The 60,948-nt window shown below is 38.1% G+C and overlaps 4 protein-coding genes and 1 long non-coding RNA gene across 6 annotated transcripts; all 5 read left to right on the forward strand.

Moving 5' to 3' along the window:
• The first annotated feature begins 3,321 nt into the window (after window positions 1-3,321).
• Window positions 3,322-9,234, forward strand: LOC122970055 (GTPase IMAP family member 8-like). Its single transcript, XM_044336161.1, has 5 exons — window positions 3,322-3,326; window positions 3,404-3,477; window positions 3,569-3,625; window positions 6,263-7,438; window positions 7,563-9,234. Exons 1-5 carry the CDS (start codon window positions 3,322-3,324, stop codon window positions 9,218-9,220), a joined length of 2,970 nt encoding a protein of 989 aa, XP_044192096.1. The 3' UTR covers window positions 9,221-9,234.
• Window positions 9,235-12,170: 2,936 nt separating this feature from the next.
• On the forward strand, window positions 12,171-19,615 carry LOC122970061 (GTPase IMAP family member 2-like). The gene is made up of 4 exons (XM_044336173.1): window positions 12,171-12,371; window positions 12,461-12,515; window positions 13,494-13,556; window positions 18,957-19,615. Exons 2-4 carry the CDS (start codon window positions 12,497-12,499, stop codon window positions 19,613-19,615), a joined length of 741 nt encoding a protein of 246 aa, XP_044192108.1. The 5' UTR covers window positions 12,171-12,371; window positions 12,461-12,496.
• Window positions 19,616-20,041: 426 nt separating this feature from the next.
• On the forward strand, window positions 20,042-23,549 carry LOC122970070 (GTPase IMAP family member 8-like). Its single transcript, XM_044336186.1, has 2 exons — window positions 20,042-21,167; window positions 21,318-23,549. Exons 1-2 carry the CDS (start codon window positions 20,042-20,044, stop codon window positions 23,393-23,395), a joined length of 3,204 nt encoding a protein of 1,067 aa, XP_044192121.1. The 3' UTR covers window positions 23,396-23,549.
• A 3,319-nt stretch (window positions 23,550-26,868) lies between these two features.
• Window positions 26,869-53,413, forward strand: LOC122968499 (GTPase IMAP family member 8-like). Its single transcript, XM_044333789.1, has 5 exons — window positions 26,869-26,924; window positions 28,157-28,243; window positions 29,816-29,872; window positions 48,937-49,494; window positions 50,426-53,413. The coding sequence occupies exons 2-5, from the start codon at window positions 28,222-28,224 to the stop codon at window positions 53,152-53,154; spliced, it is 3,366 nt and encodes a 1,121-aa protein (XP_044189724.1). The 5' UTR covers window positions 26,869-26,924; window positions 28,157-28,221; the 3' UTR covers window positions 53,155-53,413.
• Window positions 32,475-34,204, forward strand: LOC122969308. Of its 2 annotated transcripts, XR_006398982.1 has the most exons (4): window positions 32,475-32,875; window positions 33,565-33,704; window positions 33,791-33,834; window positions 34,102-34,204. It is a non-coding gene; the product is annotated as an uncharacterized LOC122969308 (long non-coding RNA). The 2 variants fall into 2 exon arrangements; XR_006398981.1 differs by lacking the exon at window positions 34,102-34,204 and having other exon boundaries at window positions 32,484-32,875; window positions 33,791-33,960.
• Window positions 53,414-60,948: the final 7,535 nt, after the last annotated feature.

Here is a 60,948-nt window from a genome sequence, read left to right on the forward strand (position 1 = left end):
AAATAGTGTTTGAACTGATCAGGAATCAGATAAATGCTACAACAACTCATTAAGCTTTTTGTAAAACCATATTATCTTCCATAATCATTGAAATCTGTGGAGCTGCTTTTCTCTCACAGGAGACACCCTGTAAGATGACATTCAGTCAGATGTCTGATCTGATGCCAAATTTAAGATCCAAGCCAAACCTACTAAGACCTGAAGCTTTTGCTTTATTACATTCATTACTGACGCTTAGTTCAGTCTAACACAACAACACATCAACTATAGTGTTGTGTCTCTCCTTCTGATCATTGTATATCTGTTGCAACACATGACAGTCATGGACTGAGGTGATTGGCACATTCAGAGAGCGGAAGAGAGACATTTCTTAATAATTAACCTCTGAAAATAACCAAACTGGACCCTGAACTAAGCCTAAAGGTTTACACAACAACACAGCCTGAACCTGGAAACTCAAACTTTATCTGAACCCGACAGGTTTTGGGTTGGTGAGCAGACCTCAACCATCACTGTTTACTGTTTAGTCATGAGCCTGTACAGTACATTACTTATTAGTCTAAAGGAATTTTAGATATATAGGTGTTTGATGATTGATCTGGCTTTTTCTGTTCTGTTTTTTTACAGATGATGATGATTCAAATGCCCAGGAGGTCAGGAGAAGCAGCCCTGAACTCGAGCGTCCTAAGTGTAAGTCAAACTGAATCAGAATTCTTCAACAACATTTTATATAGTTTTTATCCTCTACTCTCCTTCCCCCTTTCAAGTGTCTTCTGGCACTTGCTAGACCATCATTGTAAATAAGAAACTGTTCGTAATATTTTGCCTGGTAAAATAGAAGCAAAATATATTTTTTTTGTTTTAAAAGTATGTATATGACAAATGAAATAAGAACTATTCAACTAATTAAACCATCAAATTTGCCAGGAACTTTATGAAGTAGTCAAGTCAATTCTCGTCATTTAGCCAAAGAATACAAATCACAAATTTGCATCAAGTAGCTTTACAATCTGTACAACATATGACATCCTCTATCTTTAGACCCTCAGTTTGGATCAGGAAAAACTCTCCAAAAAATCTGTCAACACTTTGCACCAGCAGGAAGCCAATCTGTGTCAAAATCATGAATCAATGATTGTGCAGACATTATACACACACTGTAAAAATCAGCTGATTCTGTTTCTCTGTGACCTGCTGAGGCTAAAGCTGGGGACAAACCTACACACTGACTGAAACCTACAAAACTGGAAAGATTATTTAAGATTGTTTCCACCAGCTGACACTGATTATTCGTCTTTGACTATCAGGAAGGAGCATAAACCTTACGACTGAGTAATCACACAGACAACACACTGAACCGCTGCTCAGTACGACTTGAGTTCTGGAGGTTGATGAGTCCATAAACACCACAAGAAAGATGCCAATTATCATGTGTTCTTGTACCAAAACAAACATGGAGGCAGCCAATTGCTTATCCTGTTTATATCATGGATTTTGAACGATTTATATGCAATTTGCACAGAAAAGGCAAAAAAGAGAGTTTGTGTGAGATCCTGGATGTAGAGGTTTGGGTAATGTGGACTATAACTGGAGATGAGTGAGTTTGTAAAACCAATGATGAGCGAGGCTGCATCAGCATATGTAAACACTTCCATAAGCACAGAAATTCCAGCTCAGCAAATATTGTGAGACGCTGCATTTAAGCAGCAAAACTGAAAACTATAAACTTGACAGAACAGAGAGAACTCTCCAGAGGAAACAGAGTTTGGACTTTTAGCTTTAATTAAAACAAAAATACTGAAATACTGATGTTTTTGCAAAATCCCAGAATACATTCAGTGACACGTGAACAACATTACTGATAATATTCTGACATTAATCTGACCACAGACCCTCCAGAATCACATTAGATATGCAGATTGTGGCGCAGTCTGAGAGTCCTATTAAAGATCAATCTCTCTGCAGAAAAAGAGAAAAGCCTGAAACACTGGAGGCAGCAGTGGCCCCTCCACTCACTGTAAAAGTAACTTTACTGTCTGCCTGCATCCTCAATACATCCATGGCCTGTATGCATCTTGTCATGTACAGCGCTATATTTATCCTCCTGCTTGTGACATTTGCAAAGTAAAGCTCCACTCGTTTACATAAAAATACCAGTTTTTAAGGACCGAAAATATTCAGGGCTAAATACCATAAATGATTGGCCCTAATGATGCCACTGTTTAAGAGAGAGGTTTCTTCGGAGGGGTTGGACTGGTTGGAAATAAAACAACCCCAGGTGTGTCTGGGAGGCTAAAATCTTCACCTCTGTGAAGAACCAAGTGGTGGGAGGGTGTTAGAACACCTGCAAATCATGTTCCTGTGGCTATGGTAAGTGCTGAAACCCAAACACAGCATGGAACTCTGTAGAGCAGATTCAACATAATGTAAAAAAAAACTTCCCAAAACCTTGATATTACAACTTCAACTTTAAGTTGGATTCAAAGGACTCAACAGAGTCAGACTGTTTGATGTCAGCAGGGAGATTATTCCAGAGAAATTAGGCCTGATAGGAAAAGGCCCTGCTGACTTCTTTTTAACAATGGGGACACACAGGAGCTCTGTATTTTAGTGTAGAGAGCTTGAGATGGAATATAAGATTTATTAGTCATGAGAAGCACCTTAAAGTCTGATCTAACATGGATAGGAAGCTAACGAAGGAAGGCTAGAATTGGTGTAATGTGGTAAAATTTTCTTGCTTTAGTTAAGATTCTTGCTGCAGCATTTTGAACCACCTGAAGACTTTTAGTGGCAGACCTGCACGTGGCAGGACTGAAAACTGAACATTACAGTTATCAAGTCTGGATGAAACAAATGTGTGTATTAGAGTCTCTGCATCAGCCACAGACAGGAAAGACTGAATATTAGTTATGTTATGTTAATGGAAGAGGGCAGTCTTGGTGATTTCTTTGATGTGCTCATCAAAAGAGAGGCTGGGATCAAACGTAACACCAAGATTCTGACTGCCACACTTTGTGAAATCACATAGTTGTTGAGAGTCACTGTCACATGATCAAACAGGTGTCTGTGTCTAGCAGGGCCAACGACCAGCATCTCAGTTTATCAGAATTTAAAATCTGAAATTTAGTGACATCCAGTTTTTCACAGCAGCCAAGCAGGTTTCTAATTTAGTAATTTGAGTGTTTTCATCAACCTTGAATCCCATAATAGGAAAACAGAGGTGGAGTCTGAATCCACAGCAAGAAGAAGATCATTTAGTACTCTGGTTAGAGCAGTTTAAGTTTTGAGGACAATACCAGTCGTAAGTGATAAATTAACAACATGGAGTATTGAATAACTAAATATATATATATATATAATTGAATATAAACGACCTTTGATTAAGTTTGAACAATAATTTAAGAGTTATTTTGGTTTACATTTATTTTGTTACAGGGCTGAAACTTCTTGTGAATCCAGCAAAAAATGTCTTCAACTGTGAGTAAACTTACTAATTATTATCATGTGCAGTTAGACATCTATAAGATGAAGTTGATGAACTGTAATTGATGGTTTTGTCTTTTCACAGGGTTCAGACCTCATACATCACAAACTCCATCATTACCTGAACGTACAGTCAACCAGTGTAAGTAAATTAAATTCAGCCCTTATAATATGTTATTATTGTAACATTTCCTTCAAAATTTGATCTGCCGTTCAAAGGTGGTAAAAGATGATGTATTCTATCTGTAACTATCTGTTTGAATCCAAACTCTCCTTGTGTTGGTGCAACAGCTGTGTCTTGTCCTCCAGCTGGGGAAGTTCCTAAAATGCACCGTTCATCTGTTTGCTGACTTTGTAAAACTCAACCGCCGTGTAATGTTAGCTTGTTACTACATGTTTACTTGTTGTAAACATAAACTGTGGGAACTAGCATGGTTAGCTTGCTAAGAACAACATTCAACAAGCTGAACATTCTACAGCTTTTATCACTTTATTTTGGTAACTGTCTGTTCAACCAAGCAGCATCCCTCCTTTTCTACTGCTTTTATTGTTTCATCTTTCATTTATAGAAACAAAGATATAAACAATCAATATTTTCTGAGTGAGAGGTCAAACTGGCAGGACAGTACGGAGCCTCCTCATGGTTGCATCACACTGCCTCCCTGATCTCCAACAACTCTGTCTTTTGTGTCTTTGTAGTCTCCATGTGATGAATTATACATGTGGATAATAGTGAACACTTTCACACAGTCTCTCCTTGAAGACATTCTTAGTGTTGTACTCAGTTTTAAACACAAAAGGTGACAGAAGTTGTTTGAATTGAACAAAAGAGAGTTTTAAACAGTTCAATCATAGTTTACTTTCACTCCTCCTGACAGCTGACTGATCACTGCATAAAGCAGCTGTGTTGTTAGAAATGTTCTGTTTGCTTGCAGTCCTAAATGATATAATGCATCTCCTGCTGCTTTCATGACACAAAAAATACAATAAGCATAATTAATAACATATTTCACTTTTAGGCTAGTTGTTACTTTGTATGAGAGATTAAACTGGTTAAATAAGCCACTTAAGAAACTAAATACTTGATGGTATTTTATTTATGGACATTTCCTTTTTAAACATGTTTCCTCTCAGATTTCTGTCAGGAGTTATAGGTTCATATTAGTTTGTCTGGAAGCTGATGGATATCAGTGGTATTTTACAGATAATGTTCTGTTAACTGTTAACTGTGATGGGATTCATGACATCAGTGTCTGGCTGGTAGAAGTACAACCCATGCAGCTCATTATTTATAATTAGCACCTTTTGAGTGTCTTTATTACCAGCATTGCTCATAACATCACCACACCATCATGAAACCAGGCCAATGTTATACAGAAACATTGGCTGAGAAATACCCTCATTCATTGGTGTATATATAGATAGATAAATATTTCCAAGACTGTGATGTTGGAGGCTACATGTCTCCATCTCGAACCCCATCAAGATGCTTTGAGGGCCAAAAATTTTATGGGCTGTATTATTTACTGGTGGGGCTATGAGTTTACAGTAAATACATGAATAAACAAAGCTAGGCATGAATGTGTAGCTTTTGAAAGTCAATTTCAAGTATCATATGCCCAAATATCACACAGTAACAATAACAATTGCATGTTTTTTCTTTAAGTTAAATATTCATAATAATGTTCAACACTTTGATGGTAGACAGAAGGAAGGCAGATGCCAAAATAAGTCAACTTGGAAAACTAAAAAAAACTGACTAAATAATTATAAACAGAATAACAGAAACTACACAGTTCACATCTGGATAAAAAAGGAGCACAGCCAGGTAGCACAAGAAATGGCTACGAAAAATTGCATCCTAAGTGACAGAATATTCCAGACAGAAGTCCTGCTCCTACCAGCTCTGAATGAAACTTGTTGGGTTTGAGTTTTTTTGGGGGGGGGTGGGGGGTATTATCAGGGCAGGGTAACATGGATCCTCCTCAGTGTAGCGGTTGTAGAATGGTTGCCCACAGGCGAAGGATGCCAGTCACACCAGGAATCAGGATCTGCACGTTTATTCTATAAGAGCAGCACGGAGCAGTCGGTACACAGACACACCGTGGCAGCTCTCCCTCAATCCCCAGCAGCGAGTCAGAAAATATGCAAATGAGGGAAAATCTCCAACAGGTTTAACAAAAGTAACAGCCATTTATGCCGACCAAAACCAGGGAAAAACTCATTAACACGTTAGCAATGATCTGTTGTTACATTTACATACAATTTAAACCAGAATACACGACTTTTAACTGTGCAGTCACTGAAATATTGTCATGCACTAGATAGAGCAGCATATGACTTTATATCAAGTAGGTTTCTGTATATTGCATAAAAACAGCTTTAAGTCACATTATATGCATATATATATCCATACATGCACACACATGCATACGCATACATCAATAAACACATATGAACATACAGTATACAGACCTGTTTTCATATATATACGCGCATCTATAATTGATGACTGTATTTACAACAAATAACTAGTTCTACAGGATCTCCTGGACAGATTTCTTGGCACAAGAAATACGTTACAGTGATATACGTGTGTTTTCAAGTGACTTAAAACCACAGTGATGTGACTTGTTTACTTCCTTTGTCCAGATCAAGATCTCAGATTTGTCTGTAAGGCTGTTTTGTCATCATGGTTGAGTAGCTGCTGTGTTTGACTCACCTGTTGTCACCAACTCTGAACTGTGATAATGTGTTTTATCTCCTTGTTGTTTTACAGTCTCTACACTGAGGATTGTGCTGGTGGGGAAAAGTGAGGACAAAAAGACAAAACTTGGTAACTTCATCACTGGGAAAGAAGGCTTTCATAGCCAAAAAAATCCCCTCTGTGTTGCCACCTGTGGAGAGTGGAGAGGAAAATCACTGACTGTGATAAAAACTCCAGAAATCTTCAGTCAGTCTGAACAGAAACTGAGAGAAGAAGTGATGAGGTGCTTGAATCTTTGCTTCCCAGGACCAAATGTTCTGCTGCTGTTAGTGAAGCTTTCTGAGTTCAATGAAAAGGACAAACAAAGACTGGAGTTCATCCTGAGTTTGTTTGGTCAAGATGCTTTTAAACACTCCATGGTCATCATCACACACAAGGAGAATGAAACAAGTTTCACTGTGAATCAGCTGATTAAAGACTGTGGAGGAAGACACTACAACATGTTTGAAGATGACTACAGACAGTTAATGAAGAAGATTGAGAACATTGTTCATCGAAACAAAGGAACCTTCCTCACCTTCACTGAAGAGACCATCAAACCAGTTTTAAACCTGGTTCTGTGTGGGAGGAGAGGAGCAGGGAAGACTTCAGCAGTCAAGGCCATTTTAGGTCAGACAGAGCTTCATTCAGTCTCCAACTCACCAGAGTGTGTTAAACATCAGGGAGAGGTGTGTGGACGTTGGGTTTCCCTGGTGGAGCTGCCTGCCTTGTATGGAAAACCTCAGGAGGCAGTGATGGAGGAATCATTCAGGTGTATCTCCCTCTGTGATCCTGAGGGCGTCCATGCCTTCATCCTGGTCCTACCTGTGGATCCCCTCACTGATGAAGACAAGGGAGAGATAAAGACCATCCAGAACACATTCAGCTCTCCAGTCAATGACTTCACCATGATTCTGTTCACTGTGGAGTCAGATCCTACAGCTCCAGCTGTTGTTGACTTTGTAAGAAAGAACAGAGACACTGAGGAGCTCATTCAGAGCTTTGGAGGAAGACATTTTGTTCTCAATATCAAGAACAAGCAGCAGATCTCTGAGATGTTGGATACTGTGGAGAAGATGAGACAATCTGAAAATGAACCATGTTGCTATACATCAGATATGTTTGCACATGCTCAGATGGATAAAGTCATACAACAAGAGAAAAACATCACCAGACTACAAACTGAACTGAAGACAAAGAGCATCATTGGTAAGTGCTAATTTGATATAATTCAGCTTTTAATGGCTTTCCAGGCATAAATTGTATTCTGCTCTTTACATTTACTACTGTCAGTATTAAAGGTTACTTAACTCCAAGTCTTCCTGTTTTCTAGGTGATGATGAGAGTCAGAGCTCAGAGAGTCTCAGGATTGTGCTGCTGGGGAAGACTGGCTGTGGAAAGAGCTCTTCAGCAAACACCATTCTGGGAAGAAAAGAGTTTAAAGCTGAAGCAAGTCAAATATCAGTCACCAAACTTTGTCAGAAAGCAAAGAGTGAAGTAGACGGTCGTCCTGTCGTTGTGGTCGACACTCCTGGTCTGTTTGACTCCACATTGTCCCATGAAGAGGTTAATGAGGAGACGGTGAAATGCATCAGTCTTCTGGCTCCAGGACCACATGTCTTCCTGTTGGTGGTACAGATTGGCAGATTCACACAAGAAGAGAAGGAGACATTAAAACTCATCAAGGAAGGTTTTGGGAAGAATTCAGAAAAGTTCACCATCATTCTTTTAACTGGAGGAGATTCACTGCAGCGCGAGAAGAAGTCCATTGAAGATTACATTAAAGAGAAATGTGATGATTCCTTTAAGAAGCTGATTGATGACTGTGGAGGAAGATACCATGTGTTTAATAACTGTGATGAAGGAAACCGCACACAAGTCAGTGAACTGATAAACAAGATTGACTCCATGGTGAAGAAAAATGGCGGCAGCTGCTACACCAATGAGATGCTGCAAGAGGCCGAGGCAGCAATAAAGAAGGAAGTCGAGAAGATCCTGAAGGAGAAGGAAGAAGAGATGAAGAGAGAGAGAGAAGAACTTGAAAGAAAACATGAAGAAGAAATGGAGGCAATGAAAAGACGAATAGAAAAACAGAGAACAGAAATTGAACAGGAGGGAAAACTGAGAGAGAAACAACTTCAGGAGAAGGAGGAAAAGATTCAGAAAGAACGTGAAGAGAGAAAGAAAGAACAGGAAAAGAGAGAAGAAGAAGACAAGAAGAGGAAAAACCAGGAAGAAATTCAAAGACAGGAGTGGGAACAAAAACGTACAGCTTTGGAGGAAAAGATCAAGTTAGAATCAGAGGAAAAACAAAACATTAATAAAGAGCTGATGCAGAACAGAGAAGAGATGAGAGAAGAACGAGAGGCCTGGGAGAAGAAACAAAAAGAAATGTGGGAGAAACGAAATCAAGAAGATGAAGAGAGACGACAGGAAGAACAGAGAAGATTTGAAAAGCTCCAAAAAGATTACAAGCAGGAAAGAGAAGAATATGACAAGAAAAGAAAAGAAGAAGATCAAATCAGAAGAGAACAAGAGGAAAAAGAGAGAAAAGAATTAGAGGAGAAATATAAGAAGAAGAATGAAAATATGAAGAAGAAGTATGAAGATGAAGCCAGAGAGAAAGCTGAAGAGTTCAATGAATTCAAAGAGAAACACATCAAGGAATTTGCAGCTCAGAAGCAAGAACATGAGAAACAACTGGAAGACAAAGATCAGCAGTATGACCTGTTACAGGCACTAAAAGCCAACAATGAAAAACAGAGCAGGGAAAAACATCTAAGAGAAATCAGTGACTTAGTGAAAAGAGTGTGCAAAAAGAGCAAATATCTGAAAAGACTCAGCGACTTAGTGGAAAAACAAGAAAAGGAAATGGAAAAGGTAAAAAATGAAGGTGAAAAGGAAAATCTGCAAAAAATACATGAAGAACAAATTAGTGACTTGATAGAGGAACTTGTGAAAGATGAACCTAAATCCTGCAGTATATTATAGCTGATTTGCATCACCAGCCTGAAATAAAAACACAACTTACAAATGAAACTAACATTAGAGGAGATTATTACACTTTTATGAAGTTAAACTTAAAATGATAGATTCAGATCTAAGAAGAAGTCTTTAAATGTGATCCTCACATGCCCACATGTGTGTTGAAAGAGTTGTTAGTCGCTGTAATCCTTCTGGGCCAAATTCCTCTCTAGGGCCCCTAAACTAGATATGGGGGCCAAAATCCACAGTCCTTGTTTTGTGTAAAAATGCATTTTCAAGTTAAAATGAAGCTTCAGCTTCAATCTGAGTTAAACAAATCAAGTGAGGATCTTCCACAGATACAACACAACACCTGTTATACTGTAAAAAATTCCTTCTTTGTGTTCTTCCACTGCTGCTCAGCAGGGAAACACTGTCTGATTAAACACAAAGAGGGAACATTAAGAAGACTAAAAGTACCTGATTCTCACTTGATTTACTAAATTATATGTAATATGTAATGTTATATGTAATAAACTTTCTCTTTTGCAAATCCAGTGATTAATATCATGAAATAATTCTGGTTCTACTGATATATTCTTTGTAGTATCGTCTAAGAGATGAACTGTAGTCACGTCTGTGATACATCAGGCTTTTAATATCTAAACATCTCACTGACTGTAGAATATTTAGTTTCAAACAGCTGCTGGTCTGAATCACTGATAATAATGTTTAATCTGTAACATTCAGGATCTTCTTTGTTTCAGTTTGCTGTAAAGTTTTGTAAAATCAGAGTGAAACATTGACATCAGTGTGGTAGAGATGCTGTGATGTTTTTTTATTTACTTTTTTAAACCAAATATTTTAAGTATTTTAAAAGGGTAGACACAATGATCTGCAGTTTCAGCCTGAACCTTTTACATCTGTAGAAAATCTTTAGGAATTATTGCATTTTTGTGTTTTTTTCTTCTTTTCTCTAAATATTTGTGTGATTACTTAAACAACATACTTAAACAACATAAATTACTACATATATATATATATATATATATATATATATATATATATATATATATATATATATCAGCTTTGTGAAGAAGTTCAGCAGCTGAAAGCTCTGCATGGTGATTAAAATGATCTTTGTTTTCTTGTGAATGAGGAAGAACATGATGTTTGTAATATCATTGAAATCACAAATATCACATCAAATATTAAATAAGCATGAATATCATTTAAACTGCTCAACAGATGAATCAAAATGATGAAAAATGTCATTATAGACGATGAACGCTTTGCTTTTTGTTACGTGTCAAATAAAAACAGATGTTTTATAACTGTATATATCAATTTAAGACATAATTCATATTAATCTCAGATCAACTTGTCTGTATTTGATCTTTGGTGTGTTTGTTCATTCTTGCAGAAAGATGAATAAAGTGTTTTGAGTCTCTGTAAATTAAAGAGTACGGTCTTGACCTGCTCTATGTGAAAAGTGCCTCGAGGTGACTGTTGTTGTGATTTGGCGTTATATAAATAAAAATTGATTGATTGATTGATTGAAATAGTGTATTATAGTTATATTTCTGTTTCAGTAACACTTTATTTACCTTCAGGATTAACAGAGTTCTGTCATTTATTATTCTGGATGTGAAGAAGAACGATGAAGAACGTCGTAACCAACATTCATCACCGAAACTTACACATATTCAACAAATATTATATTTAAACAAAACATATGAATATCACTTAAACAGCAAATCATCAAAGAAATCTAAATGTTTAAAAATGAAAATAAGAAGTAAATAATACACTCTCGTTTTCATGTATTTCAGTAGAAATATGAAAAAATCATATATCAAAATTAAAAATCCTGGGAAAAAAAGCTCAAATCAGAATAAAATGAACACGTTTCTTTCTTTTCATCAAAGTATTTCCCCCGTCAATAAATGAGTCCTTCAGATGTACTTCAACTATTGTTTGAATTTTTTTCTTATCTAGAAACGAGTCTGAACATGTTGTGAAATATGAAGAGTCTTTCTGATTTTCACTTTGGTCTGAACTGATGTCGCAGCAAGAATTTCACCGACGAAACTCAAAGAAAAGCAGAAAAGACACAAACTGACATCAGTGAAAATTCAACATCATCAGGTGAGTTTCTGTTCAGATCGTTTTACTGTTGTATTAATTTATCACAGTTAATCACTAACTGAGCTGCAAAGTTTTCTGTTCACTAACTTTAAACTGACGAGCTCGAGAAAAAAAGAAAAAGAAAAAACGGAACATTTCCCGTTTTTTCTTAAATTACAAAGTCAAATGATCTTTTTAGTCAGATCGATGTGCATTAATGTTAACGGTTATTAATTTCAGATTTCAGAGTCTAAAACAGAATCAGGAAGTTATAAATCTGTCATTAAAGTTACATTTACGGACATTTAGATTGATCACTTTTGGAGGAAACTAAAGTCTTTCCCGAGTTCAGATTTATCAGTTAAAACATGTTTTATACTAAATCCTTTATTTTAGGACGCACACACACACACACACACACACACACACACATACACACACACACACACACACACACACACACACACACACAGGTTTGTCTTCCTACAGTTGTCAGGACACTCATTGACATCATTTATTCCCTAATCTCTAACCAACTTTAACCAGAACAACTGAATGTCCAAACCTAGAAAACCAACTCTAATCTTAACTCTAAAACTGAGTTTTAACCCTTTTAAACTTTTGGTCTTTGTCCTTTGAAATAGTGACCAACAAAATGTCCTCACAAAGACATATATATACACACACAGTAAAATATTGAGTGGTTAAAGAATTGGTCTTTATGTCAATAAAATATTCAATATTTGGTCATTTTAATCTTAGAGATTTTCATTTATTGAATATTTGCCTGTAAATAAGATAAAAAAAGAACATTTCTGTCTCTCAGCTGCTTTGACTCAGAACATGTTTTTAGATTTTAAAGAGCAAGAAAATAAAATCCTTCAAACTGTCAAACATCACAGTTTTTAATCACTGGTTTGTTTAATTATGACCTCATCTTTCCCAAACTGTATCTTGATGTTTTTATTCTCGTCTCAAGATGATTGTGATGTTGTTACGTTTCTTCAGCAGAACTCCTCAAAGAGAACACAGAGCACAAACTCTGACACCAGTAAGTATCCACATGTTTGTCCTCAGACACACGTCTTCATGTCACCTCAACACTTTAATGAGCTTTATTTCTTCTTCTCTCCCCTCCAGCTGAATCAGTCTCTGATGTTTCCAGCAGAGTAGATTATGGCGACTGCAGCATCTGGTGAGTTCAGTCAGACTTAATTAGTCCCAGAGGTGGAAAGTAACTAAGTACATTTACTCAAGTACTGTATAAGTTAGGTACGTGTACTTTACTTGAGTATTTCCATGTGATGCTACTTTCTACATTTCAGAGGGAAATATTGTACTTTCTACTCCACTACATTTATTTGACAGCTTTAGTTACTTTTCAGATGAAGATTTGACACAATGGATAATAGAACAAGCTTTTAAAATACAACACATTGTTAAAGATGAAACCAGTGGTTTCCAACCTTTTTGGCTTTTGACGTCTTACAAAAAGCAGTGTGTAGTCGGGGTCACATTTCACATGTCTATGAGTTGTTAACAGCTCCACCAAATAGTGATTCTTCCCTCTAAACTTCTCACATGCTTTCATTTCAATAAATGTTCAAATGATCCAATATTTCAGCAAAAATCAAAGATTAGAGAAAAAGTCCAAAAACTGAAAACAGATTTGTGTATCAGAACTTTGTTTTTTCTTCTTTCCTCTCCCATTAATCATCTCATCATCTGACTTGCCAAATTTAACATCCAAGCCAAACCTGAGACCTGAAGCTGTATTTTTGCTTTATTACATTCATTACTGACACTTAGTTCAGTCTAACACAAAAACACGTCAACTACAGTGTTGTCTCTCTCCTTCTGATCATTTTATATCTGTTGCAACACATGACACTCATGGACTGAGGTGATTGGCACAGTCAGAGAGAGGAAGAGAGACATTTACTGATAATTAACTTTTGAAAATAACCAAACTGGAACCTGAACTAAGCCTAAAGGTTTACGCAACAACATAGCCTGAACCTGGAAACTCAAACTTTGTCCGGACCTCAACCATCACTGTTTACTGTTTAGCTGTGTGTGTGTACAGTACATTACTTATCAGTGTAAAGGAATTTTAGATATATAGGTGTTTGATGATTTATCTGGGTTTTTCTGTTTTGTTTTTTTACAGATGATGATGATGATTTAAATGTCCAGAAGTGCAACAGGAGCAGCCCTAAACTTGAGCGTCCTGACTGTAAGTCAAACTGAATGAGAATTCTTCAACACAATCTTATATATCATGAATAAAGTAAGAGATATTCAAATAGTTAAACCATCAAATTTGCCAGGAACTTTATGAAGTAGTCAAGTCCATTTTTGTTATTTAGCCCAAAAACACAAATCATAAATTTGCATCAAGAGGCTTCACAATCTGTACAACATATGACATCCTCTATCTTTAGACCCTCAGTTTGGATGAAGAAAAACTCTCCAAAAAACCTGTCAACACTTTGCACCAGCAGGAAGCCAATTTGTGTCAAAATCATGAATCAATGATAGAGCAGACATTATACACACTGTAAAAATCACCTAAACCTACACTTTACAAAGATGGCTGTTCATCTGCAATTTACTGAGGCTAAAGCTTGGGACCAACCTGCACACTGACTGAAACCTACAAAAAGTAGAAAGATTGTTTAAGATTGTTTCCACCAGCTGGAACTGATTTTTTATCTCTGACTGTCAGGAAGGAGCATAAATCTAATGACTGAGTAATCACACAGACAACACACTGAACCACTGCTCAGTACGACTTGAGTTCTGGAGGCTGACCAACCCTTAAACACCCAACCCAGTCACCAGAACAAAATGTTGGCATTGAACATTTCTGCAAACCACTGAAATGTTGAATATATACGTTTTAATACATGTAATACGTATCATATCAACATTTCTACAAACGTAGCATATTAACATTTCTACCCGTTAAATAATGATGTTTTATGGTGTGACAACGCTGTGGTTAAGGTCTGGTTAGGTTTAGGCACAAAGACCATTTGGTTAGGGTTAGGGAAAGATCATGGTTTGGGTTAAAATAAAAATAAAAAATAAAATAAAAACAGCTGACGTCTTGCTAAAAACACCAGCTTTGGTCAGTTGAAACGGGAAGCTGGCATTGGTTTCAAGGTGGTCTCGAACCGTGCTCTCTGCTGACTTCCAACTTGCTAAAACTTACCAACCATCCACTGACTCCTCCTCCTAATAGGAAAGTCAGCTCATATAGATCACATGAAAACTACGTCCCTTTAGAAATGTTGAGATGATACGTTTTGTTGAAATGTTAATATGCTACATATTACATGTGTTGAAACATAGATATTCAACATTTCTGTGGTTTGCAGAAACGTAAACTGCCAATGTTTTATTATGGTGACCGGGCTGAAATACCACAAGAAAGATGCCAGTTATCATGTGTTCTTGTACCAAAACAAACATGGAGGCAGCCAATCGCTTGTGCTGCCTATATCATAGTTGTCATACAATTTATATGCAATTTGTGCAGAAAAGGCAAAAAAAATTTTTTTTTAAAAAAGCTCAGTGTTTGTGTGAGATCTTGGATGGAGAGATGTGGGTAATGTGGACTGTGACTGGAGGTGAGTGAAGTTTGTAAAACAAAGCTAACTTCAGGTTCTGGTCGGCTGTGTAGCTTTTTGATTTAAGTAATTTGTTCTCTTTACAACTCAATTAGCTTTTCCTCCATTTCTTTCACACCACAAACCTTTCTTCTTCTTTTGTTAATTTACTGGTAAATCTACCCTGGATGACACACAAGATGTCAGTCGCAAATATCAAACATGCCAAAAATACTCTTTATGAAAACTTGAGATTAGAATCTAAATGATTTTGTTAACACCAGCTGACCCAGACTGGAACTGACCTGCTCCAAGTCCAAGTCGCTCCCATCAGTCGCCACGTCCAAATCAGATTCAGAATCAGTTCAGCAGTTGTCATGTGTGTCCCTGCCTTAAGCATCAGCAAATCCACTCAGAAATCATAGAAAAAAGACGCTTCGCATGACTTGAGATCACGGCTCAGAATCATCAAATTTCTGCTCTGTAAATTTCATAACTATGGATGCTAGAGCTGCCGCATCACCCCCGTCTCCGGGTGGCTGGGGCAGCCTATATGCCCATCTGTGGTGTTGCAAGATTTTATTTTTTTCTGTCATGTGCAAGCTGGTCCCACAAATACCCGGTGCATAGAGATTGTGGAGTGTACAATACCAAGACTATCTGAATGAAAAATACAAGTAGAGTTAGACGTAAGAGCAGAGACGTTTTTAGGAAATGAAAAGATGTGGGGCTAAGCTAAGATCGTCCAGGGCTTTTTTTGGTGTGTGTGTATGTGTGTGTGTGTTTCGGGGGTTATCAAGTCCCAAATATAATAATAGCACTGAAATTCCTTATTGTACACAATGATAGTCATATCTGTCCAGAATCAATCAAATGACTGTGTGTAATGTGAAAGGGGTCACTTAAAGTTGTGAAGCCACAGAGAATTATCATTAACTTTGCACCTGGTTTTGGTTATAAATAACCTATGTGGTGATTATTTTTAATTGTAAAGATGTAAATACAGTCTCTCTAGGATCTGGAACATAAAACACAATACTTTAAGCAAATATTAATGCAGTTACTTTTTATGTCATAAAATAAAAATAAATAAATACATCGTTGAAATTGGAATTGGAGCTGAGCTGCCATCACTAGAACATCTTCACAGCATTCACTGTGTGAGGAGGGCTAAGAACATCATAAAAGACATCACACACCCTGGACACCATCTGTTGAAGCTCTTCCCATCAGGCAGAGGCCACAGATCAGTTCGTACATGCACAAATAGACAGAAAAACAACTTCTTACCAAAAGCTGTGGCACTATTAAACTCAGACATCTCCCCAGTCTGAGACTAAGACTCATATGCTGCCAACTTTGGACACATGCAGTACTTATTTTCTTACATGTCACTTTAAGCCACCGATCATGTGATATACACATATCCTTGAACACCCCCAACACACCATCACCTCATATCTGTACACCACACCTTTGCCGTATTTTTGCTGCTGATGCTGTTGCTGTTAGTTGTATTTTTGTTGTATTTTATCATTAATTGCATTTTATATTTTATATTGCTTATATTTTGTACTGATATTGCTCAAATTCTGCACTCTTTATCACTGAAATTTTTATATTTCTGTCTTATTTATTCTTTTTAAAAATGTGTGAAGTAAATATGTGTAAAGTCTTAAATACAAATGCACCATTTGAGGTTGACACAATTGCAATTTCGTTGTGCTTACATAATGGAAATAAAGTTATTAACTTGACCTGACTTTTGTGACATGTACAAATGTTTGGGCACCCAAAGAGTTCTGAAGTCGGCAGTTCTTTGTACAAGGTTTCAGACCTTAGTCAGCTCATTAGGCCTGATGCATATCAACAGTTGTCATCAGGAAATGTCAGCTAGTGCCAATTTCAAAGCTTTACAAATACTCTGACTCTTCAGACCTTGTGTGAACACTCAGTAACCATGAGTTCCTCTAAGCAGCTGTGTAAGATGCTGAAAATGGAAGTTATTGATGCCCACAATGCATGTTAAGGCTACGCGAAGTTAGCAAAGCCTTATCAGCTTGCAGTTTCCACAGTGTGAAATGTAATTAAGAGATGGCAGTTTAGGGCAGCTGTTGAGGTCAAGATGAGATCTGCAAGATCAAGAAAACTCTCGGAGAGACCTGCTAATATGCTGGTCAGAAAGGCGAATTAAAACCCCATTTGACTGCAAAAACCTGCAGGAAGATTTATCAGACTTAGGAGTGATGGTGCTGCCAAAGAGTCAATAGAAGGAAACCTTACCTGTATCAGATAAATACAACGGAACATCTACAGATGCCTGATGTGTTTTGGAAACAAGTGCTATGGACTGATGAAGTTAAATTAAAACTCTTTGGACACAATCAGCAAAGGAATGTTTAGAGAAAACAAGTAGCAGCATTTCATGAAAAGAACACCTTGCCAACTGTTAAGCATGGGGGTGGATCTATCATGCTTTAGGGTTGAGTTGCAGCAGGAAACATTGCGTGTGTGGAGGGAAGAATGGATTCCACTAAATATCAGCAAAGTCTGGAAGCAAACATCCCACTGTCTGTAAAAAAGCTGAAGCTGAAAGGAGGATGGCTTCTACAACAGGATAATGATCCTAAACATACCTCAAAATCCAGCATGGACTATCTCAAGAGACACAAGATGAAGGTTTTGGAATGGCCCTCAGTCCCCTGACTTAAACACAACTGAAAATCTGTGGGTAGATCTTAAAAGAGCTGTGCACGCAAGACTGCCCAAGAATATTGCAGAACTAGAAGCCTTTTGCAGGATGAATGGGAGAAAATCCCAAGTAAGAGAATTGGAAGACTTTCATCTGGCTACAAAAGGCGTTTGCAAGCTGATATCTGCCAGAGGGGATGTTACTAAGTATTGACTATGTACGGTGCCCAAACTTTTTCACATGTCACAATGACGTCTTTATTTTTTATTTTTTGTTCAATTTATGACATGAAAAGTAACATGCATTATACATGTTTGCTAAAAATATTGTGTTTTTTTCCATATCATAGAGAGACTGTGTTTACATCTTTCAATTGAAAATCACCAAATTATGTTATTTATCAAGGTGTGGCCAAACCTTTGCATAAAACTGTTTACTAATGTAACACCCAATTCGATAGGTAGAATACAAATGTCAGTGTTCAGTTGGGTGCTGGACCAAATGCCAAGGTCTGTCACATGTCTAATCTGGTTACTACACATTTATACCCACAATAAAAGAACCAATCAAAATGACATTACATCAAAAAAGAATGGGCCCAAAATACTGAAAAAGTCTGTCTCATCAGAATAACATCCATTTGACTGTTAGTTAGCAAGTTTTTTTCTGACAACATTATACTGAAGGAAGGCATTCGCTCTTCTTGGCTTGAAGGATGAATGAATGTGTATTTCTATATCCTTACAGTTACTGATGAAGCTCAACCTCTGAAGCGTAGCAGCAGTTATGAAATCATGCCTCCTGACAGTGAGTCAAACTGAACTGAGTCTGAATTATTCTTGTTTATTCAGATTTATATTTATATTGTTTAATGGGTGAGCCTTCCAAGGGTGTAGAAATACTCTTTAAATTGCTCTATTGCACTAATTCTATAAACACATTATTTTACTTGATAGAGACCAGTTTTTTTGATGAATAATGTTGTATTTACAATATTACTACAAAGGGAACTTGGCTTTACTTGCATGAGAATAATTGAAGGTGACTCTTACGAGCCTATCAACATTTTCATCATCTCCTTTGCTCTGCTCTGTTTATCCCTCTGGCATTATTAGAAAACATTTCATGTTGATTCCTTAAGAAATTTAAAATAATAATTTAACCTCAGACATACAGGCCACATAATGGCTCCCATTTCACTTGTACAACCGAAAGCATATTTTTTACTGGCTGACATTGACAGCAGTGACAGTAGAAGTACAGTATGAGACAAACAAGTGGACGTAATGTAAAGTTCCTGTTCAAATAACTGAATTTATTTTCATTACAGTGTCTGAGCTGAGGGTCGTTGTGCTAGGGAACAGCTGGTCTGAGAGGAGTTCAGTGGGGAACTTCATACTGGGAAAGACTGAGTTCAACACTGAGGAAGCACCAGACTGCTGTCTGAGAGTCAGAGGACAGTTGAAGGAGAAAGAAATAGTTCTCATCAACACCCCAGATCTGCTGCCTCCAAACATCTCTGAAGACAAACTAAGACAACATGTAGAAAACTGTGTGAGTCTCTCTGATCCTGGACCTCATGTGTTCCTGTTGGTTCTACATCCTGAAGACTTCACTGAGGATAACAAAAAGAGGCTACAAACAATCCTTGAACTTTTCAGTGATCGATCATTTGATTATTCACTGATACTGATATCACCACACAGAGAGGAGAGTTCAGGTTTCATGGAAAACTACATGAACCATCCACCCTTAAAAGAAATGATCAGAATGTGCAGATACAGATATTTAAAGCAGAAGAACCTTGAACTTCCAGAGCTGTTAACACGATTGGGACAAATATTCAAAGAGAACAATGGAGTACATCTGAGCTGTGATGTATGTAAGAATGCAGCAACTGCTTTACCTGATGACCAACCAAATCCAACACAAATGGAAAACATTTTGGATGCTGATGAAACCGCCGGTAAACTCAGAAAAACATTCTGACACATAATGGGAATTTTGTAAATTATCACAAATGATTGTATCGAGATATTTGATCCGTCTTGATGTGATGGTATTTTTATGTTTACAGGGACATCCAGGATGGAAAGTAGCACTTCATACCAATGTAAGTAAATGTGCACAATGTCAAGATATCCAATGTAAGTAAATGTGCACAATGTCAAGATATTGTAAAAGAATACTTAAGTGAATACTTTACCTTGGTGCAACTGTGTAGTTGCAAGCTGCAACGAGTGACGTCTGCTCACAATAATAGAAGATGATGATCTTAGAAGGTAATTTTCTAAATGTATTTATTTATTTATTTTCACAGCACATGAACTCAGGATAGTGTTGTTTGGAAAACGTGATGACAAAAAAACAATACTGGGAAACATCCTCATCGGGAAAAAAGAGTTTCATGTGTTCATGCCAAAAGTCTTTACAGGAAGACAGTGTCAGGCTGCAAATGGAAAGTGGAGAGAGAAATCATTAACAGTAGTGAAAACTCCAGACATCTTCAGTCAGCCTGTGGAAACTGTGAGACAAGAGATTAAGAGATGTGTGACTCTTTGTCCTCCTGGACCAAATGTTCTGCTGCTGTTAGTGAAGCCTTCTGATTTCACAGAGGAGGACAGAAAAACACTGAAGTTCATCCTGAGTTTGTTTGGTCAAGATGCTTTTAAACACTCCATGGTCATCATGAAACACAAGGAGAATGACATTTCAGGTGTGAATCAGCTGCTTAAAGACTGTGGAGGAAGACACTACAAGATGTTTGACAGTGACCATAACCTGTTAATGGAGAAGATTGAGAACATTGTGCATGAAAACAAAGGAACCTTCCTCACCTTCACTGAAGAGACCATAAGATCAAAGTCTGAACACATTAAACCAGTTTTAAAGCTGGTTCTGTGTGGGAGGAGAGGAGCAGGGAAGACTTCAGCAGTTAAGGCCATTTTAGGTCAGACAGAGCTTCATTCAGTCTCCAACTCATCAGAGTGTGTTAAACATCAGGGAGAGGTGTGTGGACGTCGGGTTTCCCTGGTGGAGCTGCCTGCCTTGTATGGAAAACCTCAGGAGGCAGTGATGGAGGAATCATTCAGGTGTATCTCCCTCTGTGATCCTGAGGGCGTCCATGCCTTCATCCTGGTCCTACCTGTGGATCCCCTCACTGATGAAGACAAGGGAGAGTTAGAGACCATCCAGAACACATTCAGCTCTCCAGTCAATGACTTCACCATGATTCTGTTCACTGTGGAGTCAGATCCTACAGCTCCAGCTGTTGATGACTTTGTAAGAAAGAACAGAGACATCCAGGAGCTCATTCAGAGCTGTGGAGGAAGACATGTTGTTCTCAACATCAAGAACAAGCAGCAGATCTCTGAGATGTTGGATACTGTGGAGAAGATGAGACTCAACAATAATAAACCATTCTGCTATACAACAGAAACATTTGCACATGTCCAAATAGAGAAGATCATACAACAACAGACAATCATCACCACACTTCAGACTGAGCTTAAGGCAATGAACACAAAAACTATGGTCAGCTGTAAGTACTACATGTTAAATTTAAAATACACATAATTAATAATGACATTTTATTTTTTTGTGTCTTAAACCATCCATTCAACATACTCTGCAGTCTATACTGTTTCAACTGTCAATATTTAATGAAAATCCTGATCTTTCAATGTTACAGGTGATGATGAGAATCAGAGCTCAGAGAGTCTCAGGATTGTGCTGATAGGGAAGACTGGCAGTGGAAAGAGCTCTTCAGGAAACACCATTCTGGGAAGAAAAGAGTTTGAGGCTGAGTCAAGCCCAACATCAGTCACCAGGCTTTGTCAGAAAGCACAGAGTGAAGTAGACGGTCGTCCTGTCGTTGTGGTCGACACTCCTGGACTGTTTGACACAACTTTGTCCCATGAAGAGGTTAATGAGGAGATGGTGAAATGCATCAGTCTTCTGGCTCCAGGACCACATGTCTTCCTGTTGGTGGTACAGATTGGCAGATTCACACAAGAAGAGAAGGAGACATTAAAACTCATCAAGGAAGTCTTTGGGAAGAATTCTGAAAAGTTCACCATCATTCTTTTCACAAGAGGAGATTCACTGGAACATGAGAAGCGGTCCATTGAAGATTACATTAGAAAAAAATGTGACAAATCATTCGAGGATATGATTGACAAATGTGGAGGAAGATACCATGTGTTTAATAACTTTGATCAACAAAACCGCACACAAGTCAGTGAACTGATAAACAAGATTGACTCCATGGTAAAGAAAAATGGCGGCAGCTGCTACACCAATGAGATGTTCCAAGAGGCCGAGGCAGCAATTAGGAAGGAAGTGCAGAGGATCCTGAAGGAGAAAGAAGAAGAGATGAAAAGAGAGAGGGAGGAACTTGGAAGAAAACATGAAGAAGAAATTCAAACAATGGAAAGAAGAATAAAAGAACAGAGAGCAGAAATTGAAAAGGAGAGACAACTGAGAGAAAAAGAATTCAAGGAGAAGGAGGAAAACATTAACAAGGAGCGTGAACAGAGAAAGATAGATCAAGAAAAGAGAGAAGAAGAAGACAAGAAAAGGAAAGAACAGGAAGAAATTCAGCGACAAAAGTGGGAACAACAACAAAAAGATCTTGAGGAAAGAATAAAGTCAGAATCCAATGAAAAAGAAACCATTGATAAAGAGCTGGTGCAGAGTAGAGCAGAGATGAGAAAAAAACAAGAGGCCTGGGAGAAGGAACGCAAAGAAAAACAAAAAGAAGATGAACAGAGACAACAGGAGGCACAAGAAAGACTAAGGAAGCTCCAAGAAGAATACGAGCAGGAAAGAGAAAAATATGAAAACAAAAGGAAAGAAGAAGATCAGATCAGAAGGGAACAGGAGGAAAAGGAGCGGAAAGAGTTAGAAGAAAACTATAACACAAAACTGGAGAATATGAAGAAGAAATATGAAGAGGAGGCCAGAAAACGAGCTGAAGAGTTCAATGAATTCAAAGAGAAAAAGGAGGCGGACTTTGCAGCTCAAATAGAAAAACATTTGGAGGAAGTGATGGTTCTGAAGCAACAACATGAGGCCGAAATGAAGAAGCAGCAGCAGGATTATGACAGCTTGAAAGAACTCGCAGACCACAAAGAAAAAAATCTGAAACAAGTTATGGATGAACTGCAGAACAAACATATGGGAGAAATGACTGACTTGATACTGCTAATTCTGACTCAAAAGAAAGAAAACAGGGAAAAACTAAGGACAATGCAGGAACAACACAGAAAGGAGGTGGATACATTTATAAAAGATCTTTCAAGCCAAAACAGAAAAAGAGAAAAGGAACAAATTGATAAATTAAAGAAAAAACACAACCAGGAAATGAAAGCCCTGGACAAGGAACCTTCAACCCCAAACCAGAGCATAAAAAGGTCTGAATTGTCCATCAAACATGCTCAAGAAATTAATGAGTTGAAACAACGACTTCTGACCCAACAGCAACAACAACAGAGGGAACAACTGGATAAATTACTGAAACAACATGAGCAAAAACTGAATGATTTCAAAGAGCAAATTCTGGAAGAAAACAAGAGAAATGAGAGAGAAAAAATGGATGAATTGCAGAAGAAACACGAACAAGAGATGAATGAGTTGAAACAGCAATTGAAGGGAGACAGTCAGGAGGAAGAATTGAATGACCTGCAGAGAAAACATGAAAAAGAAATGAATAACTTGAAGGAGAAACTTCTGACCCCAGAGGAGCAAAAGTCCTGTTGCATTACATGAGATGTTTATTTATTCCAACAGCAGCTCATCTTGTCATGTGTTTTTTACTTTTAATGTCCTCTAAGCCATCAGAGGCTTGTCATACTTTTTGATGTATATGAGACAAGTTCATTTTATTTTTATAGCCTTTAAAATACCCTTTAAAATTTGCCTCAAGGGGCTTTACAATCTGTACAGCAATGCAATATTCTCTATAAGGAAAAACTCCCTTGAAAAATGGAAGAAACCTCAGGAAGAGCAACCAAGGAGGTATCCGTCTCCCAGGATGGACAGACAGGAAATAGATGTTGCATGTACAGAATAGACCAAAGAAAGCAAAATTACACAAATACAGCATGAATATATATGAAGAATGTGATCAAAAAGACGCTGAGCAACTTCCAGGTGCTGCCAAAAACAGAATAGAGGAAACTCACATCACACTATTCACACAGACAGAGGACGGAGAGACAAGAAACCACATATAAAGGGAGAAACATGAGCTGAGGCTGAATCTCCTGCAGGATGAGGAACCAAAAGCAGAACTTCTGGGAAGGGCGCCGACAGCCAGAGAAGCAGAGTGGTGCCAGGATGGCTGATGGCCTGACAAAGAGAGAAAAGAAAGGATGAGGAGGAGAGAATAGGTACAGTTACCATGGTTACAGTCGTTGTTCTTATGTATGGCAAGGGTACTCGAAGAGGCAATATACCAAAAGACTCAAATCAAGCTGATAATCACAAACTGGCCAAGAAGCTGGATTAACTCACCTGTTCACTAAAATACTGACTGACTGGGTTTTTCTTCAAACAAGTGGCTAAAAGTCAGATATATGAATGCAAACATTAAAGGATAGGTTCACAGTTTTTCAAGTCTGTTTTAAAACAACAACATGTGCTCGTATGTATATTGAAACACTTTTTGTTCAGTCTACTGTTACCATGAAGAGATCCTTCCCTAATGAGTTTCCAATGTAATTAAAGGGGGACCAAATCCTCATTTTGAGAAAAAATACATTCCAAAGTTTATCTAAAGCTAATATGAGTCAGCTGTCTGAAGCTTTAGATGATTGACAGCCAACAACCCTGCACTCATTCCTACCAAGAGCCTTTAAACACCAGAGATATCCATCTGAAGTTAATGTTAACATTACATCTACGGCCCTTCATCATTTTGCATCAATGTTAACTTTGGTGATATTTTTCCCCTAGTGGTGTTTTTAAAAGGTTTACCAGCGCACTGCAAATTAGTTAGCAGAGAGTAATATTGTCTGTTGGTTGTTTTGTTCACAGTATTTTCCTGTAATACTGGCCTCATGGAAATGAGACAACACATGTATAATTCCTCTCCATATTCTCTAAAGGCGACATGCTCTGCTCTTCATAGTCATAGTCATAGAATTTTTCCCTTTTATCAAGATATTACATTCAGTCTGAATGTGGTATTAGTATCTTGCCACATCTTCATCTTTGGTTAGTCAGTTGTTTTTTGTTGTTGTTTTTTTTAAATGTTGAGTTATTTACCCAACATGAAGCTTGTTATAATCTATTCTACTCTTTTGAACTTACATGTAATTGTTTTATATTGATTGTTAATAACTTGTGTATCTTTTGAATGTCATCTGCACATCGTTTTGTACAAGAAACAATATATTTGTTTTTAAATAAAGCTTGTTGTGGCAGATTGCAACTGCGTGAAGTTAACCTAATGTATAATTGTGACCCAGTAATTTTTAGTGTAGTTAGCATTGATATAAGCAGGAAATGTTTGTGTAGTTACTGAGCAGCAGTATTTTATACAAACACAGTAGGGTTGGATTTTGAATTCCCTTGATAGTTTTACTGTTCTTTAATAAATGATTTTACAATCATATGTTGCTTGTTCATATTTGGAATATTTAGTTTTACTGATAAGAATATATATTTGAATAGAGGTTGTGCATAATTAGTGAATATTGATATTTGACATCTTGATTTCTTTTTTATTTCTTATCAAAGACATGATTTTACATGCTGTCTGTGTTTTTGTTTTGATTTTCTTACTGAACAATCTGTAAATGTATCCTTTAACATTTTGTCCAGCTGAATAAACAAAACTGTAACTGAACTGACGTGAATCATTTGTTTCATGTCTCAGTGTGAGTTTCTCCTCAGAGGTCAAACAGAGTTTACAACCTGCTGCTGATCAGTGTCAAAACTTATTACAAATACAATTAATTTTAATAGTCAGATTATTTTTTCTCAAGGAAATTGAAGTGTGGTTTCTCCTTTGTGCTGTTAACAACTGAAATTATTCAAATCAGGCCTAACAGCAGTAAATTCTAAACCCATTAAATCTGCAGGAACAAGTTATGCAATTCAACACAACAGTCCTGTAACAAATACCAGCAGTGTAGAGTTTATTAACTTCAACCTGGTTATTGTTTTAGGTTTGTGTTGTTAAAGGCCCAATAAGTTCACTTGTGATAATTGAAATTATTTTTTAGAATGATTAGAATATAAATTAGAATTACAGATGGAAAATCAACATTTTGGGTTTCTTAGCTGATATTTGATTGAAAAGGTGGGCATCATGTGTTTAAAACCCACTTCTGAGGTAAACAATCCTGTAACATGATCAAATATTCAGTCAGTCACACAGAAGAGTTGTTAACCACAGTAGACCCTTGAAACACTGTCAGACATTCAACAAGATATTTACTTCACATCATGACAAACTACAGAATCCAAAAGAACCACTGAGCTGAATCAGCACCTCTGACAGAGTGAAAAAAGCTTCAAGAGGAGCCTCACAAAGCTAGTATTTGTTTCAGGTTGTTGGCTAGTTCCATCACTGCTCCTCTTGTGTGTTTTCAGTGTTGTGTCCAGCAGGTGGAGCTCTAACATCAACTACTGCAGTCTGTTAAAGGGCTTCACTACATGTTTCCACAAATGAGGATCCAGTAATTTACATTGTTTTAAAGTGGAGGCAGAAATCTCAAAACCTGGACAAATAAAACCAAATTATAGACACAAAATACTGCAGAAATTGAGACAATAAAAAAACAAATCATGCTGTAACAGAAAGATTCGCCCATGTTTAAATAGCCATAAATGAAAAATGACACCTGTAAGAACTTTTATTTCTTTTAAATTTTTATAGTATTTTTGTTTGTTTGTTTTTTTTTTTTTTTTTGTAAAAAAAAAAATCAATTAAAATCCTGCGCACAGTCTATAATGTGATGACGTTTACGTCTCAACAATGCAGACAGTGTTTCTACAGTGAATAAAAATAGTTATAATTATAATAATTATATCTCATTGATTTATTCTGTGAAGAAAAATCATTTCAGATGGTTTTATTGCAGAGAGAAATAAGTTTTGTTCATTTTGATTTTTAAACGCTTGTTTTAGTTCATGAACTTGAATATGTTTGGCTGTTTTTGAATATTGGTGAAACACATCTGAACATGAGAGAAAAACCGATGCAGAACTTTTTTTCTCCCTCTTTGACTTAAGTTTCACTTTCATCGTCTTTGGACTGAAGGCGCAGCAAGAATGAAAACGTCACCAAGTAAGTAAATTAACTACCGAATTAAATACAAATAAAATACATATAAAGTTGATGTAATGTGTTAGAACTGTAGAGGAATGGAAAGACTTTTATTATTTATGTCTCATGAGTCTACAAAGTGATTAAAACTGATACTTGATACTTGGTTTTGAAGCGGTTTGGGGTGATGGGTGGGCCGCTTGCAGTACAGCTGGTAAAACATCGCGGCAACAAAATGGAAGAGAGAAGAAAAACTTGAATTATCTTTCACATTATTCTTTCATATTCTCGGCTGAACACTAGTATGTTGACTGGTTTCAGGTCTTCGTGGCAAATCTGTTAGACAGGAAATAAAAGATCTGGTGATTTTATTTGAGAAAAAAAACGGTTTTAAGAAAAAAAAAAAAAAAAGGAAAGGAAGTTTGACTTCCTGATGATAAGAGTCCTGGGAGGTGACTCTTTTGTTCTGAACGTCCTGGAAAACTGAGCTGTTTTTGACATGTAACGCCATTAGAACGGTCACAATTTGATTTCTGTCCGATGTCCCTGCAGCAGCTGAGAGAAAAGCTGTTGTTCAAAGAAGAGGTAAAGGTGAAATCCTGAAGTTATGATCTCACAGTCATGCTTTATATTACTCTGAAAACCCCCGAATGTGTAACAGCAGCTTTAAAATAACAGAAGTGATTGAAGGAATGACAGCTGGTTTGGGATGAGTACAGTCCTCTCTCACACATGAATTATCAGCAAGTCAACAATCAATCTTTACTATCATAAAGGGGAAATTGATTTGTATTATTAATACACATTAAAACCATTTAAAAAGAAAAGTAATAAGTACATCAGAGAAATACTCTACACATGTCAAATATCTATACGAGCATAACACATAAAGGCTCTACAGTATTTACCATAAAAATGTAAAAGCAATACTGGAACAAACACACCTACATGGAATAGACCTATGAATGTTAATAACACCTGTGCTTTTCCTCTATGTCAGAATGTTTGCTGTGAGAGACGTCCGTTATTTATTCTACACTTTTCACTTTTTGTCTGTCGGCATCTTATGTGTTTTGAGAGATTTTGTGGAAAAAAAATCTGTAAATGTTCACCTGAAATTGTTGCAACTCCAGGCTGCATCAACAATTTGTATTGGACCACAGAAAGAGAACTGGCTCCAGGTTGTTGAAAGTGTCCTGGAGAATGATTATTTTTAAAAGAATGAGAATTATTTTGTCCTTTTGTGTTTGAAGGGTTTTAAAAGCAGACTGCTGGTCTTCAGCTGAGCTTCTTCTGGTGTTTCCAGCACAGTGACAGGATGGCAGCTGCAGCAGCATCTGGTGAGTATAGTCAGATTTACAGCAGAAATATGCAAAAACTCTCACAAGCTGTTCAGAGTTACTATGTTTGATGTTAAATTGAAAATAGTTGGCCAAGCTAAAAGTTCCTCCTCATATCTCAGTTGTAGGGCCAAATCTGTACCACTAGGTGGCGACACAGCGTTACACATTTATTAGCAAACAGCAGCTGACTGTTTTCAGATTGTGTTTTTCTGGGCTGCTAAGAGGAATCTATCGCTGCAATATTTCATTCACAAAATCCAACATCACAGTAATCGATATCAATAATGTAACTATGTTTTGTTGATGACATTTGCTGTTTTAGAGGCAGGATAATCCAGGAGAGGGTCAGTACCTTTCTAGAGGGTCACTGCTCCATCTAATGAGAACACAAACTATGCTATGAAAATAATAAGGCTTGTTATATTAGACATATGGATGAAAACTATTATGATCAAGAAAGTACACTCCTTTGTTTCACCAGGGCTTAAAGGATAGATTAAAAAATTTTCAAGTCTCAAAACAACTGTCAGGAGCACATGAACACTGAAACAGTTATTACTTGCTTTAATCATTTGTCCTGTTCATACTTACTGCAAAGAGATTCTTTCTGATGTGTTTCCAATGTAAGAGACAGAGCAGAAAATCCACTGGCTGATGTTGACACTCGAAACTGAGTGAGTTGAAACTTGTTCTGTTAAAATCACCACTAGGATGAACATAATAGTGATGAATAGATGAATCTGATCTAATTGTATTCAGAACATAAGAGTACAGTTTGTACTTCAATCTATCTATTTATCTCTAACATTATCTACAATATCTAAATATGTAACAGTAATTTACAGTATCTATCTAACAACTCCAGTGAACTAATGTGTGAATGTGTGGCAAAATGGTATAAGACAGAATTTATATACATATATATATATGTGTGTGTGTGTGTGTGTGTGTGTATGTATATATATATATATATATATATATATATATATATATATATATATATATATATATATATATATATATATATAGTCAACTTATAGTCAATTATAGTCAATTTTATGAGGCAGTAATAATAATAATAATGATAATAATAATAATTTTCAATGTACATTTCTGCCTTCATGTCTCATTAAACTAAAATCATACATTGACTTTCACAATTTTCATGATATATAAACTGACATGAGACATGAAAGGGAAAATATTCAGGGCTGCTTTCCAACTAAAATAAGGCAGAGTGAAAATATAATAGTATAAATTATTAGAAACCTTGAAGTTCCTCAGAACTTGTGTGTGCATGTGTGTGTGTGTGTGTGTGTGTGTGTGTGTGTGTGTGTGTGCATGAGTTTGATTTGATAAGTAGAAAGCATGTTCTGCCTTTGAATTAAAAATAATATAGATATCAATAATTATTTACGTATTTAGTTTTTTAATATATCATCTAATTCCTGGTGTTAATGGACTTGTTTTCTAGAGTCGCTGTACTTTGTCTACTGAGGAGACCCAACAGTATAAAGGAATCTGAAATGTAAAATTTTTCTAAAATATAGCTTTTCTTTTTTCTTGCAGAAGTCAAAGAGAGACCTCTGAGGCGCAGCAGGAGCAATGAAAATATGCCCCCTGACAGTGAGTTCAACTGATCTGACTCTGTTTAGGTGTTTCGATATATAATGAAGTAAAAGAAGAGTTTGTGGGAGAATGTTAAGAACTTTTTCAAATTTAAATTAATTTTAAAACTCATACATTTAAAAGTGTTTTATCAAAGGCACACGATGTTGATCTTGTTCTTCCTATGTGGGTAACTGAGTTCATTGATGTACTGTACTGAAGTATCTGATTGTTGATCAATTGACACAAGCCAAACAGTCTTTTTAAGACTGAGTGCTTACATTTATTAATTTATTTTTACATTTTTTTCAGGTTTCATGCTGTCATTAGAATGTGTTTAAGGTGCTTGCTCAGCTTTAAATTAACTGCTATGTTCAGCTGTAGTAAAATATGCTGTTTTTGGTCAAAACGCCATGTCAGCCAATCATGATTACAATCATATGAAAGATAATCATGGTTCTGACTGTCTACTGTTGTTGCCTATTGATAAGAGAACGCTGCTATTCAAGAGAACGTCAACAAAGATTAAAGGATCAATCTGGTGATTTTCTATATTTTTAATATTGTCATAAAATCTCATGTTTGGATCCAAACCAACAATGAACTGATCTACTAACAAGTATTGTGTGTGTATCAAAGCCTGATATATCTTATTCCTCCGTTGTTGTCCAGAAAATATTAACATGTGAGTGAGTCACACCGCTGCACTGGGTGACATGTTCTTTCATCATGAAGAGTTTGGTCACGTTAGTTTGTTTAGAAATAAATAAATAAATAAATAAAAAAATAATAACAGTGATCACATTTTCAGTCTCCAGAGAGTAGTTCTGTGTAAGGCAGACGCCACTGAGCATGTGTTCTGTTTACAGCTTCACTAGCTTGTTGTGCTACAGCCTCTGGACTTTCTCCTGAAGGTCTTTGAGAAATCAGAATCAGAATCTGTTTTATTAGCAAAGTATAAAAGCATACAAACTGTGATTGTGACTGTACAAAGGAAATATGGACTGTGCTATGGACAAAGAAATGAAATGTATGAAATATATGAAGGTGACTAGAGCAAAAATTTAATGTGACATGTGCATAAATAATTAAATGATGTAACAGTGGAGGTTGAATCAATGTACAAGTCCAGTTTGATGAAATATATGAAAGTGACATTGCAGGGATTAAATGAGGGATGTGAACTGTAAAGTTTGATAACAGTTAATTCAGCTATTAAGTAGGGCAACAGCTTCTGGAAAGAAGCTGGTGGGTGGAGGGAGGGTGGGGCGGGGACTCTCCTGAAGTCTATTGTTAAATCTACTGTAGCAGGATGTTAGCTGCGCCACTTCCTGTCTATATGCAGACTCGTCCCCTTTCCTGGATCAGACCAGTGACGGTTGTGTCATCTGCAATCTTTTCAGGAGGAGCTTGTGGCGGCGCAGTCATTCGTATACAGACAGTAGAGGAGGGGGGAGCACGCCGCCCTTCAGTGCTCCTGTTCAGATGGTCAGAGGGGTGGAGGGGTGATTTCCAGCCTCACACACTTCCTGTCTGTCAGGAAGTTACTGATCCACAGACAGAAATTACAATGTTGTACTAGACAAACTAATGTGCCAATTTTTTTAGTGTGAAGAAACACCCAGTTTAACAGAGGTCTACCGCACAGAGGAATAAGATATATAAGACACACAGTACTTGTTAGTAGATCAGTTCATTGTTGGTTTGGATCCAAACATGAGATTTGTTGACAAGAAAAATATAGAAAATCAGCAGTCAAATCCTTTAACAAATCTAACATTTAACTGCATTCGAAGGACCAAGTTATAACATAATTCAATAATATTTTCTACATCCATAACAATCATTTTTACTAACATAATTTAACCTGAATTAGCTAAACCATGTTTGAAGAACAGGAGCAGGCCACATACATTTATCACCAACATTTCGGTCATTTTGGTCACACTATTCAGTCTGTAAGGCTACTTGGATCTAATCAACTGATTGTCTCATATATAAATGTATGTATTATATACTGTATGTACATACAGTATATATGAGTTTAGATGATCTCTGAAAAACACCTCTGCCAAATATGGCCACAAATAGCACAAAGTGCCTACATCTGCATTGAGTGGTGGTTTGGATTGGCAGAGGCACTGCATCACTGTTTTTGGGTTGTTCTGCTGGGGAACAGCTGGTCTGAGAGGAGTTCAGTGGGGAACTTCATACTGGGAAAGACTGAGTTCAACACTCAGGAAGAACCAGACTGCTGTCTGAGAGTCAGAGGACAGTTGAAGGAGAAAGAAATAGTTCTCATCAACACCCCAGATCTGCTGCATCCAAACATCTCTGAAGACAAACTGACAGAACATGTAGAAAACTGTGTGAGATTCTCTGATCCTGGACCTCATGTGTTCCTGCTGCGGACCGCATACAGGCTGACGAGTGGGTGTGTCAGTTAGACTCGCAATCAGTCAGCAGAGTCAAAGTAGTTACGGGCCAGAACCGTGGAAACGAGCGTGCGATTTTTTTTCTTTTTCCTTTTGTTCAGTCATATCAGACCGGACCAACTGTTGGCGGCTTTTCTTCCAGCCCTGGAAAATTATTTATAACGGTAAGGCGAACTATGTTGTGGCAAAACAGTATTTAAAGTGGTTTTATGCTTCTTAGCATAATTTCAGAAGGTTTTGACTTCCCATTTAAGCTTGCTAATAATATTATATCGGCAACAGCTAGCTTTTTAGCCGGGCTAGCTTACTTAACTAGCTAAGTTAGTTAGAATTAATAATGAATTAACAACTCTGTGTTTGTTATTAGTGATGTTACAACCAATGTTGCCCACAACTTGCTTTTCATCCGCATCTTACCATCTGTTGACGTTACGTTAGCTGCTCATAGGAATGTAGCCAGTAGCATATAGGCTAACGGCTAACCTTAAGGCTAACTGCTAACATTAGTTTGAAACAGCACCATTTGACAGCACAACCGGTCTCTATTTCAGGTTCAGGTTCCCCCAGAGTGCCGTGGATCAGTAGGGTACGGTTTTTTGTTTTTTTTTTCCTGCTTTGATTTCCTCATCATTACAGTAATTTTCAAATCCAGGCTATAAGTTAGTTAAAGTTTTGCAGTCTTACTGGATAAGTAACGTAAAGAAGTTAAAAATTTCATCTTAAGTTAACTGTAATTCATTGTCTGATCGCTGTGTAATAAGTTGTGTAATGCGCTGCAATATGTATTACCATTGAAAAGCATATTGTATTGGGTTGTTCATTTAGTTGTTGTTACTAGATTTCAAAATAAATGTTAAGAAATGAGATGAGATGCTGTCCACAGAAATGCTAGAGGGCTTTTAATTTGAGATGGATACAGGAAGTCTTGAGTTTATATGTAACAGCATAATGCAGTAACAAAACTTTAAAACAGGCAAACAGGAGCAGATCAGAAGAAGAGGAGGATTCGTACTAAAATACAAAGAGAGGGAATTAGAAATAAAGGCCTATCACTAATATAAGGCTGGGTAGCCTCTGCAGTTGAGGTGCTATTTGAGGAAATTCTGTAATTAATTGTTGACATCCCTAGCTGTTGCATAATCTGTTTATCACTTAATTGACCCATTGGACACTTTTTTCACCCCTTTAAAACAGCTATAAAAACAGTGGGTTATTAGAATGGCTAAGTGGAAGATGGATGGAAATTACAATGTGATGGAAATTCTCTCTCAACAGGGGCTGTAAGGAAGAACCAAGCTGCTAGCAGTGCTCCGGACAGTGAGATCGACTCATACGCTATCAGATGGTTTAACTTGGCATCTGACCGGGGAGGTGGCCGCAAAGACCGTGCCAAGGCTAAAGAGGCATTAACCACGGTAAATTTCAGATAAAGCATTGTGCTAGTCTTTTGCAGCAGCACTTATGTTTTGGTGTTTTAAACTTCACAATTGGTTGTTTATAGGTATCACAACATTCCACTGAGCAGCAGTGGCTGACTTCATAAAGGTACTGTATATTTTACATATATTTTGCATTCATGATTACTGTGGCAGCCGCACTAAACACCGATACTGAGTGTTTGTGGTTTTCTTTTTAGCACCGTTAACATACAAACATTTTAAGTAATGACAGTACACGCCTTTTGTTTTTCCTACAGCACACACTTTATTTTTTGACAGTTTGCTAATTTGTATGCACACATTTTGGTTAACATTCTGTCATTTCTTGCTTGCTTTAAATTATGTTTTAACTTTTTGTTTTTCATGGATCCAGCAAAAGAAGTGGCACGAGGAAGTGGAAGTGACAGCAGGCTGTGGGAGAGGTCATATGGGTGGGGATATGTTTGGGATTCAGTTAAATTTTAAGTTTTGTTTTTTTTTTGGGGGGGGGGGGGGGGGGTATGGGGTCACAGTTAGTTTGGTTGTGAATAATGTTGGTATTGTTGTTGCTATTAAGGTTAAGGTTGTTAGTTAATTGTTTATTCCTGCCAACCCGGTTGAGTTCATTATGCTGTTTTACTTTTCTCTAGTGATCTTTGCATTTTGAATTTGAATTTTAAGATTAAATTAAATTGTAAATAAATAACAATGTTTTATGCTACACACCTGATGTTCTTGAGCCTTACTGCTTGGTCCCTGACAATTACATTAGTTCTTCCCAGTGTGCTTTGGTGTGTCAAAGGTCAGTTTTTATACTTCTGTTACACTCTAAATTACGGGTTTAAAAGGACTTCGTCTCTTCTTCATATGCCATATGCTATTGTCAAATGACATAATTACACTATTTTATATTTACTCAGTTTACACTCAACATGCACAGGTAAACCCAAGTGATGTAATGTCAGGCTTCATTCACTTTTTTCTGGAGTTAATCCACCGTGAGTAGAGCACACTTCATTACAGATTTTGACTGATGAGTGTACAGTGAACGACCAACAAAGCAGCATTTCCTGATGATTATGATTTCTGTTTTTTTTTTTGTTGTTTTTTTTAACAACCAGTTATGATGATGCAACTATAGTTCTAGAAATTTATATCCAGAGATACTTTTTTTAGTTTGAATTTAGTTATGGAAAAGATAAAGGTTAGCCCAGAACTAATTCAGATACAGCAAATATTTGAACAAAATGGCTAGAAAGTGATCCGATCTGGAGCTGGCCGAGTGCCGGCCCAGATAAGAAAGGACGCCGGCCCGGGTCCATTTTACAAATCTGGCCCAGAACTTATGGAAGCTCTGGGCCGGATCTAGTACAGAACTGAACCGGATCTGGCCCACCTTCGGACAAATGACTACAAAATAATCTCATCTGTTGTGGGCCAGATCTGTAAAATGGACCCGGGCCAGTGTCCTTTGGCACAACGGGCCAATAACGGTGCGGATCCGTTTTTTCGCTTCTGGGCCGGCACTGGGCCAGCTCCAGAAGCGAAAAAACGGATCCGCACCGTTATTGGCCCGTTGTGAACAACAAATTGAACACCATTGTTACCCTCCCCAGGAGTGGTCAAACTAAAACTAAAGGTCCCTCTTGCAGTGGCTACAGTCGATGTTAATGAGTCCACCATTAGGAGAACATTGAACATCAATGGTGTGCATGGCAGAGTTGCAAGGAAAAAAGCCACTTCTCTCCAAAAAGAACACTGCGGTCGCCTATGGTTCGCTCAAGACCACGTGGATAAGCCAGAAGGTGATTGGAACAATGTTCTGTGAATGGATGAGACCAAAATCTAACTTTTTGGCTTAAATGAGAAGCATTATGTTTGGCGATGAGCAAACACAGCATAAGAACCTTATCCCATCTGTGAAACATCACCCCAATCACCAGAATAAAACGTTAGCATTGAACACTTCTGCAAACCAGAGAAATGTTGAATATCTACGTTTCAACACGTGTAATACGTGCATATTAACATTTCAACAATACATATCATATCAACATTTCTACAAAACGTAGCACATTAACATTTCTATCCATTGAATAATGATGTTTTATGGTTTGACAACACTGTGGTTCAGGTCTGGTTAGGTTTAGGCACAAAGACTACTTGGTTAGGGTTAGGGAAAGATCATGGTTTGGGTTAAAATAAAATAAAAACAACTGCAAATGTCCTGATGTCTCGCTAAAAACACCCACCCACTTTTGTCGGTTGAAACAGGAAGCAGGCATTGGTTCAGAGGTGTTCTCGAACCACGGTCTCTGCTGATTTCCAACTTCAAACTTTCTGCCAAGAAATTTACTAACCATCCACCGATTCCTCCTCCTCCTAATAGGAAAGTCAGCTCATATAGATGTCATGTGAACTACGTCACTTTAGAAATGTTGAAATGATACGTATTTTGGAAATGTTGATATGATACATTTTGTTGAAATGTTAATATGCTACGTTTTGCAGAAATGTTGAGATGATATGGTTTGTTGAAATTTTGATATGATACGTTTTGTTGAAATGTTAATATGCTACGTATTACACGTGTCGAAACATAGATATTCAACGTTTCTGTGGTTTGCAGAAACGTACAATGCCAACGTTTTATTCTGGTGACCAGGCTGGAAACATGGTGGTGGTAGTATCATGGTTTGGGCTGCTTTGCTACCTCTGAACCAGGACAGCTTGCAATCATTAATGGAGTATGAGTTCTGAGTTGTACCAGCAAATTCTACAGGAAAATGTCAAGGTATCTGTCTGTGAACTGAAGCTCAACAAAAAGTGTGTCATGCAGTAAGACAACGACACTAAATGCACAAGTGGTTCTACCAAAGAATGGTTAAAGTAGACGAAAGATAATGTTTTGGAATGGCTGAGTCAATGACCTGACCCTAATCCTAAAGAAATCCTGTGGAAGGACCTGAAGCATGTAGTTAATGCAAAGAAGCCAACCAACACCCCTGAGTTGAGACCACTCTGTAAGGAGGAATGGGCTAAAATTCCTCCAAGCTGATGTGCAGAACTGATAAACAGCTACAGGAAATGTTTGGTTGAAGTTATTGCTGCAAAAGGTGGTCACACCTGTAACTGAAAGCAAGAGTTCACATACTTTTGCCTCCCACAAATATGTAAGATTGGATAATTTTCCTCAATAAATAAATGAAAAAGATGTAATTTTTTTTTTTTGTCTCATTTGTTTAATTGGCTTCACTTTATCTAGTTTTAGGACTTGTGTAAATATCTGATCACGTTATAGGTCATATTTATGCAGAAATTCACTAACCAAGACCACACAAAGAACAATATGGATTTCGATAGTTCAACTGAGATAATGAAAGACAGCTGAGATGTTGATGGATGGATTGGTGAACCTGATGAAGGGATTAGGGATGGAGGGATGAAGTGATGGGGGGAGGAAAGGGGTGAGGGATGAGAGTTGAGGAACATAGGATGGAGGGTTGAGGGGATGAGGGTCGACGATGGATGTATGTTATTAGTCGATTAGACAATGACTACTGATGGTGGGAAGGTAGGAGGGAACAGGGGGAAGGACAAGACTCTAAGTGGGGGAGCAGTCTCTCCAGTTCATCGGCTGGATGGTGGGGGGGGGTGGGTGTCAAGTGTGAGGACTTGGTGGAAACTGTGAGACAACCACGTACAAGAAAATGGATGATCTGGTGGTCTGGTCTGACTGAAGCACTGAATCGATAAAGAATGATTGTATTGAAGATGATTGATATAGTCAGTTGACGGCGATGAAAAACGAAGGCATACCCTCCATGATGCCTCGAGATTCAAATAAAGATTGAATGGATGAAAAAGAAGCAGATGGAGTTGAGTGAACCACATCAGCTGTGGCTAGAAGAAGTTAAGAATGAAAGGATGCTGTTTTAATGGATAATATGGGATTATGAGAGCCGAGATAATATATGAGGAAAGGATTGAGGGTCTGAAGGGAGGCATGGGGGATGAAGGGATGAGGGTTGAAGGGATGAAGGGTGAGGGATTCAATTCAATTCAATTCTATTCTATTATATAGCGCTAAATGACAACAAAGTCATCTCAGGGCACTTTTCACATAGAGCAGGTCTAGACCATACTTTAATTTACAGAGACCCAACAATTCCCCCGTGAGCAAGCACTTGGTGACAGCGGCAAGGAAAAATTCCCCTTTAATAGGAAGAAATCTCTAGCAGAACCCAGCACTAGGTGGGCAGCCATCTACTTTGACCGGTTGGGTTGAGAGAGAAAGAGGGGAGGGAGGTGAAGGATGAATAATGAAGGGGTGAGGGTCAAGGGAAGATAGTTACATTTAGCCCCCCTCACCATCACACCCCTTCCTCCATGCTTCACGGTGGGAACCACACATGCAGATTCCATCTGTTCACCTCCTCTGGGTCTCACAAAGACACAGTGGCTGGAACCAAGCATCTCACCTCTGGACTCATCAGACAGTATTTCCACTGGTCTAATGTCCATTGCTTGTGTTTCATGGCCCAAGCAGTTCTCTTCTTCTTATTGGTCTCCATCAGAAATGGTTTCATTGTATGAAACGAACATGAAGGCCTGATTTATGCAGTCTCCTCAAACAGTTGATGTTAAACTGTGTCTGCTGCTTAAACAGTAAAAACTGTTTTTTACTGGTATTGTATTAAGACATGTATTCAATAGTGCCAATTGTTAAGAGTATTATGTTTTGGCTAATAAATCATTGACCGTTAGGTGTAGAAAAATTTTTTTTGTCCTGTGGGTTGCTTGGATGATGTGGTTTCGACTGATACATATATGCACCCATTTGCGCCGTTACAATTTCTGCCATTTTGGATTTTTTGGTAAACACATTTTTGGCTTCTTTTTGTACATATTTCAAATAATCTTCATTAAACTTGGTACATACCATATTTAGATGACTAATACATTAATTTTTGGATATCACTTACAGTTTGCCTTTAATTGTTTACCAAAATGTTGAAGGTGTGGCCTTATACACGTGACAGGCCAAAACTCTTCATTGCATAATTCAATTGCAACCAAATTTCAGAATGTTGTACATACATGCATATTGCACTAGTATGTAACGTTTGATGTAATTCCACCAACAGGGAGCACTACAGTAACAATAAAATATGACATTTCTACAATTATGTTGTCTTTAATAAAATGGAACTTGGTACACAAGTTCTCCCTGAGCATATGCACAACATTTTATACAACAGATAATACCGATCAAGCAATCTGATTGGTCAGCTAAACATTTAGAATGTGATCAAATCAGCATGACAGCACACCTGGCTGTGCTCAAATGAAAAATGCCTCATCACTAAAAATATTAGTCCGCCATTCATTAGAACTATAGACCATGAAGTCATGTTACACACTGGACAACTGGCAGTTGATTTGAATTTTCAACCGTAACTGTAACGTTTGGATATCTGTGGTTAAAACACAGTGGTCCAACCTATCTGATGTTTCTGCAGGGCTTATTTATTTTAAGTACTGTGTTGCTTTGCTAGTGTCTGCGGTTTGTTTTGTTTTGTGGGGATCAACGAGTAAAAACCCAGAATAGACTTTTGAGTGGTCTTTCTTTTATGTTTGTGAAACTGGATTGAACTGAACTGATTAAGGGTTGTGGGGAAAACAAAACGGATCCTTTTCCGAGTGGATTGAACTCTGAGACTGTTGGACGAGTTACACAAGCACACACTTACACACACTGAAAAACCCGAACCCCTCTCCACTCTTTATCGTTACCCGGCACCCCATACACAGCAAAACTTAGCCATTTTCCCTTCAGTTGAGAGTATATCTTAGTTCCCACTCTGGCATCCTCCATCAGTTGTGCCGGTGAGTCAGTGACACGGTGCTACTAGCTTGAAGTAGGGGAGATTTTGTGTACTACTCCAGGGCTGGAGTCACTGATAACTTTGGGGTTAACTCCCTCCACTTTTATCAACAGGTGGCAAGCAAGAAATGGGAACTTGGCTTCAATCTTGAGGAGTTTCAGAATTTATTTGCCAACAAACAGCTCAAACTGTACATGCACTGTACTTCTACTTTCACAGCTAAACTGCTAACTTAACTCTCTGTGTTCCGGTTGCCAGTCTTGCAGTCACACACCCTCTCTCTCTTCTCGCTCTACCACACACACGCATCATGCGTACTTTGTACACACTGGGCTGTTCTATAAAGAAACTACGCCACTTGTACAACATTAGTTACAACAAGATTGAGTTAGCAAAGCAGTTCTGTTTATAAATGTGGTATTCGTTATTTTTGGGAAATCCCACAATCTCTAGAAAGCATCAGCTCAAGTTGGCTGGCTGACTCAACAGGGACTAGAAATCGTCTCTGTTGCTAGGTCGTTACTACTTGCTGGGGTAGTAAACTAGGTTTCATTATTTAGGAGTTTACAGACGTAATTGATTGTTTTCCAGGTATTAGTCATACCCCATGTATTTTCATGGAAATGTTACTGTTGCCAGACCTAGGGGAAATCTGGACCAACAGCAATGGTTACACAGGCAAGGATGCACTGCTTAGCCAATAAGAACATAGTCTGTGGCTTAATAAGGGAGAGAGCCAAAGTTAGCGTCTTTCTCCAGCCAATGCTCATTTAATATTGAATACAACACAACAGTATAAAACTACATATTTCTCAGTCACGTCAGCTTTCTAAAACCTGCTGATTTAAAGTTCATGTTTCACATTCACATCAACGTATGGCTCATGGCTTATACTTTCAAATAATCTTTTAAACACATTTTCAAATGTTACCACATGCAAATGTCTGTAACTTGACGCTTAGTCTTCCTCCATTCTGGTGTTGCTGCAACCTAGTTCAAATCAGAGACATTCTCAGTGACGGTGTACGGACCTGCATACTTAGCCTGAAAAGGTGGACCAACTATAGGCATAAGTGCAACAACTAGGTCTCCTGGATTGAACTCGTGGCACTCTGTATGATGGTCATACAACTCTTTCATTCTCCTCTGGGACAGGCACAACTTTTCTCTTGCCATGCAACCAGCCATAAACAAACAATGTCTGAACCCATTCACATACTCAGTCAGGTTAGTCGGTGGATTAGTATCCACACAGTCCTCCTTCAGTACAGCCAAAGGGCCCCGCACAGCACATCCAAAGACCAACTTATTAGGGCTAAAGCCTATACTCTTCTGTACTGTCTCCTTTGCAGCAAGCATGGCAGCCCCTCCTCCCATTCCCTATCTAGCTCTGTACAATACACACGCAGAAGAGACTTAAGAATCTGGTGGAACCGCTCCAAAGCACCCTGGCTTTGCACATGATAGGCTGATGATTGGTTCTGCGTAATACGCAACAGCTTCAACACTTACCCAAACATTTTGGATGAAAAATTTGAACCCTGGTCACTCTGGGAATGCAAAGTATCGAAATGAACTGAGACAACGCCTTAACCACAGCCTTAGTTCTAATTGACCTCAAGGGATACACCGCCGGATATCTGGTGCTCTGACACATCACTGTGAGCAGGTATTTACAGCTAGACTTGGAAGACGGCACAGTCCACAATGAGGTGTGTAAATGGTTCACTTAAAGCTGAGATAGGCTGCAGCAGTGCAAGCTTGATACTCTGATTAGGCTTTCCTGTGAGCTGACACACATGACAGGTCTTAATATATGCAGAAACATCCCGCTTGACACATGACCAAAAGAAGTGTTTAAGGATGTTAAGGTACATTTTGCATATATCAAAATGTCCACACTCGTCATGTGCCACTTTCAAGACAAGAGGGCGGAACTTAGCTGGCACCATCATCTGGAAAAAATCAGCATTCAAACAGTTTTCACCCACAGGAACCCACTTTCTAAACAGCAAACCATCATGCAAGAAGTGCCCGTTTGCAGCACTACTTCGCCAGCAAAACATGCTCAAATAGTTCTTTCAAAGAAGAATCATTACTTTGCTTCTGCACTACCTCACTGTGTGACAGCGACACAGGCAGCTCAGACAGTGATGGGACCTCCAACTCCACATCACTGTTATTGTAAGATGACACGTCAGAGTCTGACTTGCTCATAGTGTGCGTAATTACGCATGATGGCAAGACTTCTGGACTGCAACTGGAGACACAAAATCAGATGGACAAGACATAACCACAGGTGAGAGAGGAGTGTCAGTCCAAACTCTACCACCAGCCAGACCAAAATAAAGTACACACCTTCGATAGGCAACACTGGCCGCACACCAACAGCTACCTCACCATTAACCAGCTCACAGTTCAGAATCATATTATGCAAAGGAACAGAAAGAATTTTAAACCCCATCCCACAACTGAGAACACAGCCACTGGTATCAGTCTCTTCAGACAAAGGCAAACAGAGTCAACAATGTAGGAATCATAAGCCCCTGTATCCCTCAGGATTTTTACACTTACTTTCATATCACCTCCTACAAGAGACACTAACCCATCTCGAATGAAAGGAGCATAAGCTGCCAAGACACGTGGTTCACAGGCACCTCCGGAACACAGCAGCTTTTAACAGGGGCAGCAAACGCTGCAGGTGTAGCTCTCATTCCCTTGGTCTTAGCCTTAAGCACAGGACAATCTGCCCTCCAGTGCCCTTTCTCATGACAGTAATTACAAAAGTTACCAGTCAGAGTTGCCACCTGCTTTAAAGTCAGATTTCAAAGCAACTTTCTTTGAACGTTGCATCTCAAACAAAACAGTATCAGAATTATTTCTTCGCCCACCAAAAACATCAACATCTGAAATTGCTCTTATAAAGCAACATATACTCATCAGCTGGTACAGCAGCATCAGCAGCAGTAGTGACTTTCTGCTCTGTGATGTATTTCGCAATGCGCTCTGGAAGAGAATTCTTAAGCTGCTCCAGAATCATCAAATCACACAGATCCTCAAACGTAGTGACATCAAGCACAGTTAACCACCGCTTAATGTGAGTTGACAGGTCTCTGACAAACTCTACGTATGTTTGGCCATTTTTTCTCTCGTAGGACCTAAAGCACTGGCGATATGCCTTGGGCACAAGCTCATATGCTTTAAGCACCACAGAATTTATCTTAGAGTAGCTAGAGCTATCCTCAAGACTCAAAGATGAAGCCTCTTGCGCTTTCCCTGAGAGGACATACTGCAGCATAAGGGTGCAGTCTGCATCAAGCCAGTTTCTAACCTTAGCCACATGTTCAAACAACAAAAAAAAAGCGTCTGGATCCCTGTCATTAAACTGAGGTAGCAAGCACAAGTTATTCACATCAAGAACTGGACACCTGTTTGCCCTGATCCTCACCAGACAACATGCCATCTCTGACCAAAGACAAGCGCTGCCACTCCAAATCTAATTTTGCTCTCTCAGACTCCTGGCAGATTCTCTCTACTTCAATTAGCTTTTTTATCTCCAATTCATGTTTCATTTTTTCATTTTCCATTTGCGAAACCAAAATCTCCTTTTGTTGCTCAAAAATTAATCCATGTGTCTGAAAAATAAAGCAGCAGGACTTGGAGACTCTTCCTTATCTCCAGGCAGTAATGAGCGGACCAATTCTTTTCACAGTATCGGTTCCTTCAAGTTGATACATCTAAATGTATCGAACCTTTCCAGTTTTGATACTTTTTGCAAAATATGCTGTCAGTTTCTGTGACACTCCGTTATAGTACAAGCACATTCGACAGCTAGTGCTGCCTGCTCGACAAAATTTCTCTTCAGTGCATTAGTAGTTATCATGTTTACATTAATAAAGATAAAATATTAATTTAAATGCATTGATTCAGCACCTACAAGCATCCCACTTATAGGTGGGTAGGCTATGTAAGCCCAACATGATGTTAAGTAATGTGATTTGTCATTCTTCTTGGGCAAGTAGCAGACTTCCCAGTTCGAGAGAACGCACTTCTCAAGGGAAAAAACAGGGAAAAAATGGCCAGCGAGCCCCCAATATGTCATAACCCGGCTTCTGGGCCATAACAAATGTGGGAATGGACACAATGGATGGAAGTAAATTAAAGACATTTATTATAATAAAGTAAACAACTGAAGAAATAATTGCAAATATTGAGTGTGTAAGTCAATAACATCGGTAATGTCTTTAGTGTAGTAGTCGTGGCTTTCTTATTTCTGACTGAAACCTGGAAATGAAATATGGAATTTTTCCATTTAAATGAATTTTGCCCTATTGACTGCTCATATATTGGGACTCCACATCTGTCTGGCCGTGGTGGAGGTCTTGCTGTGGTCCAGGAAAAAAGCTTCTCTAGCCAATTAGTGAGCACAGAACATTTCACCACTTTTGAACTACAACTGACTAAAGTTGGTCGGTAAAAGCCATTTTATTGTGTTTTCATTTATCGACCTACTGATCCAGCAGGCCAATTTTTATCTGAATTTACAGATTTTTTAAACTTCTATTATTAAACTGGACAAGGTTTTATTGGTTGGTGATTTTAACCTGCACATTGATGATGCCACTGATCGTGTAGCCACTGAATTTATTAATATGTGTCAGGCACCACTCATATAGGTGGCCTTACTTTGGACCTTGTTTTCACTCTTGGACTAGATATTGATCACATCCACTGTGAAGACCTAGAGATCAGTGATCACAAATGTATTTCTTTTAATCTCTCTGCCAATGCTGAACCTCTGTGTCCTAAAAGAACATTGCGTTCCCGAATAATTACTCAGAGTGCAGTTGTTCTGTTCTCACCACAATTTTACTGTGATTTTAATACAGATTTTAACGATGTAGAGTTTTTAATGAAGTCTTTTAATGAGCATTGCTCCATGTTATTGGACAAAGTGGCACCTTTTAGGGTTAGGACTAGAGCTATCGGTAACACCTCTCCATGGATGACCAACGATGTTCGCTGCATGAGACAGAAGTGTCGCGGTACAGAATGACTATGGAAAGTCACTGGGCTAGAGGTGCATCACCTGCATCTTAAAGACCTGCGCTATTCTTTCAATGTACTAGTTAAGGAAGCCCGAACTGCTTATTTTGCCAATGCAATTTCTTCCTCTAGAAGAGATCCTAGGATTTTATTTGACACCATGAATAACCGCTGTTTGCAATGCCACCCTCTACATTACCATTTTTTGTTGGCAATGATTGTAACAAGTTCCTTACATTTTTGTGGATAAGGTCATGGCTATTAGATCCGCTATTCATCCTAGGATGTGCCCGCCCAGCTCTAGACTCACTCTATCTTCCCCAGTTCTGGAGTCTTTCCAATGAATTAGCTTACAAGATCTGACTGCATTGATAAGGAAAATCAAATTATCCTCTAGCCCCATGGACATCCTCTGATGCGGGAAACTGTTCTGTATTAGTATTACTTGACCTCAGCTCTGCATTTGACAAAGTAGACCATCATATCCTGATAAAGAGGTTACGCGATTGGGAGGGTATATCAGGCATAGCATTGGACTGGATTTTCTCTTATCTTACTTTTACCGTCTCTATTGGTGACTCTGTATCTGACTCCTCTCCTCTCTCTTGTGGTGTCCTGCAAGGTTCGGTTCTGGGGCCCCTATTATTTTCTCTATATTTGCTGCCCTTGGCACGGATAATCAGCAGTTTTGATGCTGCCTATCATTTATATGCTGACAATATCCAACTCCATTTCTCTTTCAAACCTAGTGAGTCTTTTAGGTTATCCAGGCTGCTGGACTGTCTTAAGGCTATTAAAGATTGGACAGCAGAAAACTACCTACAACTCAATGCTGATAAGACAGAGGTCCTGGTTTTCGCCCCAGAAAATGTTGCCCCTGGGATTATAAAAAGTATTGGGTCTCTTTCCTCTGCTGCCCAATCCAGCCTGCGCAATTTAGGGGTAATATTTGATCAGTCCTTGTCGTTTGACACGCATGTAAAGCAGCTCACCAGGTCTTGCTTTTTCCACTTGAGAAATATAAGTAAACTGAGATCTACAGTTTCATCAGTTGAACTAGAAATGCTAATACATGCTTTCATTTCTTCTCACATTGACTACTGCAATGCACTATTTACGGCTGCTGGGTGGGATGCATCAAAGTGAGAGAGAGAGCTCCAACAATGCTGGAAGTTGGCCTTTTATCCTATGGCAGCATTAGGCACAGGTGCGGCAAATTCGGATGGCTGCCACACCTACATTCTCCCAGATACCTTTATAGACACAAGAATATAACAATAACACATTACCACACCAGCATCAATACTCTAAAGGCAGGTTAGGCAGGCCCTATATGGCCAGGCCCCACAGTATATCACTGACCTTCTGCACCCCTACATCACAAGCTGAGCTCTTAGGTCCTCCACTTAGGGCTTTCTAAGTGTACCTCAGACACATTTTAAGACTCGGGGAGATTGTGCTTTCCAGTCGGCAGCCCCTAAACTTGGAATAGTCTGGATACTGTGGACTCTTTTATAAAGCAGCCAAAAACCCATCTGTTCAGACAGGCATTTTGGTAGCATGTGGTATTTTATGTTTTAATTTGTCTCTTATGTCTGTTCTCCTTGTATAATTTATCTGTTGTCTTTGTTTTTATTTATTTTGATTGTATTTGATTTTATTTCATTGACTGTGAAGCACTTTGTGACTGGTGTCTGTGAAAGGTGCCATATAAATAAACTTTGCTTGCTTGCTCTGGAGGCGGAGTGGACATTACAGCTGACTCTTTGTTGAGGATATCAAAGCCACAATAGAATAAGTTAAGCTCATAAGGCAACGTGGCGCTCCTGTTTTTGTAGCCGGTAATGTTCTGGATCACTTGCCATATATCTTTGGTGCTGCTGGTGTTGAGGTCTCTCTCCAGTCTCTGCTGATGTGTCCGCTTTGCCTCCTTGATGCCAGCTTTCAGTCTTGCTCTGGTGGTGCTGTATGTCTCCTTATGACCTGACCGAAAGGCAGCTTTTTTGGCTCTGGGTAGAGTCCTCACCTCTCCATTCATCCAGGCTCTCTGGTTGGGGAATGATTTTATTGTCTTTGTGATCACCACATAATCAACACATTTGCTGATGTATGATGTCACTGTTGATGTATATTCCTCAAGATTGATGTGGTACTCCTGGGTGGCGGCATCTCTGGACATGTGCCAGTCTTTGCACTCAAAACAGTCCTGTAGAGCTGCTGTAGCTTCATCTGTCTACACTTAAACAGTTTTTACTACTGGTTTGACCCTATTTATCAGCTGAGAGTAGGTAGGCAGGAGAAGGGCTTTGTAGCTGCCAGGAATGTTCGTATAAACATGGTCCAGGTTATTACATCCCCTGGTGGGGATGTGGAAATGTTGGTTGAATTTAGGTAAAACAGTTCTGAGCTCTGTGATTAAAATCACCAGCTACAATGAAAATCCCATCCGGTTATTTTGTCATGTGAATGCTGATGACCTCATACAATTCCTGTAGTGCATTTTTTGAATTTTCATCTTTTATGTAATTATGAGAAGTGTAAGCGAGGAAAAACACAGCAACAAGAACAGTGTCACACTTGTGAGTGCAAGCTCCAGGATGTTAACTGCAGCTCACTTAATGGCCACAGATGTCACTAATGAGAAGGAATTTCTGATTCCTACATAAAAAATCTTTAACAAGCAGCCTTGTTAACTTAAACATATGGTCAAAGTCCTATATGTGAACACAAGGACAGATACAATATGCACTTACTTTTTCTTCATAGACACACATATATCCAAAATTACTCAGTCAACTGGTGACTTGGTCCTCTACAACTTTTTACTATTATTCTCTTTCTCTCTTCACCTGCTGCTTTCTTACTGCAGGACTAACCCACACTAATTGGCTGTGGCCACTCAACAAGTGCATGAATGGGAGGTGATATGCTCATGCACATCAAGACACACAAGTCGACTCTCACCACAGAATCTCTTGAACAGGGCTGTTTAGAAGAAGAATAACTGAATTATGTGGATAACTTTGCTAAGTAAAACAAGCAATCTCCATAAATCAGTATCATGGACTGATTTCTCCTGCTTTGGAGCACTCCTTGAAATTGAGAGTGTCAGATTCAAGATTGAAGATTTGTTGTCATTCAGCAAAAACATCAGTGATGCAAAGTGGAACGTAATTACGAGCATGGTACTGTTAAAAACACAGATAAAAACAGTATATAAAAAAGGGACCTCTATAAATAAATATATGTAAAAAACTGAATAAATAAAACTTTTATGGACATTGCACTGGTGTGAGGTGTAAGGAATATAAACATGAAAAGAAAGGGGGAGAGTTGTTGCGCACATGATTGTGTTATATTGCACATAAATAAATGAATAATATTGCACATTGGCATAACAGCTGCCTAGTTATGGATAAGAAAAAAAGACAAAAACATAAAAGCACAGTCAGCGGTGTGTTATTTTGTTAAGCAGTCCACATGAACCCCCAGGAACTTAGTGTTTTGTACAGTCTCTGCAGCAGTTCTGTTGATGAAATCGGTGTATGCATGGGCCATTTCCTCCTGAAGTCAGTCACCATCTCCTTGGTTTTTTCAATGTTAAAAGAATATATTACATTAATATAGCCACAGGACTCTGTGAAGAAGTAACTGTAACCTTCTTGGAGACACCTTCTTTGTAATTTTTTTTGCCTTTATTGGATATGGAAGAGAAAGAGGGAGGTGACATGCAAAAAACCGCTATGTGCTACATGTTATAAACCTCTAGCCCACCATTACACTTTTAAACCTGCAACTGTGGGTGTTGATACTCAAACAGTTTGATTTGCCATGGGTTATCACTTTAGTCCTGACATATTTCATAAATAACAATTGTAAGAATTTATTTTCTGAAAATAAAGACTTACATTCAGTCAAAATTAGTTGAACATCAATACAGTATCACTTTAGACATGTTAACACAAATGCTTGAAAATAGGTTCTGACTCAACTTATTTGGGATATTTGTTCACCCTATGTTCTATTGTACAGCATAAAAAATAAACACACAAATAAAATTTAATTATACTTTTCTGACATAGCAGTGTTTAATTGCACATAGGGGATGCACAAACTATAAGAACTAATTAATGAATCCCTAATGTTTAGTCTATGAAAAAACATTTAATTTTGAAATTTACAAAATTAAAACAAATTTTGCAACTCTGAGGTGGCTTTGTTGCTCCTTGGATTAATTTGACCTTTGCAAGGTTCTTTGTTCACCTTTGCAGTGTTTTCACTTGTTTTGTTTCCAGTGTCTGAGCTGAGGGTTGTTCTGCTGGGGAACAGCTGGTCTGAGAGGAGTTCAGTGGGGAACTTCATACTGGGAAAGACTGAGTTCAACACTGAGGAAGAGCCAGACTGCTGTCAGAGAGTCAGAGGACAGTTGAAGGAGGAAGAAATAGTTCTCATCAACACCCCAGATCTGCTGCATTCAAACATCTCTGAAGACAAACTAAGAAAACATGTAGAAAACGTTGTGAGTCTCTCTGATCCTGGACCTCATGTGTTCCTGCTGGTTCTACATCCTGAGGACTTCACTGAGGAACACAAACTGAGACTCTGCAGAGTTCTTCAACTCTTAAGTGATCGATCATTTGATCATTCACTGATACTGATATCACCACCCAGAGAGGAGAGTTCAGATGTCATAGGCCATGCATCCTTACAGGACATGATCAGAAGATGTAGATACCGGTCACTGCAGAAATACCTTGAAATTCCAGAGTTGTTAACAAAGTTGAACCAAATAGTGAAAGACAACAATGGAAAGCATCTGAGCTGTGATCATCCAGTCATGAAACAATCTTTTGGTAAGTCCAGAAAAATATTTATTGCTGTTTTCCATACTATATTACTGCAGTTTGTCTTTCTTAGTCTATTCTGTGTAAAGGAATTTTCCTTCTTTAGGCTCAAAAGTAATATGACACTGTGTTATTTACACATGTGGTCATTTTTGGGTCATCTGAAACCCTGGGAGTAGTAGGTCATGGCCAGTCTCTAGCAGAGTGGCTCATCTCTCTTTCTGCTAAGAATGAGTGAGCAAGGCAGCTGTCCTGATAAGGCTGGCTATCTTTCGGGCAAACCAACATCATGGAAGATATGAGAAGATATGCTGTGCTCTGTTTCAGACAGTCAGACTGTCTCCTCTTAGAATGTATTGCATGTGATTTGAATGTAGACAACATGACTGGTTAACATAGGTGAGCATAATTTCTTGTTTAGGATCCAGTACCCAATAGAATCCTCAACACATGTGTAGATGAGTAAAGAAGAACCTTATTTGGACATGTTGTAACTCGCGTGGGTCTAGTGAAAGGTTAAATATTCCCCACCAGGAAGTAACCTTCAGTTACAAGTTAGCCAGTTCTCAATATTTTTGTTCACATTCTGTACACACATCTATTGTATGTTTTACTATCTTGGGAGAGGAAGTCCTCCTATGTTGCTCCTCCTGATGTTTCTTCCATTTTTTCCCTGTTAAAGGTTTGTTTTTTGTAATGAGTTTTTCCTTATTCAATTCGAAGGTCTCAGGACAGAGCATGTTGTATTGCTGCACAGATTTTAAAGCTCCCTGCCCATCAAATGACGCATATGGTTTTCTGAGCTGCCCTCTCTATAGTTAAGATCAACTTTGTTGGGCACAGTTTGCTATCATCATTAAGGAATAAGTAATACTCCCCTAAAAGCTTATGTTTTGCATATCAAACATTAATCACGTTTTTTTTTTTTTTTTTTTAACAGGATGTGGACTCAGGATTGTGCTGTTAGGAAAAAGCAAAAAGAAAAAGACAACACTTTGCAACTTTATCATGAAAAAAAAACATTTTGATTTTCAGAGATTTTCTCTGACCAACCAATGTGAGTCAGTATCTGGAGAGTGGAACGGAAAATCATTAACAGTAGTTAAGACTCCTGATATCTTCAGTCTGTCTGTGGAGACACTGAGAGAAGAGATGAACAGCTGTGTGACTCTTTGTCCTCCAGGACCAAATGTTCTGCTGCTGTTAGTGAAGCCTTCTGATTTCACTGAGAAGAACAGACAAACACTGAAGTTCATCCTGAGTTTGTTTGGTCAAGATGCTTTTAAACACTCCATGATCATCATGAAACACCGGGAGAATGAAACAAGTTTCACTGTGAATCAGCTCCTTAAAGACTGTGGGGGAAGACACTACAACATGTTTGAAGATGACCACAGACAGTTAATGAAGAAGATTGAGAACATTGTTCATGAAAACAAAGGAACCTTCCTCACCTTCACTGAAGAGATCATAAGACCAAAGTCTGAACTTGTCAAACCAGTTTTAAACCTGGTTCTGTGTGGGAGGAGAGGAGCAGTAAAGACTTCAGCAGTCAAGGCCATTTTAGGTCAGACAGAGCTTCATTCAGTCTCCAACTCATCAGAGTGTGTTAAACATCAGGGAGAGGTGTGTGGACGTCGGGTTTCCCTGGTGGAGCTGCCTGCCTTGTATGGAAAACCTCAGGAGGCAGTGATGGAGGAATCATTCAGGTGTATCTCCCTCTGTGATCCTGAGGGCGTCCATGCCTTCATCCTGGTCCTACCTGTGGATCCCCTCACCGATGAAGACAAGGGAGAGTTAAAGACCATCCAGAACACATTCAGCTCTCCAGTCAATGACTTCACCATGATTCTGTTCACTGTGGAGACAGATCCTACAGCTCCAGCTGTTGTTGACTTTGTAAGACAGAACAGAGACATCCAGGAGCTCATTCAGAGCTGTGGAGGAAGACATGTTGTTCTCAACATCAAGGACAAGCAGCAGATCTCTGAGATGTTGGATGTTGTGGAAAAGATGAAAGTTGAAGGTTCCAGATGCCTCACAAAGGACATGTTCACCAAGGCTCAGATGAAGAAGGTTGTAGAGCAGGAGAACACTAACACAAGACTTAAAGCTGAACTGCAGAATGTGACACAGAGCAGAGAGAGTCTAAGGATGGTGCTGATTGGGAAGACTGGCAGTGGGAAGAGTGCGACTGGAAACACCATTTTGGGGAAGCATTTTGAATCCAGAGCCAGTCAGAGATCAGTGACTAAGTTTTGCCAGAAAGCAACAGGAGAGATTGATGGGCGGCGTATTGTTGTGGTCGACACCCCCGGCTTGTTCGACACGACTCTGTCCAATGATAAAGTTCAACAGCAGCTTGTGAAATGCATCAGCATGTTGGCTCCAGGGCCTCATGTGATCCTACTGGTGCTGCAGATTGGTCGATTTACACAAGAGGAAAAAGACTCTGTGGAGCTGATCAAGAAATATTTTGGCAAGAAGTCAGAGGACTTTGTCATCGTCTTATTCACCAGAGGAGATGATCTGGAAGATAGATCAATTGAAAGTTACATAGAAGAAGACTGTGCTGACTTTGTCAAACATCTGATTGCTGACTGTGGAGGAAGATACCATGTATTCAGTAACAAAGATCAGAAAAAACGTAAACAAGTCAGTGAGTTGCTGATTAAGGTTGACACCATGGTGAAGGAAAATGGAGGCAGCTGCTACACCACTGAGATGTTCCAAGACGCCGAGGCAGCAATAAAGAAGGAAGTGGAGAAAATCCTGAAGGAGAGGGAAGAAGAGATGAAGAGAGAGAGAGAGGAACTTGAAAGAAAACATGAAGAAGAAATGCAATCCATGCAAAGAAAAATGGAAGAACAGATATCCAAATTTGAATCAGAGAGAGAACTGAGCGCCAACCAACTCAAGGAGAAGGAGGAATACATTATAAAAGAACGTGAAGAGAAAAGGAAAGAACAAGAAATAAGAGAAGAGGAAGACAGGAAGAAGAAACAACAGGAAGAAATTCAACAACAGGAGTGGGAACAAAAACTTGAAATTTTAGAGAAACAAATATCAGAATCAGAGTCAAAGGAAGAGCTGAGCAGAGAGCTGGAACACAACAGACAAGAAATGACACGAGAAAGAGAAGCCTGGGAGAAGGAAAGAAAAGAATGGTGGGAAAAAAGAAATCAAGAAAATATACAGAGAAGAGAAGCTGAAGAAATGAGAATCCAAAGGCTCAAAGAGGAATATGAGCAGGAAAAAGAGAAATATGAAAACAAAAGAAAAAAGGACTGTATCAGAATAGAACAGGAGGAAAAGAAGAGGAAAGAATTAGAGGAAAACTACAAGAAGAAGCTGGAGGAAATGAAGATGAAATATGAGGAGGAGGCCAGAAAACAAGCTGAAGAACTGAATGAATTCAGAGAGAAATACAGCAAAGACTTTGGAGCTTTGGTAGAAATGTATGACGAGGAACTGAAGAATGTGAGGCAAAGATATGAGATGTTAATGAAAGAGAAAGAGGAACACAAAAATGAGTTTACTCTTTTGCACAACCTCTCCAGTCACATAGAAGAAAGTCTAAAAGAAGAATTGAAGGAACTGCAGAAAAAACAAGAACAACAGATGAAATACTTAAAAAAGAAATACAAGAACAAGTGCTTCATTTCATGATCATGAGTCAGATCCCCAAGTGAGATATTTTAAGTTGCTGCTTCCAATATTATAACCAGAACTAATCAACAAGTCACAGCTGGAATGATATTCATTAAATGACTGACTGCAATAGCTGTAACATTTTAATTCAACTAAATGTTTTTCTGCATGGAATGATCACTGAAGAGACGAGAACAAACATGTTGAGTGCAAACATCTTAGTGACAGAACATAAAAGTAAAAGAGAGAGTCAGTAAAGGAAGATTGGAAGATTTACTTGTTTATTCAAAATTATCTTTGTGCTCATCAAGACGTGAGAACATGATGTGAACATATTACAGGATGTAAATAAAACACTGACAGGACACCTGAAATAACATAATGTAATGTAATAATGTAATGTCACTTCTCTACCTTTAACACCCAATTTACTGCAATATGTGAGTTTAAGTCAAATTAATATCATATGAAAATAGTTGTGTAGAAACATAAATGTTATAAACTGAATGTCAGTAACGTGTTTGGTTCAGTTCTGACCACTGTTATAAAATAGATATACATATTTTTATGTTTAATTCTTTTATTTTTTATTTTAACACACATATAACAGAAGCAGTAAAAGAATATAATGTTGTTACCTGACACTTCAGTAATGTAGTTCAGAATGTTTTTAATTTTGTAGCATCACTGAACATGACTGGAGATGATTTTGTGAGTTTACTAAACTTTGTTTTGAGTTGTAATGTTTTTTTAATGCTTTTATAATCTGCAAAAAATGTACATGTAGAAATTCTTAAATAGCAAAAATATCCAATCAACATCCAGCACTGGAACATGGATGAAGGTGGAGACTGGTCCACTATAAAAACTGTTTGCATTGTCTACTAGACAGACTGACCAATGAAATCTTTTCACATATCAGATGTTTGTGCATATCTGAATATTAGATGGACACTGTGTAGTCAACATGTAACATGTAACACGTCACCCAAAATGTAAAAGTAAACATGAGATAAATTAAAAACATCATGTAAAAACATTTATTTAATTAATGTCTTTGTTCAGTTTATCATGTAGCTACATTCTCTGTAGTTTCAAACTTGTATTTGAGTCGCAAAGTCAAATAAACTGAGTGACTATGCTGCATTGTTTTGTTTGTTGTGTTTAACAACTCCAGTGATGTAGAAAAACAGCCTTAAAATGCAGCACAGGACTGAAGATCTGCTCACTGATTAAAACCAGAGATCATCATCTTCTCTGTCTGCTTTTTCTCTAATAAATCATTTTGCATGTTTTACAGTAAATGGTAGTATAGTAGTAATGATAGTAATTTTTTTTTCATGTGGATCTTTCATACTGTCAATCTGATCTTTATTTAATTAGTTTTGGAGTCTTTTACTGTAAGCAAAACTTATTCAGATGCATCTTAATAGCAGTTTGAGGCTTCATGTATCTGACTTGTATTTGTTTTTCATTCATCTGGATTTTGTTTGTATCTGTTTTACTTTTAATATTTTCTTAGGTGAAGTATCTTTATAAGCTGCTTTTTCTGTGCTGTACAAATCTAGAAATGTGTTTCCTTGTTTCTTTAAACCCCACAAAAACTGAACCAACCTGAATGACTTGTTTCATAACTCAGTTCGTTCCTCAGCGGTGAAACGTCAGAGGTCAAACAGGTCAGCTCAGATGATAAACTGTAGATAAATCTGTTAACATACAGATAAACTGTAAATACAGAACAGAGCACACAGGTTGATCTTTCAAACAGGAAATTAACTTAACATAAACTATGTGCTGCTTCAGGATACTGTCTTAAAACATGCACAGGCCTAATTTATGGACCATTGAACTGAACTAAGTTTTTATCCAAGCTAGCTGCATGGCTCCGTCTGTTTGTTCCAGATTGAAATATCTCAACAACTATTGGATTGTCATGAAATCTGCAATAAGTTTGATGATCCTCTTTTTTGTGGTAGCTGGGTTTAGTTAGAGATTTTCTGCATTGGCACATCAGTTAAAGTATGAGGACAAGAGAGGAGAGCCGTTCAACTGTTTATTGTCCTTTTAAAGGATTTCCACTTTACTTGTTGACTGTCTAGATGATTTTATGGACAAATAATGCACCAGTGAAAAGTCAACTGGAGAAAATATCTACTATCACATACAGACAGCAAACTGCAGCTGACAGAGGAAGAGACTGAGCAGGACCTGAGCAGGACTCTTATCAGTTCAGGTTTGACCTGTTTGGTTGAAGTTAAGTCCCGCCCACCTAGGACTGGACAGGAAGGAGGATTTTCAACTAAGATGGTGAACATTGTAAACCTGGTAACCGCTTAACATTAGCATGTTAGCATTTAGCTCAAAGCTCCACTGTGTCTGAGTACAACCTCACAGAGCTGCAGGACTCTTAGTCTTTATCTAAAATTATAAATGTAAAACCAAAAGTGATCAGAAGCACAAATGTTGCGGAGACTTGGATGAATAAGAAGAATGTGACAGAAGGAAAAGTCTCATCTATCATGAGGACACATGTTGGTCCAATCACAGGAAAACTATCAGCAAAGACCCCTGCAGGTCCTCATCAACTCTGACTGAAAGAAACAGAACAAAACTACGAACTGCAGCCTCCAAAATGACCCCTGAGCTGAATCAGCAGCTCTGGCAGCGTCACACATTAATAACATTATGAGCTTCACAAAGCTTGTAGCTGCTGTCGCCTTGTGGCGTGTGTTCCTGTTATTCTGTCCACCTGCTGTATAATCAGTGGGTGGATGGTTTAATGTAGGAGGGATCCTTTATGATCCACTGAACCTCCCTTGTGTGTTTGACACTGTTGTGTCCAGCAGGTGGAGCTCTAACATCAACAGTGAGGTGAAGTATGTTTTACAGCTTCTCTACTACACATCTGATTGGATTTGACTCTAATAGACTGTTTTCATCTCATGTTCTGTTAATGCTTCTATTGCTGAGAGTGTGAAATACTTTAAAGTAAATAACCAAGTAATTGTTCTGTATTGTATTCATTAAAATCAGTATTACTGATGGGTCAATAAAGTAGATATTATAACTGCAAGAGGTTACAGATTCACATTATTAAAACATTATTGAAATGAGATTATTTACTATGACGACTGTGATAAATGTGTATTTTATTTGTTTTTAAAGCTCTGCATGGAACGGGACCAGATTATATCTCCGAGCTCCTCAACCTCTCAGATCTGCTGACCAATCACTGCTCTTCATTCTACACTTCCATCCAGGGCTGTTTTAGTGGCTCTGAAGTGTGGAACAGTTTGCCTCTTATTGTTAGATCTTCCTCCTGTATTTATATCTTTAAAGCCCGTCTGAAGACCCAGATCTTTTCTTCATCCTTTTGATAGTCATGAAGACATAACTGTTCATAATCTCTTTTTATTTATTTATATTTATATTCTATTTATGTGTTCTCTGTGCAGTGCTGTTGTGTTTTTAGGATTTTATCCAAATTTAGTTTATTCTAAACTTTTATTCATTTTCCCCTCAAGCCTCAAACTCATGTCTGTATTTTTATTTGATTCACAGTCTCTGTAAAGACAACATTTGTTATGTTTTTTAAATGTGCTTTATAAATAAATTGACTTTGTCACAGACCATTAACATTTAGGCCTGAGTACATTAAAGGAAAGGTTCACAATTGTTAGGTGTGTCTTAAAACAGCAGTCAGGTGTCCACATGAACAGTGAAAGAGGTTTTCCTCGCTGTAATCATTCCTCCTGTTCATACTGGATATTAAAAGATCCTTCAAATGTGCTTTCAATGGAAGTGATGAAATTACTATTTCATGCAGAGTATTTTTACTTGTCTGGAGAGGATCTTGACATACATTTTCATTTACATGGTACATTTAAACTGCTGTGTTCAAATTTTGAAATCCTGGACAATAAAACATTTTCTCTGAGGAAAACTTTCCACAGCATTCCCAAACCTTCATGATGGGGAGAGGTCTGTGTTTAAAGGGGTTAAAAGTAGTGAATGAGAGTGAACATGATTGTCGCTGCCTCCTACACACCCATCTGTATTGTATGATAAAGTATTCTTTCTGATACCACCCTGTATACAAGTGTGTATTTGGCTCACCCTCTATCACATTGGGCAGGGCCGGAAACTTGACTGTGAATCACAGCGCTGCTGGATCCATGAAAATAGAGCCCAATAAAGGAGCCACGTCTCTGGAACACTTTCTCCAGTCCAATCATGATCATAGTTGCTCAGAGGGTAGATAATATATTTTATGCACAATTTATTTAAAAGTTTGATCTGAACTATGATAACAAACTTTAAATAGCCTTTTTTTATTGACTGTACCAAAATTTAAAACAGAGTTTGGTAAAAGAGCTTTTCTGTATGTTGCTCCTTCATTAATGGGTTTAAATTACAGTCACTGGTTTCTCTGGACAGGTTTGAAGCTTTGCTGCAGGAACTCTGTTCATCATCATCTATCTGCCAGTCAGTGATGTCAATGAGGTTTTTAATGCCACAAACAGCCACTGTTTCTCAGTCTAATTTATTAAGATTGTATCTTTATTTTCGTGGTTATTGTAGTTTTATTCATGGTTTTATTATTTTATATTGACTAACAAGAGGTCTGTCTGTATTATGTTGTTTGTCTGAAACGTATGTTGCTGCCTGTGTTAGGACTGTCTTGTAAGATTTTTAATCTCAGTGAGGTTTTCCTGGTAAAATAAAGGTTAAATAAAATAAAATATTTAAAGTATACTATTTGATTGCTTGTAATCTGAGTTGACACAGAAACAAGATTCACCCATTTATCAGTGTTAAGTTCAGCAGATAAGTGGGTTTGTTACAGAAGCTGAGCACCAGACCAAAGGTGAACAAGGAAATAAAACTCAAACTATAAAGATTAATCAACAAGATTATTGCTACAACTTTCTTTATTCATCTTTCTAATTCTGTCACTGCTACAAACAGTAATGAAGCATTGTGTAGAAATACTTTTATTCAGAGAATGCTCAGCAAACCTAGATACACACGTGTTTATGCACACACACACACACACACACACACACACACACACACACACACACACACACACACACACACACACACACACACACACACACAGTCTTGGTTCCATCACTTCAGAGGACATTACATTGACTAACTCTAACTATTACCTTAACTTTAAACCAAGTCTTCACCCTAAAATTTATGTTATGAGGACTTACTTTTTGTCCCCAAAAGAGAGGTGAGTCCCTACAGTGTGACTGTGTAAACAGATTTATGTTCCCACAAAATGAGGAATACCTGTTACACACACACACACACACACACTCACACACACATACACACGCATATCCACCACTAGCCCAAGGTAGTGGTTCCCAACCTGGGGGTCAGGATTGAAATAAAATAAAATAAATCCTCTTTGATGACAGTGCAACGTGTGATGAGGGTCCCAGGTAGACTTTGCTGTATTTTATGGGGTCACAAGCTAAAAAGTTTTGGAACCACTGGCCTAATGGACTAAGATGTCAGCATGAACTGCATGAACTGCCATTCAGCACATTAAACATATTATCATTAACATTAAAGATCCCCTCCAGACATATAAATGTACTCTGCTTGATATAACAATTTGTCTGAGAAGATTCTCAATTCTCACTTATCAAATGAAAAATTCTTAAAACACCTTGTCTTCTTTCTCCTCCATGTAAAAATCCATAAGTTCAAGTTTCTAACTAAATGTGAGAAATTTGAGAACTGCTGTTACTAAATCCATCATGAACCAGTAATGTAACTGGTTTTGTTCCGGTGCAGATTAGCTCATGCTGGGCCCTTTGGGTTTTGTGGTAGTTGGTCCAAGTCAGACCAGACAGTAATCTTTTCAGTTTTTTTAGTCTGCCAGCAAAGTTTCAGTTGAGATTATAGTCATCAATTAACCATTTTGTATTTTTATGTATGCTTTTCCACCCCAGTATCACACCAAATTGTGTAATACCATGTCAGTCACATTTTGCCTTGACTAAGCATGAAAATTACATGCGTGTATGAAGGTGTAGTACCAGCAGGGGGCCATGATTTTATGGCGTGACAACACTGTAGTTAAGGTCTGGTTAGGTTTAAGCACAAAATCCGCTTGTTTAGGGTTAAGGAAAAATCATGATTTGGATTAAAATGATCACTTGACAGGTGGTGTAAGTTAAAGTTTAAAAAACTGTCCTGACTCATAGTTGGAAACGCAGGGCCGGCTCTAGGCAAGATAAGGATTTGGTGAAGGGAACTTCTCTCATCCTGTCATTTTGGAAATGTAGAGTCTTATTTGACCCGATATGGCCTCTGCTAACTAACAGCATCCTCATCATATCAGACAGGATCTATAGCTGCTGCCTTGATGGACTCACATACTTCAGGATCTGTTTCAGTTGATGGTGTCTGCAGGCTGTAGAGTAGCAGCAGTGGATGTTGTGTCTGTTGTTCCTTCACCTGCGGCCAAATCTAAACATACATGCTTCCTGTCTGTCAAAGAATTTATTTTAAAATGCTGCTGTTGGTTTATAAAGCACTGGATGGTTTAGGGCCAAAATACATTTCTGATCTGCTGCTACATTATGAACCATCCAGACCTCTCAGGTGGTCTGGATCAGGTCTGCTTTCTGTCCCCAGAGTAAAAACTAAACATGGAAAAGCAGCGTTCAGTTTTTATGCTCCACATATCTGAACAAACTCCCAGAAAACCGCAGGTCTGCTGCAACTCTCAGTTCTTTTAAATCAGCTGAACAGCTGAAGACTTTTCTGTTTGCCACTGCTTTTAATTAAACCAAATTTGAGGGTTATTATCTGACACTGCACTGTAACTTTCATTCTCCTGTTTTATTCTATTTTAGCGTATTTTTATTTACAAATTTAACACTTTTTAATTGTATTTAAATGTCTTTTTACATTGCCTTGTGTTGCTTCTATATTCTGTCTTGATGCCTTTTACGCTCTATTTTACGCACTTTAAATTGCCTTGTTGTTGAAATGTGCTATACAAATAAACTTGCCTTGCTTCTTCTCATCACCCAGATCTCAATATTCCCATATTCATCATCAGTGTCTAGACTCCATCGGGGGATATTCTATTCTACTCTCACCTTATAAATATGATGACATCATGATGGGTCTAATCGCCAAAGACTTCACATTTTTATCTTGTTATGCATGTTCAATAAACATAATTGCTCACTTATTAACTTAAATTAGCTTTAAAATCCCCTCTCACTTTTGATATTCACAAAGAATTTTGTGACATTCTGAGTAAAGATCACCAAAATTATTTTTAACGGTTTATTTTACAGGTCCTTTGATTTTTATTAATTTCCTATAAATCTTCTGAGTAATCTGCAGATATTTAACAGTTCATTTTTAGGACATTTTACAGAGGGGGTGGTGCAATGTGGTACAACTTATAAGAAAAAAAACATAAAAAGGTGTTGGTAATTACAGATTCATTATAATCGAGTTAATATTTGTTAGTTTGCAAAAAATCTTAAAAAATAAAACCCTTAATAATTATTTAACTGACAGAAAACTCAGTTTTCAGTGTTTAGTTTTGTGTGTTAAACTACATCTGAGCATGTTGTTTCAAGTTCAAGTTCAAGCAAGTTGTTTCTAAAAACTCTGTAATGAGAACATTCCCCTTATTCTACCAATTGACCCTTTCAAAGAAATGTCCTCAGAATGAAAAGTTACACTGCAGCTACTTTCAGGAAATTACTGAAACGACCTAATATTCTGACATATCGTTTGACACACAAAACTACACACTGAAAA

The sequence above is a fragment of the Thunnus albacares genome, chromosome 2, assembly GCF_914725855.1.
Source record: "Thunnus albacares chromosome 2, fThuAlb1.1, whole genome shotgun sequence".
NCBI lineage: Eukaryota > Metazoa > Chordata > Actinopteri > Scombriformes > Scombridae > Thunnus > Thunnus albacares.

Bases quoted from the DNA above. Each gene is read 5' to 3' on its own strand.
- LOC122970055 (XM_044336161.1), top strand. The intron at 3,478-3,568 runs GTGAGTAAACTT...GTCTTTTCACAG, and splicing joins AGCAAAAAATGTCTTCAACT to GGTTCAGACCTCATACATCA. The intron at 7,439-7,562 runs GTAAGTGCTAAT...CCTGTTTTCTAG, and splicing joins GAAGACAAAGAGCATCATTG to GTGATGATGAGAGTCAGAGC.
- LOC122970061 (XM_044336173.1), top strand. The intron at 13,557-18,956 runs GTAAGTCAAACT...TTTTCATTACAG, and splicing joins TAAACTTGAGCGTCCTGACT to TGTCTGAGCTGAGGGTCGTT.
- LOC122970070 (XM_044336186.1), top strand. From the start codon at position 20,042: ATGCCAAAAGTCTTTACAGGAAGACAGTGTCAGGCTGCAAATGGAAAG. The intron at 21,168-21,317 runs GTAAGTACTACA...TCAATGTTACAG, and splicing joins CACAAAAACTATGGTCAGCT to GTGATGATGAGAATCAGAGC.
- LOC122968499 (XM_044333789.1), top strand. From the start codon at position 28,222: ATGGCAGCTGCAGCAGCATCTG. The intron at 29,873-48,936 runs GTGAGTTCAACT...TTTTGTTTCCAG, and splicing joins TGAAAATATGCCCCCTGACA to TGTCTGAGCTGAGGGTTGTT. The intron at 49,495-50,425 runs GTAAGTCCAGAA...TTTTTTTAACAG, and splicing joins AGTCATGAAACAATCTTTTG to GATGTGGACTCAGGATTGTG.